The sequence below is a fragment of the Quercus suber genome, unplaced genomic scaffold (genome assembly GCF_002906115.3).
Source record: "Quercus suber isolate HL8 unplaced genomic scaffold, Cork oak 2.0 scaffold_530, whole genome shotgun sequence".
NCBI lineage: Eukaryota > Viridiplantae > Streptophyta > Magnoliopsida > Fagales > Fagaceae > Quercus > Quercus suber.
Genome location: NW_027069979.1, coordinates 223894 through 295982, shown reverse-complemented (window position 1 = coordinate 295982; position 72089 = coordinate 223894). Strand labels below are relative to the sequence as shown.

The 72089-nt window shown below is 34.0% G+C and overlaps 4 protein-coding genes across 8 annotated transcripts; 2 read left to right on the top strand and 2 right to left on the bottom strand.

Moving 5' to 3' along the window:
- Positions 1 to 27273: 27273 nt before the first annotated feature.
- LOC112005309 (probable serine/threonine-protein kinase PBL7) lies at positions 27274 to 30669 on the top strand. The gene is made up of 5 exons (XM_024037553.2): positions 27274 to 27636; positions 28405 to 28592; positions 28833 to 29022; positions 29132 to 29523; positions 29983 to 30669. Exons 1-5 carry the CDS (start codon positions 27516 to 27518, stop codon positions 30286 to 30288), a joined length of 1197 nt encoding a protein of 398 aa, XP_023893321.1. The 5' UTR covers positions 27274 to 27515; the 3' UTR covers positions 30289 to 30669.
- Positions 30670 to 32378: 1709 nt separating this feature from the next.
- LOC112005307 (SNW/SKI-interacting protein A) lies at positions 32379 to 35017 on the top strand. The gene is made up of 2 exons (XM_024037550.2): positions 32379 to 32520; positions 33010 to 35017. Exon 2 carries the CDS (start codon positions 33048 to 33050, stop codon positions 34872 to 34874), a length of 1827 nt encoding a protein of 608 aa, XP_023893318.1. The 5' UTR covers positions 32379 to 32520; positions 33010 to 33047; the 3' UTR covers positions 34875 to 35017.
- Positions 35018 to 36493: 1476 nt separating this feature from the next.
- Positions 36494 to 47435, bottom strand: LOC112005306 (uncharacterized). Of its 5 annotated transcripts, none has more exons than XM_024037547.2 (17): positions 47329 to 47435; positions 45853 to 46437; positions 45620 to 45766; positions 45392 to 45505; positions 44592 to 44650; positions 44029 to 44095; positions 43835 to 43886; positions 43634 to 43726; positions 43457 to 43540; positions 42930 to 43345; positions 41183 to 41244; positions 40614 to 40683; positions 39427 to 39507; positions 39232 to 39333; positions 38066 to 38190; positions 37281 to 37359; positions 36494 to 36905 (listed from the first exon to the last, which is right to left on the bottom strand). In XM_024037547.2, exons 1-17 carry the CDS (start codon positions 47416 to 47418, stop codon positions 36798 to 36800), a joined length of 2334 nt encoding a protein of 777 aa, XP_023893315.2. In that variant the 5' UTR covers positions 47419 to 47435; the 3' UTR covers positions 36494 to 36797. The 5 variants fall into 5 exon arrangements, 2 of the variants coding, with proteins under 2 accessions (XP_023893315.2, XP_023893316.2); XR_010625114.1 differs by lacking the exon at positions 36494 to 36905 and adding an exon at positions 37547 to 37722 and having other exon boundaries at positions 37275 to 37359; XR_010625115.1 differs by lacking the exon at positions 36494 to 36905 and adding an exon at positions 37604 to 37722 and having other exon boundaries at positions 37275 to 37359.
- Positions 47436 to 61205: 13770 nt separating this feature from the next.
- On the bottom strand, positions 61206 to 64187 carry LOC112005290 (glutathione S-transferase L3). Its single transcript, XM_024037534.2, has 10 exons — positions 64070 to 64187; positions 63845 to 63919; positions 63530 to 63590; positions 63226 to 63312; positions 63035 to 63133; positions 62839 to 62941; positions 62672 to 62751; positions 62294 to 62401; positions 61550 to 61630; positions 61206 to 61433 (listed from the first exon to the last, which is right to left on the bottom strand). Exons 1-10 carry the CDS (start codon positions 64078 to 64080, stop codon positions 61425 to 61427), a joined length of 714 nt encoding a protein of 237 aa, XP_023893302.1. The 5' UTR covers positions 64081 to 64187; the 3' UTR covers positions 61206 to 61424.
- Between the last annotated feature and the right edge of the window lie 7902 nt (positions 64188 to 72089).

Here is a 72089-nt window from a genome sequence, read left to right as displayed (position 1 = left end):
CGATCGAGTCTTTCTTTTGATCGATCAAGCCAGGCCAAAATGCATCAATGCATCTGCAGCCTCTCGATTCCAACTTTACATGAAAGACCTAACTTTGAGCAAGTCTAAACAAGACTAAACAACCTGTTTTGATCATGGTTTGCCAACAATACAAATTAGAGTTCTAAATACATAAAATCCTAAATCTTTAGAACCTAACAGATTTCAATTGAAAAGAAATTCAAATTTTTAAAGGTTTATCAAAATAATAGTTTCTTAAAATGATTACTAATTAGAGTATTGTATTGTTGTATGTGGATCAAAAAATTACTGTATATGGCAGGAATCAGTATATTTCACAATTTCGTTAAGTATTTCAAGTAGTAATAGAATTATTATTTTTTTCAAAAATAAGAAAAATTTAACTCATAAAAAATATATTGTATATGTAGGGATAAGGGCCCAAATTCAGATACTGGGCCTTGGGCTCTGTCTGAGGATGTTGAATGACCCGGGGAGAAGCAAATAGTTATGAGGGGTTCCAACTTTAAAGTCTCGTGAGTAAGGAACAAATGGAAGGCGGTCCGAGGAGGAACTCCTCCTCGGATATGATGAGTGCAGCTCAAATCTGTACTCTAATAGTAAAGGTGACCTTTTGGGAAGCTTCAGCAATAAGGACGTGCATCATACACATATAAGGATGATGGAAACTTAGAACTACCTAAGGAAAAGCTGCTACCATCGCATTAAATGCATTGCAGCTACTTTTCTGACCGCATTTATGTGGAGAAGACCCTTGAACAGTACTGCCTTGGCTACCACAACTAACAGAGAGCCAAATGGGGTGTCTGATGGGACAGACACTCAAGTGAGGGTTCAAATGATCAACAAGTGTAGGATCAAGATGGTTTAGAGGGAGCTATATAATGTAAGAAACCCTCCATGAGGAGGGGATTGGGAAAAACAGAGTAAGAATACTATAGCAATCAAAATTGTACTTGTACCCAACTGTTATTGATTTATATGAAAAAAATAACTTCTCAGACAGTGAATTCATTCGGCTCTATTTTCCTTGTTCTTGCTTGATCATCTTTTAAATCCATACTAGCCATTGTTAAATTCATTAGGGCCTAGTTCTTCAATCCACTCTCTACAAATTTATTGTGCTGGGTTTACTGGGCCAAGATCCCGTACATCTTGGCCTTGGGCTGCAAAACGTGTCCCTACAGTATATATAAATGCTCCATATTTATAGTTAACATCCTTTGAAAACATTATTTTCACATACCTTAACATATACTACAATATAAGATAAACAATAAATAGTGATAACTATAACTAAATGAGAAACTATTTTTTTAAACTAAAAAAAAAAAAAAAAACCATTTTTATGACTTTAATCATAAAATATTTATTTTACGTAAATTTTTTTTGCTATTATTCCTATATTCCTAATCCAGAAAATGCAAATAAAAAGTGGGTTTTTTTTTTTTTTTTTTTTTTTTTAAAAAAAAAAAAAAGTGAATATTAGAAGAAAAAAAAAAAACTTTAAATTGAGCATTTGTATTTATTAGAGGAATAGGTAGCATGTAAGAGTGGAAGGTTTAGAACAAGAAGTAGAACCTTCTACATACTTCTACTTTCTTTAATATAAATCTTCTACTCTACAGGCTTCCTATTCTCTAGACCCATCCGCTCTAATAGAAGCCTAACTCACCCAATTATTTCTTGGGTCAAAGCACTGATCCAATTTGACCCAGTAAACTTAGATAATAACTGGGCTTTTAACTAAAAACCTAATAAACCCAAAAATAATAAGTCCAATCTCTCTGAGCCTCTCGACTCTCTTTGCCTCTTCGTTTCTATCTTCATGAATTTGGGAATTAGGGTTTCCAAACTCAAATCGAGCATTTCTCACTAGATTATGAGAAGTGGTGATTTGGTTGGTGATTAGGTGAGTCGATGATTGGATTTATTTTAATCATTGGGTCAAAGCTCGATCACCAAACGAAGAGGTAAAGAGAAATGCTCGATCACCAATGAGCACTAGACTACCAAAATCACCAATTTCTCACAATCTTCCTGTATTTTGAATTGAGTCAAGTTTTATTTCATATGATATTTTGAATTAGAAACTTTCAGAAATAATTGTGATAGACTTTATTTCAGATTTTCCAATCTTATAATCTTCTTTGGGTATATACTAAATTGTGTCAGGTTTTATTTCAAATAGATGTAATTTGAAATAGAAATTTTCAAAAAGAATTATCACAATTTATATTTTGATGTATTTCCAATCCTATGTGATAGCATTTATTTCAGTTTAAAAAATTGAATTAAAACCTTTTATGCCATTGTAACTGTGATACTGTATCTCCAAAGAACATTATGGTTGGACATCAGTCCTAGGCCTTTTTAGTGGTTATGGGATCCTACATTATGTAGTTACTGCACAGTTGCACTATGATCTTCATATGTTAAGATATTAGTAAAGCATTTGAATTTTTACACTTTGAAGATATTGATAGATGTGTGACTATATAAAGAAACTCTTTTGGTTCTAGGAATCCAACTAATTAAAATTCCTAGAGAAACATTTACTTTCAATAACATTAACATTTTTTTGGGGGCTACTTTATTGTTTGTGAGAAAAGAATAGTAAAGGATGCTACACATGTAAAGCCAATTTCTATATGGAGCATATGAGATTCACCATAGAATCTGGGTCTCCAGGAGGAGATTCTAGGGAGAGATTTTGTTATAGATTATAAAAAGGATACATTTTCTAATTCCTAGAAATGTCTAAAATGGTTATTATTAGTGTTAGTCATCTTCTCAATGGTTTTATTTTGCACAATTGTAAGAATGTATAGCATAATTGTTTGCTTTCCAAACAAAATATGCAAGTTGATTATTTTGGATGTGAGTGTGATTGTGTTCTAGATTAATTCTCACAAACAAAATAATACATTGAAGTATACGTGGAAATTAGTATTGAGAGAGATATAAAAGGCCTATTTGGCAGGGGATTTCAAGTATTGTTATTCAAAATGATGTGAAAATTGTGGTTTAAAAAGTGTTGTGAAACACGTGTTTAAAGTACTGTTAATGAAAAAGAGACTGGAAACATTGCTTTTATCCTTGTAGAGACTTAAGTACTCAAATCCAAGAGATTTTTGTGCTCTACAAAACAACCAATCTCACATTTGATCAGTTACAATGGTTAATTGTACTTTCCCTCTTTAACTAGACTGAAGTTGTAAGGTCATTATATTTTAAAACCGAATAATGTCCTACTATAAGCACTTTGTCCCATACCATTAGGATTTTCATCAGATTTGATAGAAAATTTAAATTCTTATTACCCGTTTTTTCAAGAAATTCAAATTTCTATAAGCAGCTTAAGATTTGCAGTTTTCCTCCAAAAAATGATAGGAAATTTTGTAAATTAGTGAGAATCAAGAAAAAGAAACATAGCAGGGATTATGAACTACGTCAATCTTATTATAGCGAGAAGATTTTTATTAGAGAATAAAGATAAGATTGAATACTGGAAGGAAAATAGCAATTTAGCATGACTCGAGTATGCTATTGCAATAGATTACACGATGGATGTCATGCGTTGTACAAGACTAGACTTGTCTTCACAATATGATTATAACTCTTTGAATAGAATCAACAATATTGGGAACTTAATCTCGAATAAATTCAATCAAAAGTGGTTTAAAGGGAAACAACAAACTTTTAGTGTGTGATTAGTTCTGATTGTTATTAGTTCCGATTGTTACATTGTGGAGGATGCGTCTTATACTTGTAATGGAATTTAATAATATAGTGAAATGTTTATGCAACATGGACATAAGAAGTAGCTTCACCTATGTAAGCATAGAAGTCGTTCCACTTCTAGACAAAAGTTAAGGCTTTCTCTTGTAAATTCTTATTATCCAATGAGTTGCATAAGACCATAATATTTAAGCAAATTTCCTCATTTCGAATTGTATCTTTCCGCATACTCCTGCTTATTTATCTTAACATTCTCATTTTTGCTACACTCATTTTATGGATAACCAGCCAACTATTGGTAAGATAGAGCATAGCTGGTCATATAGTAGTCTTCTAATTTTTTGCCTTTAACTTAATTTATGGTCACATAGTACTCCTAATGCAATTCTCCAGGACAAAATGGGCTTCTTCCCTTTTCGGGCAAATTATATAGGGAAATGCCCTCATTCCCAAACTAAATAGGAAAATGCGCCTCTTTTAAAACTCGATTTTTGATAAATCAAGTTAGGGCCTATAGTGGCCTTTTTAAGGAGCCTATAGTGACGTTTTAAGGACCTATAGTAACGTTTTTTAACTCGACTTCAATGAAATCGAATTATAGGCAATGAAATCGACCTACAGTGGCCTTTTTTTTTTTTTTTTTTTTTTTTTTTTACCTATAACTTGATTTCTTTGAAGTCAAGTTAAAAAACATTACTATAGGTCCTTAAAACGTTACTATAGACTCCTTAAAATGCTACTATAGGGCTTTAAAATTTTTTTTTTCTAACTTGATTTATAAAAAATAGAGTTTTAAAAGAGAGACATTTTCCTATTTAGTTTGAGAAGGGGGGCATTTCCCTATATAATTTGCCCGAAAAGGGCAGAAGCCCATTTTGTCCTAATTCTCCACTCCATCCACCCTGCTTTTATGCTATGATTTGCATCCTCTTCAATCTTATGAAATATTGGTCCAAGGTATCGAAAGATCTCAATCTTCAGTATCTCTTGATGCACTTCCTCACTTCTAGTTTTATCCACTTAAAACTATATCATTAATTTGCAAAAGAGTATACACAATGGGACTGCCTCTTGAATTGATTTAGTGAGCTCATCCATCACTAGTGCAAAGAGATATGGGCATAATGTTAATCCTTGATGCAAATCTATAGTGATAGAAACTCACTTGTGATTCATAAACTTGTTCTCACACTAGTTACAACTTTATTATAAATATCCTTAATCAACTTAATATACTTTAGAGGAACTTTTTTCTTCTCCACAACCCACTAGATAACCTCTCTAGGGACCCCGTCATATGCTTTGTCAAGATCAATGAAAACCATATGAAGATCTTCACAAGTCTTTATATTTTTCCATTAGTCATATAAGTAAGAAGCTTCTATGGAGGATCGTCTTGGCATAATTAATTCTCCAATATAGTTGTTTCCTATCTTAACCTATGTTCAATCACTCTTTTCTAAAGTTTCATAATGTGACTTATAAGTTTAATTCCATGGTAATTTGTATAGTTTTGATTATCCCCTTGTTCTTGTAAATAGGTATTAAAGTACTTTTCTACTCACTAGAAATTTTGTTTCAGTTAAGACCTCATTGAAAAGTGTTAGGTTCTAAAGATTTAGGAATTTATGTATTTAGAACTCTAATTTGTATTGTTGGCAAACCATGATCAAAACAGGTTGTTTAGTCTTGTTTAGGCTTGCTCAAAGTATGTTTATTTGTAAAACTGGAATCGAGTGAGTGCAGATTTATTGGACTAAATCTGTAAGGCTCGATCGATCGAAAATTAGACTCGATCGATCGAACCACGTACAGATTTATTTTTCTGCAAAGTTCCAGTTCAGCCCAAACTCTATTTAAACGTCTTGGGGTTCAAGTAAAACACTGCTATATATAAGGAAAACCCTAGAACGTTTTTGGGACTTGGAAGAGAGAGAGATTAGAGTGCCTCTTGTGCCTCCTTTTATTTTTAGGGTTTTGTACCAAAACCTCTCTAAGTCTNAATGGAAGGCGGTCCGAGGAGGAACTCTTCCTCGGATATGATGAGTGCAGCTCAAATCTGTACTCTAATAGTAAAGGTGACCTTTTGGGAAGCTTCAGCAATAAGGACGTGCATCATACACATATAAGGATGATGGAAACTTAGAACTACCTAAGGAAAAGCTGCTACCATCGCATTAAATGCATTGCAGCTACTTTTCTGACCGCATTTATGTGGAGAAGACCCTTGAACAGTGCTGCCTTGGCTACCACAACTAACAGAGAGCCAAATGGGGTGTCTGATGGGACAGACACTCAAGTGAGGGTTCAAATGATCAACAAGTGTAGGATCAAGATGGTTTAGAGGGAGCTATATAATGTAAGAAACCCTCCATGAGGAGGGGATTGGGAAAAACAGAGTAAGAATACTATAGCAATCAAAATTGTACTTGTACCCAACTGTTATTGATTTATATGAAAAAAATAACTTCTCAGACAGTGAATTCATTCGGCTCTATTTTCCTTGTTCTTGCTTGATCATCTTTTAAATCCATACTAGCCATTGTTAAATTCATTAGGGCCTAGTTCTTCAATCCACTCTCTACAAATTTATTGTGCTGGGTTTACTGGGCCAAGATCCCGTACATCTTGGCCTTGGGCTGCAAAACGTGTCCCTACAGTATATATAAATGCTCCATATTTATAGTTAACATCCTTTGAAAACATTATTTTCACATACCTTAACATATACTACAATATAAGATAAACAATAAATAGTGATAACTATAACTAAATGAGAAACTATTTTTTTAAACTAAAAAAAAAAAAAAAACCATTTTTATGACTTTAATCATAAAATATTTATTTTACGTAAATTTTTTTTGCTATTATTCCTATATTCCTAATCCAGAAAATGCAAATAAAAAGTGGGTTTTTTTTTTTTTTTTTTTTTTCATAAAAAAATTAATTACAAGGAGATTTACTTATATTATATGAACTTATACTTTAAATATTCTTAAAATTGTTTTCAAAAAAAATATTCTTAAAATGAATAAGTTATAAATTACCAAAAAAAAAAAAAGTGAATATTAGAAGAAAAAAAAAAAACTTTAAATTGAGCATTTGTATTTATTAGAGGAATAGGTAGCATGTAAGAGTGGAAGGTTTAGAACAAGAAGTAGAACCTTCTACATACTTCTACTTTCTTTAATATAAATCTTCTACTCTACAGGCTTCCTATTCTCTAGACCCATCCGCTCTAATAGAAGCCTAACTCACCCAATTATTTCTTGGGTCAAAGCACTGATCCAATTTGACCCAGTAAACTTAGATAATAACTGGGCTTTTAACTAAAAACCTAATAAACCCAAAAATAATAAGTCCAATCTCTCTGAGCCTCTCGACTCTCTTTGCCTCTTCGTTTCTATCTTCATGAATTTGGGAATTAGGGTTTCCAAACTCAAATCGAGCATTTCTCACTAGATTATGAGAAGTGGTGATTTGGTTGGTGATTAGGTGAGTCGATGATTGGATTTATTTTAATCATTGGGTCAAAGCTCGATCACCAAACGAAGAGGTAAAGAGAAATGCTCGATCACCAATGAGCACTAGACTACCAAAATCACCAATTTCTCACAATCTTCCTGTATTTTGAATTGAGTCAAGTTTTATTTCATATGATATTTTGAATTAGAAACTTTCAGAAATAATTGTGATAGACTTTATTTCAGATTTTCCAATCTTATAATCTTCTTTGGGTATATACTAAATCGTGTCAGGTTTTATTTCAAATAGATGTAATTTGAAATAGAAATTTTCAAAAAGAATTATCACAATTTATATTTTGATGTATTTCCAATCCTATGTGATAGCATTTATTTCAGTTTAAAAAATTGAATTAAAACCTTTTATGCCATTGTAACTGTGATACTGTATCTCCAAAGAACATTATGGTTGGACATCAGTCCTAGGCCTTTTTAGTGGTTATGGGATCCTACATTATGTAGTTACTGCACAGTTGCACTATGATCTTCATATGTTAAGATATTAGTAAAGCATTTGAATTTTTACACTTTGAAGATATTGATAGATGTGTGACTATATAAAGAAACTCTTTTGGTTCTAGGAATCCAACTAATTAAAATTCCTAGAGAAACATTTACTTTCAATAACATTAACATTTTTTTGGGGGCTACTTTATTGTTTGTGAGAAAAGAATAGTAAAGGATGCTACACATGTAAAGCCAATTTCTATATGGAGCATATGAGATTCACCATAGAATCTGGGTCTCCAGGAGGAGATTCTAGGGAGAGATTTTGTTATAGATTATAAAAAGGATACATTTTCTAATTCCTAGAAATGTCTAAAATGGTTATTATTAGTGTTAGTCATCTTCTCAATGGTTTTATTTTGCACAATTGTAAGAATGTATAGCATAATTGTTTGCTTTCCAAACAAAATATGCAAGTTGATTATTTTGGATGTGAGTGTGATTGTGTTCTAGATTAATTCTCACAAACAAAATAATACATTGAAGTATACGTGGAAATTAGTATTGAGAGAGATATAAAAGGCCTATTTGGCAGGGGATTTCAAGTATTGTTATTCAAAATGATGTGAAAATTGTGGTTTAAAAAGTGTTGTGAAACACGTGTTTAAAGTACTGTTAATGAAAAAGAGACTGGAAACATTGCTTTTATCCTTGTAGAGACTTAAGTACTCAAATCCAAGAGATTTTTGTGCTCTACAAAACAACCAATCTCACATTTGATCAGTTACAATGGTTAATTGTACTTTCCCTCTTTAACTAGACTGAAGTTGTAAGGTCATTATATTTTAAAACCGAATAATGTCCTACTATAAGCACTTTGTCCCATACCATTAGGATTTTCATCAGATTTGATAGAAAATTTAAATTCTTATTACCCGTTTTTTCAAGAAATTCAAATTTCTATAAGCAGCTTAAGATTTGCAGTTTTCCTCCAAAAAATGATAGGAAATTTTGTAAATTAGTGAGAATCAAGAAAAAGAAACATAGCAGGGATTATGAACTACGTCAATCTTATTATAGCGAGAAGATTTTTATTAGAGAATAAAGATAAGATTGAATACTGGAAGGAAAATAGCAATTTAGCATGACTCGAGTATGCTATTGCAATAGATTACACGATGGATGTCATGCGTTGTACAAGACTAGACTTGTCTTCACAATATGATTATAACTCTTTGAATAGAATCAACAATATTGGGAACTTAATCTCGAATAAATTCAATCAAAAGTGGTTTAAAGGGAAACAACAAACTTTTAGTGTGTGATTAGTTCTGATTGTTATTAGTTCCGATTGTTACATTGTGGAGGATGCGTCTTATACTTGTAATGGAATTTAATAATATAGTGAAATGTTTATGCAACATGGACATAAGAAGTAGCTTCACCTATGTAAGCATAGAAGTCGTTCCACTTCTAGACAAAAGTTAAGGCTTTCTCTTGTAAATTCTTATTATCCAATGAGTTGCATAAGACCATAATATTTAAGCAAATTTCCTCATTTCGAATTGTATCTTTCCGCATACTCCTGCTTATTTATCTTAACATTCTCATTTTTGCTACACTCATTTTATGGATAACCAGCCAACTATTGGTAAGATAGAGCATAGCTGGTCATATAGTAGTCTTCTAATTTTTTGCCTTTAACTTAATTTATGGTCACATAGTACTCCTAATGCAATTCTCCAGGACAAAATGGGCTTCTTCCCTTTTCGGGCAAATTATATAGGGAAATGCCCTCATTCCCAAACTAAATAGGAAAATGCGCCTCTTTTAAAACTCGATTTTTGATAAATCAAGTTAGGGCCTATAGTGGCCTTTTTAAGGAGCCTATAGTGACGTTTTAAGGACCTATAGTAACGTTTTTTAACTCGACTTCAATGAAATCGAATTATAGGCAATGAAATCGACCTACAGTGGCCTTTTTTTTTTTTTTTTTTTTTTTTTTACCTATAACTTGATTTCTTTGAAGTCAAGTTAAAAAACATTACTATAGGTCCTTAAAACGTTACTATAGACTCCTTAAAATGCTACTATAGGGCTTTAAATTTTTTTTTTCTAACTTGATTTATAAAAAATAGAGTTTTAAAAGAGAGACATTTTCCTATTTAGTTTGAGAAGGGGGGCATTTCCCTATATAATTTGCCCGAAAAGGGCAGAAGCCCATTTTGTCCTAATTCTCCACTCCATCCACCCTGCTTTTATGCTATGATTTGCATCCTCTTCAATCTTATGAAATATTGGTCCAAGGTATCGAAAGATCTCAATCTTCAGTATCTCTTGATGCACTTCCTCACTTCTAGTTTTATCCACTTAAAACTATATCATTAATTTGCAAAAGAGTATACACAATGGGACTGCCTCTTGAATTGATTTAGTGAGCTCATCCATCACTAGTGCAAAGAGATATGGGCATAATGTTAATCCTTGATGCAAATCTATAGTGATAGAAACTCACTTGTGATTCATAAACTTGTTCTCACACTAGTTACAACTTTATTATAAATATCCTTAATCAACTTAATATACTTTAGAGGAACTTTTTTCTTCTCCACAACCCACTAGATAACCTCTCTAGGGACCCCGTCATATGCTTTGTCAAGATCAATGAAAACCATATGAAGATCTTCACAAGTCTTTATATTTTTCCATTAGTCATATAAGTAAGAAGCTTCTATGGAGGATCGTCTTGGCATAATTAATTCTCCAATATAGTTGTTTCCTATCTTAACCTATGTTCAATCACTCTTTTCTAAAGTTTCATAATGTGACTTATAAGTTTAATTCCATGGTAATTTGTATAGTTTTGATTATCCCCTTGTTCTTGTAAATAGGTATTAAAGTACTTTTCTACTCACTAGAAATTTTGTTTCAGTTAAGACCTCATTGAAAAGTGTTAGGTTCTAAAGATTTAGGAATTTATGTATTTAGAACTCTAATTTGTATTGTTGGCAAACCATGATCAAAACAGGTTGTTTAGTCTTGTTTAGGCTTGCTCAAAGTATGTTTATTTGTAAAACTGGAATCGAGTGAGTGCAGATTTATTGGACTAAATCTGTAAGGCTCGATCGATCGAAAATTAGACTCGATCGATCGAACCACGTACAGATTTATTTTTCTGCAAAGTTCCAGTTCAGCCCAAACTCTATTTAAACGTCTTGGGGTTCAAGTAAAACACTGCTATATATAAGGAAAACCCTAGAACGTTTTTGGGACTTGGAAGAGAGAGAGATTAGAGTGCCTCTTGTGCCTCCTTTTATTTTTAGGGTTTTGTACCAAAACCTCTCTAAGTCTGTGTTGCTCATATTTGCGGTTTATGTGAATCTCTTGTGAGATCCTTGAGGAGCTTTCCTGCACATAAACTTAGGGTTTTTAAGGTAGAGATTATTTCAACATCTTGATGATCAACAAGGTTGCTGCCATTGAAGATTTAAAAGAAAAGCAAGCGGGGAGCTTGTAGCTGATTGAAGAATTCAAGAAAGAAGTAGTCCGTGGATTCGGAGCCTGCGCGTGGTCGTGTCAGGAAGTTTTACTGGTGGGTAGCATTAGGAAGTCGAGCGGGGAGCTTGTAGTCCTTCTGTAAGAACTTCAATTCTTTCATAGTGAATTCTGTTATGCCTTGAGGATCGGTGGGTCAAATCCTCCCCAGGTTTTTACCGAGTGGTTTCCTGGGTGATCATATCTTGTGTTATTTATTTTCCGCTGCTTTATATTCTTGATATGATTGTTTGGATTGTTTTAACCTAGAATTGCTTAATTTGACTAAGTAACAACTTGGCTAATTAATCTAGGCTACGCAATCTGTGTGTTTTAAGGGGTCTAAATTCCTGTCAAAAAGGTTTGTCAACTAGTATACACCCACATCACCTAAACACTTCAAACTTCAAAGGGGATTCTATCCAGTCCCACGACTTTTCTTATTTTCGTCTTCTTTAGTGCATTCTTTATTTCAATCATCCTAATTCTTTGAACAACTATGCGGTTTCTATCCTCCATTGGACTACCCAAATCGTGCCATCTTTCATACAATTTCCATTAAAAAGGTTATCAAAATAACTTTTCCATCTCTTTTTTATTTGCCCTGCATTGACTAACATTCTTTGATCTTCATCTTTAATGCACCGAATAACATTCAAATCCCCTGTTTTTATTTATATAAAATTATCAAATTGTGCTGCATAATGTGGATGTTGCACATCAAGCTCATATTGTACAATTAGAATCTCAAATAAACTTTCTTTGCTGCTTAAAAAAAATTGACAATAAAAATTTTCAATCAAATTGCACATATTATCAAATTTCGAATGATTTGTAAGCATCAAATTTGGGACCCTAGCTTTGGAAACTTCTTCTACTCCCTTTTTTGTTTGTGATATTGCCATGGTTGGGTTAGATGTAGCGTCCTACAAATCTTCTGACTGTTCAGTATTTTTGACGTTGTAACCAGAAAATAATAATAAAATAAGTAAATAAAGAAAGAAAGAAAGAAATCTTGCTTTCCATAAAACGTTAAAACCTTAAAAATTAGCTAGTGATAATTTTTTCTTTATTTACAAAAATGCAAATTAACCTTTGGATATTTAGTACTATTACAATTCATATGCTGAATATAGCACAATGAACCTTTGGATAGAGTCATATGTGGCTTCTTCTTTTTTTCGTTAAACAACTTATGCCATCTGATTGTCTTCTTGTCCCTTTGAAGAAAATGCTTGAGAAGCTGCCAGAGAAATTGATTTGAATATCTGTAGGAGCCACGCATATATCTGATAAAAGAATTGATAAGTCTTTTGAAACAAGCTAGGTACTGCTTTTAGTACCATATTAGCTGCGTGGTAGATTTGTTGGTATGAATGACGCAGTACCCCCACAATTAGGATTGGCCATAAATTAACCATGAATAACCAATACGGGCAAATGAGTATTGCAAGAGCTAGCTGAAATGCAACGATTCCACAAAGCAAGCATATGAGCCTGCGTATTGAGCGGTGCTCGATGTCTTGAGGCTGTAGTTTGTTCTCCAGATATGCAATGCCATAGGCAATTATAGCCATGATGAGAAGCAAGATGATGGCGAAATGCGAGTCGAGGGGTGATTTGCCCAAAGCTTGAAAGTGTAAATCAATTAATGCAGCCAGAAATGGAAGGAGAAAGGTAAGAAACCCATGAAAGGCTTCAAAGAAACCGCGAGTTTCATCACTGGCATCACCAAAAAAAAAAAAAGTCTTTAATATTACTTTTTCCTCCAAACATAGTAAAATTAAAATCTCACAAAGTCCACTTTAGTTTCTTCACCAAAAAGAAAAAGAAATAAGAAAAAAAGAAAGAAAGAAAGGAAGACCAAGTCCACCAACACGAGTGCAGTGTAATGCCAAGAGATAAACAAGACACCAACAATAAGTAAGTGCGAGAGAATAAAAAGAACTTATTCTAGGAGAAAATATTTTCTTTAACACTTATTTTATATCCATGGTTTTACGTAACATCCATAATTCTTTTTTTTAGAATTTACACAATATCCATAATAAACAAAAAGTAGAAAAAGTATGGAGGTAGATTTGAACTCTGGTTTTTCTCATAAAGAAGACTAGTTAATGTCACTAAATTACAAGACTCTTGGCATTGAAAGTAAATGATCATGTTAACAAGTGCCCTTAGGGCGATTGTTAATAAATCATTTTAAACAAAAACAAAAAACTAGGAGTTCAACATCAGGGGCATAAACTCTAGTCAAAATATCAAGCGTTGACTATTCTAAATTATCAAGCATAACAAGAAACCCAACTGGCAAAGGAATGAAACCCATCTCTTCTTCCTCATTTTTCCATCTCATTCACACTATGTTTTCATTGGATGCACAAAGCTCATCTATCATTGGCCTTAAATATCAAGGAAGCTTGAAAAACTTAAAAGAAAACATACAACCATGCCAGTACAGAAAAATGCATTTTCCCCTTTCCTTCCGGCTAATTTTATACTAATTAGAATATGCCCTAACAATGGTAATAGACAACTTTTTTCTTAAATCTTCAAAGAGCTCAAAAACAACCAAGCAAAAAACGCATACCGTCATACCCCCTTACCCTTGAAAGAGGAAATTATGACTATTTGATAGAGAAATTATGTGAGGCTTTATGGTTTTCATAGGTAAGAGTAAGGGCTTAACTTGCGGTTGTGTAGAAGAAGAAAAAGATAGAAATTAACAGCACTTAGAATTGACACCAGAATTTAGCTCATAGGCTTGTTCTCGCACAAGTTTGGCAGTGGGCAAAAATACTTGGCTACAACTTATTTTTGGATTCCATATTTTTCTACAAACTACTCCTGATCCATATTAGGAGGGAGATCATCATTTAGATAAGTAAACTTCTTACTATCAAAAGAAAAACCTCAACAGCCTGGGCCCATTGCACATAATAACTCTCGTTAAGACGAATCAAAGTAATAGAGAACATATCAAAGGGGAATAAGAAATTGGGCTGTATACCTTCCTTGGATTCCAATAAGCACCCAATTAAGACAAAGAAAGTAAACAAGAGAATAAGACGTAGCACCAGTGAGCAATACTAAAAATAAATAGCAACCAAAACAATGGCTGACACTCAGTCCACAAATTCCCAAAAGGCAATCACCCACACTCCTCGCAACAACCCAGAAATAAGATAGGCAACATAGCAGTTCCAAACCAACATATCTGATGCAGCCATGGAACAATAAAATGTTACTACTTTACAAATTCACATATTCAAGATTTATTTTGAGGGGCCATGCTTGAAGTCTAGTTGAAGTAAAATTCATGTGATGTTAAATGTCTACTTGTGTCTTTGGGTTAAAACAGTTTTTAATATGGGATTTTATTTAGTAAGTTATGGTTAATTCTGTATTTAGGAGAAAAATAGTAATTTCATCAATCCCTATCAATTAAAGATATTTTGGTAGTTTTGTAACTTTAGTTGAGTCTAGGATTTTTTAGGAGATCTTAAATATCTCACATTTTATTTTATTAGACTCCAATGACCCATGGATCAAAACTGTGAGATAAAATACAATAGGATGCACTACCTTATTGGGCTAAAGTGGAAGCAAAGGAAGAAGCAACTCCCTTTTGCTGAGCTAGGAATTGAGCATACTCTTCCTTTGGTACGGAGATCAATTCTATCTCTAGAGTCATCTTGGGAGTTTAATGTAGCCAATGAAGGACTAAGTTCAAGCATAGTATGTATTACAGTTTTGCCTTTGAATACGAAATTAACCACAACTTATTAATTAAAACCCATATTGAAACCGTTTTAACTTAAGGACACGTATAACCAAGGTTGCCAAAATCAGAATTCTACGTAGGATCGTAGGAGGTAGGTAGAATCGTGAATTGTAGGATCAGATCGTGGATCGTAAGATCTTACCTATTTTCAGATTTGAAGCAAAAAACACATTGATAGTGACTTTGTATATTGAATAATCACGTAAATTATGAATCTTCAATAAAAAAAAGTAAAGATTTTGATCGTATGATGTAATTTGTATGTCCTACATCGCTACGGCTATACTAATGAAACAAATATATTTAAGTTTTAACGCAATGTATTTAAAAAGTTTAGTGAATGTTTAATTAGAAACCAACCAAGTACCAAAATACTAGCACACTTTTTCCTTCAACAGCAACTCTTGAACCCTTTTCATCACTTAACATTGATAACCAAATGATACAATTGTGATCATACATTCACACTATACACATGTAACAACTATTTATTTATTTATTTTTAAATCTATAAAGGTAGGCATTAGAATTGTTACTTCATTATCTTCATTAAAATCTGTACCACCGTCTTCTGGTTGACACCCTTTGCTAACCACTCATCATCCGAAGACAAGTTCTTCAAACCAATTTCTTCTTTTGCACTTGATGGTTTAGGTATTTTCTCTTTTATCTTCAAGTTTTACATAACGAATACCAATTCATTCAAATTTTTTTTTTTTTTAAAAACAATTTTCTACTTCTTGAGTCTACTTAAAGTTGTACCAATTTTAATAGAGAACTCTTAACTGAGGGATAATATACCAAAGTCATTTGGTCTTACTATTCCAAATGTACTCTACTTACTTTCACAACCTAAAGAGCTATATGTTAAGCTCAATATTCTTATAGCAAAAATTTTCAATTCAAGAAAGTTATCTCCATACGAGTCCCACCACTTAGTTGATACATTTATGAAATACAATATCTTAGTCTTGAAATTACAAATTACAACTTATAAAGATGAATTAAAAAAAAAAAAAAAAAGATTTTATGTTTTGGTAGGATCGGTAGGATCCCATACGATCCTACGATCCTGTACGATCCTACAATATTTACAATCCTTGTGCGATTCTAAACATTTTGGTGAGGTAGGATCGTAAAATCGTGTGATCCTACAATTAGAAAGGACCGAGGTGGGGGCCCGGGCCTCCCCTCTGGGCCCAAATTTTTTTTTTTTTTAGTATGTAAACTTTTCCAAAAAAGGGGGGGGGGGGGGGGGGGGGGTGGGTCTCACTGAAAGTTTTTAGGTTTTTTTTTTCCCCTGGTTTCGATGAGTTTTGGTTTCTGGGCTTTTTTTTTTTTTTTTTCACTAGGTTCGGTGAGTTTGGTTTCTGGGTTTTTTTTCTTTTTACTAGGTTTGGTGAGTTTGGGTATTCGGGGTTGAAAAAAAGAAAAAGTAAAAGCTGCATCAAGTTACAGGTATGAGGCCCACAAATAGTTGAAAATTTTGGGTAATGACAAGTTGAGTGATGGTGCCAAACAGGTGGGGTGTAGAGAGTTGGGGTGTTTTAAGTGATGAGTGACGAAAATTAAGTGAGGAGTGATGAGTGATAAAATTAAAAAAATAAAAAATAAATAAAAAATAAAAAACCAAAAAGACCCTTAGGTATTTTCTCTTTTATCTTCGAGTTTTACATAACAAATACCAACTCATTCTTTTTTCTTTTTCTTTTCCTTTTTTTTTTTTTTTTGGTTTAAACAATTTTCTCATTTTTTTAGTGTACTTAAAGTTGTACCAATTTTAATAGAGAAATCTCAACTAGGGGATAATTTACCAAAGTCAATTGGTTTTACCATTCCAAATGTACTTCAATTACTTTCTCAACCTAAAGAACTATATGTTAAGCTCAATATTCTTATAGCAAAAATTTTCAATTCAAGAAAGTCATCTCCATATGAGTCCCGCCACTTAGTTGATACATTTATTTAGTACAATGTCTTAGACTTGAGATTACAAATTACAACTTATAAATATGAACTTAAATAAAATTATAAAAATTATAAAAAATAAAAAATAAAAAACTGATTTTTACGTTTTGATAGGATCGGTAGGATCCCATACGATCCTACGATTCTATACAATCTTACACGATTCTACATGCGATCCTACAATTTTTACGATCCTTGTGTGATTCTAAACGTTTTGGTGAGATAGGATTGTAAAATCGTGTGATCCTATAATCCAAATCGCGATTTTGACAACCATGCATGTAACAAGCTTACAACAAATAATTGGTAGTTTCACTTTAATTTAATCATTCAAATAAATAACCACAAATATGTGCAAATAAAATTATAATAAATAAGAATAATAAAATAGACATCACCATGGTACATGGCTTGGCTGAGACAAAACCCTCACTCTCTTTAAGGCATTTCATGCTACAATGGTACATTAGCATGAAGCCCCCAAGATACAACAACCCAATCACATACGTTGTTAGCTTCATGAATTTAAACTATACTTATATGTTTAAATATTTATCTAAATTGTTTATCCATATAATACACCAAAAAAATTCAATTAATAAGTATTAGTAAAAAAAACAAAATTTATAGAAAAATATCAAATTTAACTTAATAAGAATATTCTAATAGAAGACCATAAATAATTCAATTAAAATTTATTTACTGTTCGTTTCCATTTAATCTAATAGAATCTCGATTTCTAATTAGTTTATCATACATCATGATAATTCTACTATTTAACATTTTTTTTATTACTCTTGAAAGTTAAATAAACCCTGTTCAAAAATAATTTTGTGTACACAACAATGAACGGGAAAGTGCAATCTATGGAAAAAAAAAAATTCTGAATCATGATGTTGCATTGTGTGTGTGTGTGTGTGTATAGATGTTTAGGGCAGGTTTTTAAAACAATGCTTATCACATTATGAGTGTCATCCAACCACATGAGAGATGTAGATTTCATTTGAGATGCTAACAATCTTTTCCTAGTCAATATAAAAGTGAAGTGTCAAGTGTGTAGTCCAAATTTGTAGAAGAAAGAGAAGAGGAAAAAAAATATTACACTTTATCACCCTAAACTATATCAAATTTTACACTTACCATCCTAAACTATAAGAATGCACACTAACCCCCTTAAACCATTGTCCATGTACACTTCGAACCCCACCCTATTAGTTGTTAAGTTGGACAGAAATTACAGTGGAACCCCAAAAATGACCTAAATATCCCTCTTTTAATCTTTCTCTGCTTTCAATGGTGCCGCCTAGTCCACGTCAACAACAACTAATCACGTAGCTACTTGCAGGTCTTAGGTGGCACTTTGGAAGAGATGAAAGTCATGAAATGAGTGAGACCAAATCAAGCTCTTTGAAATCGAGCTTGTTGGCATCGCAAGTCACAACTTAGTGAGTCACAAAAGCCATTATTGTTGGCCTTTCAACTCAGTGACTCGGTGGTGAGAGAAAGAGAATTAACACTACTTGAGGAGTCTAAAAGATCGGGTGGGATTGAACTCGGTGTGATGTTTCAAATCTTGCCACTGAATAAGCTAATTTATCTATATATATGAAACCTGAAAATTTTCTGTGATAATTGTGGGTAGGAAATTACATAATTATGACTATACTGAATGATAAAAACCAACTACCATCTTATTGATGGGTAAATTAGCTAATGATTACTGAATTTTGTTTTGGAAGAGTGAGTTTGGCCTTAAAGGAAAGGGCAGGGGAATGATTAATTATTGAAACTTTATTAAGAGTAAACAAATATCTGCATCTAATTGACCAGTAAAGATGGCCCACATCTTTCTTAGATTGTTGCCTAGGATAGCCATTTTTTATTATTAGTTTCTAGCCATATTATGACACAACAATGCATTCAAAGGAGTGGATGAAGGCATTTGAGGTGCAATGTTGCATTCAATTTGTATATTTTGTACTTGACAAACCACAAGTTGCACCGTGACTGACCATATTTGCATAATTGCATTTTGAAAGATGCAATCTCGTGTCAACAATTCATCCCATGGTTTAGAACATTATACTTCCACTATGTCATCAAATATAATAATCATCTCATGTATTTAATATCTGCATTGTTTCTTTGATACTGTGTTGATCTTATACTTGAGTTAAAAAGGTTTAAAGTCTGTGTTGTATATTTAAGAGTTAGGTTTTTTTTTTATATACACCACTGTAAGTTTCTTTATGACCTTCTCTCATCTCTCCACGTGTGTGTGTTAAAAATATTTAGTATTCTAAAAATAAAAAATAAAAAATCTCATACTCAGGGGCAACAACACAGTGTTCAAAACTCCCCTAACTTTATAGTAAAAAAAATTATATTATACTAGACTCATTACATGCGCTTTGCGCATACAATAATACTATTTTTTATTTATTTGTTTTTTTGGTTTAGTGTTATAATGGTTAAAAGTGATATATAAAAAATATATAAATAATTGTGCTTTTAAAAAAAAAAAAAAAAAAAAAAGAGGTAAGGTAACTTAAACTCAAAAGATCAAGACTAGAAAATGTCTCAATCAAATAAAATTAACTTGAGAGTGTTTTATAAAAATCCCTTTTTAATTCACTATTTCTGGTAAATCTTAGGTTTTTCCTTAGAATTTTCTATGTCTTTTAAAAATATACCATGTAAAGCTTTAAAAATGATAACATAAATGCGGGAAGGGAAAAAATTACTTGTTGCAAGAAAAATTAGTGCCACCTACACGAGTACGGGTAATTATTGAATACTCCCGAGTACCATAAATACGTACTCTCCCCATTTCACATAAGTGTAGGTCCCACTAATTATATTTATGAGAGACCCACAATTCATGTGAGAGAGGAAATATACATTTATGATATTCCTAGAATATTCAATGGTTTTTCCATAAGTACCCTTCCATTTCTTAGGTGGTGGACCAAAAACTTCATATCTAACGCTCTCTGAATTTGGCCATATTCCACTGTTAATAACGCCAATTGTTACATTACTCTCGTTAGGATTTCATTTTGTAGTTTCAGTTAAACCCATGAAGTCCCATGGTCTTGTTGTTTGAAGCTCAAAGATTTCTACTTGGAAATACAGATAGCACTTCGATCCTTTTTTTCTGCACAATTTTTTTTTTTTTTTTTGAGAAGGTCTACAAAATATTTTCATTATACTTAGAAATAATTTATTTCAATCATACAACATAAGAAACTATATTGTTTAGTTCTGTAATTAATCAAAGAAATTCAAATATTCACAGAAAGAAATCAAATAAACAGGAAAAGAGAAAAAGAGCAAAATAAGTCATAAAGCACTTACTAACATTTTTTTTTTTTTTTTTTTTGCTCACTAAGCCCGGCTGCAAATGCATTGAAACTCCTAGTATAGCTTCTAACAAACAAGGTAGTGATGTCACTGCAAGGACAATTTAGAGGGGGAAAAAAAAAAAAAGAGGTAGATACGACCGGAATATGTGTATTAATTACTTATTAAATATATTTTATTTATAATTTTATAGATTTTTATGCATTTACCTTTTATATATTCTTAAGCATGTATATATATATATATATATTTTAGAAGAAAGCATATATAAATTTAGGGATAATTACAGTAAACCCACTTAAGGTTGGGTCCGTTTGTACGTTGCCTACCCGTGGTTCAAAACTTATCACTTTACCCACCTGAGGTTCCTTCCGTTAGAGATCTGTTACCCACCTCTCTCTTTGCCGTTAGAAGAACACATTTTTAGAGAAAAACAAACATAACACGAATCAAAAATTTAGGGTTTGAATTTTTTTGAAAGAGCTTGGAGGGTTTTGTGTAACAAGGACAAAGACTGCAACACGTTTTTAGAGTTGAGTTCAAGGGTATGGTTCTGTGTAATGATCTCTGTTGTGAAATAAATGGCCAAACCAAAATTAAAAAAAAAAAAAAAAAAAAGAGGTATGAACACTCTTCACTCTTCAAACAACGACCCAACCCAAAAGACATGGGTGGTTCATAATCGTTTTTCCCTTCAACGACCCAACCCAGAACACTCTTCACTCATCAACATGATCGTCCCCTTCAACATGATCTTCAAACAACGACCCAACCTAGAACACCAACGGCCAAACCGCCAAACAACCAAACAGTAGCAGTGACCCAACCCAGAACACATGATCAAAAAATTTTCAAACCCAAAATAGGGGTTTCTTGTCGATATGATCGGGGCTTCTCGCACCCATCTCGTCGAGAATTCTTGGACATCCAGTGGCCGGAAAAGCCTTGGCGGCTTGTATTAACTCCAACGCGGTGGTTCTCGGGTCTATTAAGGTGGGTTTCTCATTGGGCTCAGTCTCCGATGCCAAGGTTACTCATGGACGAGGTTATCGTGACTCTGGGTCCACTGGTGTTATGGTGGGTAGCTCAACGACGGCGGAGATTGAGGCTCCAAGTCTAATAGTGGTGTCGCCGATCCTTGATCGGTATCCATGGGTGGTTCATAATCGTTTTTCTCCTCTCTCAGACCTGGGTGATTGGGTTGTTGATGAATTTGTGGAAGGGGAAGATCATGTTAAAGTACAAAAGAGCCACCACCGGTGAAGTACTTGTTTTAATTTCAAACAATTTGATTTGTAGTTGTTTGGAATTTTATTTGTTACATTCATATACATTTGTTTTTAATATCAAACCCTAACTTTTTGATTTGTGTTATGTTTGTTTTTCTCTAAAAATGTGTTCTTCTAACGGCAAAGGGAGAGGTGGGTAACAAATCTCTAACGGAAGAGGCCTCAGGTGCGTAAAGTGATAAGTTTTGAACCACAGGTAGGCAACGTGTAAACGGGCCCAACCTCAGGTGGATTTATTGTAATTATCCCATAAATTTAAAAGTAATAATAGATAATAAAGTAGATCTTGGGCCATTAAATGATATTTAGAATACAAACTAAGATCCAAAAAAGTAAATAAAAGATTACTAAATAAGTCTTTAACTGTGAAACCAAAATATAAATATATATATATATATAAATCCGTACATGCTTTCACTATCTCTCACTATCAGGGGGTTAGGTTATGCTTCTCAAAAAAAAAAAAAAAAGGTTATGCTTCTCACCAAAAAAAAAATCTTAAATGTATTGGCACTTTTTTTAAAACGACTAGGTGCAAATCTTAGAGGTATCTAGTAGTACAAGAAGTACGATACTATTAAATATGGGTACTTAAGCAAAAATAGAGTATCCGCGTATCCTAGATATGTGTTCCTATTTCCTTCACTCTCTAGAACTATATCTAATAGTAAAAGTTGAGGGCATCTAAGGTTGCCCTGTTCCTTAGCACCAAATTATTGTATAAGGAGAAAGTTGAGTATTCACCTTTTTGCAGTAAACACATGTATACAATTTAAACATCCATGGCCTTATCTGTTGTACCACAGTAAATGCTTTGGACAGCAACAAGGAGAACCACTAATTAAGTTCCGGTAAAGGGACATTTCGTTAGACATAGATTCTGTTGTTTGTTGTCGCGAAACTATAGATGTCTAAACTTCTATTTGTAATATCAATCTTGGTGAAATTCCATCTAATATTGTGACTGTACCTGTTGAATTGCATACAATATCTTGGTGAAATTTCATCTAATATTATTGTGATGGCACATTCCTTTGTTTGGACTTTGGAGCCTAGGTTAACTCTAACCATTAATAGGAAAATGACATTAGTCATTGTCATGTGCAATGCACATGACTTACTTAGTCCAACAAATGAGTCATATGCATTGCACATAACATGGCATATGTCATATTCCTGTATATTGTTAGATGGAGCAAAACCTTTTCCAATTGCTTTGCAAACAATATTTGGAAATTAGCACCCGCGTAACAAGCAAAACTATTTATGTTAGTAAAACTGTACAATGCAACATTAAAATTTAATAAATATTCTTTTTTTAATTTGTTTAATATTAAAATTTGATAATTATGATAATTATTTATATGCATTTATTTATTATAATTGTTGTAGGGTTGGTTTTTGTGGCCCACGGACCCCACACAATTAATTTGTAGAGTATGGGTGAAAGAGCTAGATTAAGTATGAGGTTGATAATAACAGATCACAGCTTTCAAACACAAGCTAACATTAACTCACACGTAAATTTTGATAATCCGAAGAGCTACACTATTTGTTTTTCTGATGAATAACAATCTTAGGTTACAATCCAGTTTTCTCCTCCTCTCTGTTAGGAGTTTCCTTTCTTTATATAGTCACTCTTGTCCTCATCTCCATCGTCCACGTGCTCCTCATCCATGAGTTTGCTGTAGTACATGTCACGTCAGGCATCTTCTTTTAGCTCTATGTGAGTGGCGATAGGTTAGGATGCACTGTTCAGGGGTCTTCTCCATATAAATGCGGCCAGAAAAGCTGTTGCAGTGTATTAAATACGGTGACAGCAGCTTTCCCTTAGATATTTCTCCATTCTTATCGTTCCATGGCATGCTCCGAGCTTATCTCGATCAGGTGGAGTCCTCGGAAGGTCATCCTGGTTTTTCTCACATTCAATTGATTTATGATATCGCGTCAGAGGATTACAACATCTTCGGATAGGAGATGCCCTCTTCGGACTGTGATAATTCTTCATCTTGAGGGTCCCACTTTCAGCCGAGCCCTACCTTCTTCATCTTCCTCTTCTCGGACGCAAAATAGCCCTCCTATGGGCCTTCGGCCCATTACGTTGGGCCGGACCCTCTTTCCCCCACAATAGCCCCTCAAAATTTTAGTTTTTCCCTCACATCCGAGAAGAAAAGGTAAGATTTTGATTTGCCACGCGGGAAAAAAAGGATAAAAATAAGAAAAATTAGTAAATTTAGAAACGGAAAGTCATAAATACCCCCGTTTACACGCGCGAGGGTATAGAGACGCATGCCTCATTATTGCCGCTGTAAATCTCATATTCCCAAAGCGCTGGATCAATCACTCCAGGCGGCTCTCTGTCTTTTGCATCCAACGATGGGTTGCTGATCAAACGGCCAGGGTTCGCCTTCGGAATTTAAGCAGAATGAATGACACCGCTCCATCTGTCTCGTATATAAACCTCTGAAGGAGNAGCTTACTTTGGGGTTAGCCACTCCCTGAAATCACTCTTGTCAGGCCGAGGACAAGGTATCCTCGGCGTGGATTCAAGAGAATAGGCTTCCCCCCTTCTCCTCAGAAATAGCTTGCGCTCCTCGGCATGGGCCTTGGGCCTGCTATATGATGGACCGAGGCTATCAGGCCCACGGACCCCACACAATTAATTTGTAGAGTATGGGTGAAAGAGCTAGATTAAGTATGAGGTTGATAATAACAGATCACAGCTTTCAAACACAAGCTAACATTAACTCACACGTAAATTTTGATAATCCGAAGAGCTACACTATTTGTTTTTCTGATGAATAACAATCTTAAGGTTACAATCCAGTTCCCTCCTCCTCTCTGTTAGGAGTTTCCTTTCTTTATATAGTCACTCTTGTCCTCATCTCCATCGTCCACGTGCTCCTCATCCATGAGTTTGCTGTAGTACATGTCACGTCAGGCATCTTCTTTTAGCTCTATGTGAGTGGCGATAGGTTAGGATGCACTGTTCAGGGGTCTTCTCCATATAAATGCGGCCAGAAAAGCTGTTGCAGTGTATTAAATACGGTGACAGCAGCTTTCCCCTTAGATATTTCTCCATTCTTATCGTTCCATGGCATGCTCCGAGCTTATCTCGATCAGGTGGAGTCCTCGGAAGGTCATCCTGGTTTTTCTCACATTCAATTGATTTATGATATCGCGTCAGAGGATTACAACATCTTCGGATAGGAGATGCCCTCTTCGGACTGTGATAATTCTTCATCTTGAGGGTCCCACTTTCAGCCGAGCCCTACCTTCTTCATCTTCCTCTTCTCGGACGCAAAATAGCCCTCCTATGGGCCTTCGGCCCATTACGTTGGGCCGGACCCTCTTTCCCCCACAGCTACAAAATTGGTTGTAACTTAAGTCTAAAAACTCACTTAATAAAATAAATATCACAATATATTTTGAAAATCTAACCGTTGAATTGCATGTTCTTTACGCCCTTAATACACATGTTAAATTTTGTATCAATCGAATATCATTTACTATATAATCTATAAGTTTATATTTTGTGCATAATTTTAAATTACGAAAACTTGTAATTTAAAAAATTTATTGATGACATAGCTATTGATTTTTAATTTTTTTGAAAATTTTCAAGTATGGAGGATATAAGAAGAAGATGTAATCCAATGATGGATTTGTCAAAATTCACATGGACAAAGTTTAGCTACAAAATTGGTTGTAGCCTTAGGCTACAAACTTACTTAATAAAATAAATATTACTGCATATTTTGAAAATCTAACCGTTGAATTATATGTTCTTTACGCTCTTAATGTACATGTCAATTTTTATGTCAATCGGATATCATTTACTATATAATCTATAATCTTATATTTTATGCATAATTTTAAATTACAAAAACTTGCAATTTAAAAATTTATTGATGACGTAACTATTGATCTTTAATTTTCTTGAAATTTTACAAACATGGAGGATATAAGAAGAAGATGCAATCCAATGGTGGATTTATCAAAATTTACTTCCAATAAAAAGATATTAAGTGAGTTTGTAGCCTAAGACTACAATCGATTTTGTAGCTAAACTTTGTTCAATTCACATCCAATAAAAAGATATTAAGTAAGTTTGTGGCCTAAAGCTACAACTAATTTTGTAACTAAATTTTGTCCTTAAAAAAAATATTGAGTGGATTTGCAACCTTAGTCTACAACCAAGTTAATTTGTTGCTAAACTTTGTCCAAAGTTTAATTATACTGAGCTTAAAAAAATTTAGGGTGGTCACACATTTTTTTAAGGGTAAAAAAATCATAAAATTTTTAAATTTTATATATAGTAATGATTTTTTTTTTTTTTTTTTTAAGGTTAGGGTGGTCCTGTGACCACCTTGTCTCTATCGTGGAGCCGCTAGTGCATTCTATGTGCTCTAAATTTGAGACCAAATAAGTAAAATAAGGTACATTATATTTTTTAAAGGAGATTTTAAATTAAACTCTATATTTTTATAAAATGTTTTAATTCAAACCAAAAATTTAGTATGTTTGAAATAACCATTAATGCAAAATATTTAAATAAAATGCCATTTTATGACACAAATTGAAGTAATGCTCTATATAATAGAGGTGTAAATACTATAAAGAAAAAAAAAAAAAAACACGCGTGTACCATAGTGTGAATGGAGCATAAAATAGACTACTCAAATGAGAAATTTTATTTTTAGTGATTCCAATGTTTTTTTTATTACAATCAATTGATTAGTGGTTGTGGTTTTCAGTTAGTTCAATTGATAAAATCTTTGATTGTTGAATAAAAGATTTGAAGTTCAATTTTCGCTTAAATCAAGAACTGAATGGTGTCTTGGACTGATGACAAAGAACTATCTTCAATAGTGAACACTATAAGTTAAAATTTTCTTTAAAAAAATGATTTGTGATTTGAAATTTTGAATTATGATATTTTTTTAAAAACAGAATTATGACATTCTTAAAAGTTCAAATTAAATTAAATATACTAATTTTGAGTTAATTTCATTTTTCTCGATTCTACTCTCCTTCCTTCACCTTCAATACGGACCATAAGTTTGAGATTATTCCTAAGCTATGCAATTTAAAAGCAAGTTATGTTATCATATCACTGTCCCAAGATCCTCTCATTTGGCCAAATCAACGCGGTAACGACGATTTCAATTCCATGGATAGACTCTTGAGTAGAGGACGAAAAAAGAATAATCTCCATCACCGCTGGTGGAACCCACCCGTTTCCAGTGATATGCCATCACATATGGTCTTCATTATTTCTACTTCTTGTTAATAAAAAGTTTAATTTAAAAAAAAAAAAATTAATAATCATATTGGTCAAACAATCAAGCATTGAAAAATCAAAAAGATATTTTTTTTCATTTGTGTGACACTCATTTTTAGCCTCAAAAACGACAACGTCGCACGTCTTATGCAGTATATCCTCGACAAAGCTCAGAGCTTCAAAAATTCAAAAGTGGTCCAGTCACTCTTTCCACCAATCCAAGCCAATCTATCTTGTTTTCTAGTGTGGAATCAAAATTAAAAAAACAAAATAACAAAGCAAAGAAAAAGTAAACGTTACAATTTGCAAAACATTTTTCTTTTTAATTTAAAGAAACTAATATTTAAAAATATGCAGACAGACCCAGAAGAGAGAGAGAGAGAGAGAGAGAGAGAGGTGGCTGCTTATATTCAAAGTTCTAACCTTGTTCTCTGTATCTGAACCCTGGTCTTTCTCTGTTGATTGATTCTTGTTAATCTCTTTCTCTCTTTGATAACACTCTATATAGGCTAATAAATATATATATATATATATACATATTTTCTTGAAAAGTAAAAAACATGGGTTGGATTCCATGCTCTGGAGGATTACAGAGTAGTAGTAAAGAGAAGACAAAGACTAAGAAGAAAATAGAGCTGAAGGAGAAGAAGTCATTAGATGGATCCATCAAACCCACTTCTGGTATTTTAAGATATATGTGTCATGTGTGTTTGTATGTATATATTTTAAGCAGAAAATCAATGATGCGTTTGTTAATAGTGCTTTCAATCAGTATAGTCTTATATTGGTTTGCTTTTTTTTTTTTTTTTTTAGTTTGATAAAGTTTCTTGCTTTCTTTTCTGGATTTGCGGAGATTTGATCATGGATTAAATAATTCGATTGTATTTTGACATTGTCCATTTGGAGTTTTGAAGTTTTACCAGGATTTGAAAAGGGCCAAGAGAAAAATAATAAATAAAAAAGATTGGGGATTGGATTGCTTGGTTTACTATTCATTTTTTTTTTTTTTATTATCAGCAAAGAAAGTTTGTGTGTAAATTTTGAGTTGATTTCGATTATAAGATTTTTTTTTTGTTTTTGTTTTTATAATTGCTTTGGTCATTGCCTGGTAAGAATACAAAAGTGATACAAACGGATGTGTGGTAAATCACAAAAAATTTAATTTATTTGTTTATTATGTTGTTGAAATAGTATCAATCACATTAATGGCCACAATCGGTTTGTGTCTTTTGTAATATTATTGACAGTAGCCTTTTCCTATGATAATTACATAAGCATTTAGGAGGCATTTTAAAGTAAAAGGTTCCATAGTTGATAAACTTCATGCAATCATTCCGATCATTGTCTTCTGATTTCCTGAGAATCAAATCCAAAATTTTCTTTTGGCTATTTTCATTTTTTTTTTCCTCTCATTGTTTTCTGTTTTTCTTTCTATGTTTTTGTTTTCAGAGAAATTAAAGACAGCTTCCTCGAGTGACAAGGAGGGCTCTAAGAGTGGCGGGTCGGATAATATATCGGCACAAACATTTACATTCCGTGAGTTGGCAGCTGCAACTAAAAATTTTAGAGCAGAATGTTTTTTGGGTGAGGGTGGTTTTGGTAAAGTATATAAAGGGTGTTTGGAAAGTACCGATCAGGTTAGTTGAGTTCATTAGACATTAAATGTTCATAACAGAAGAAGATAAAGTAATTAGTCCATCATACTCTTTAACTGTTTATAGGTGGCTTATTGATTGCTTAACCCAAAAGAGGAAAAGAAATCACGTTTATGCTCTTTGATTTTTAAGATTTTCAGAGTCGAATTCTTTATATAGCCTACAAGATATGGGATGATGATGAATTATGAAACTTGCTTCTTATTATTGTGTTTGGTATAGGCTGTAGCTATCAAGCAGCTTGATCGTAATGGGTTACAAGGGAACAGGGAATTCCTTGTTGAAGTCTTGATGTTAAGTCTGCTCCACCACCCTAATCTTGTTAATTTAATCGGCTATTGTGCTGATGGAGATCAAAGGCTTCTGGTTTATGAATATATGCCTCTAGGATCTTTGGAAGACCACTTACTTGGTATATATCTTGTGTTGCAGCTGTGCTTTTATTTCTCATCTTTTCCCCTTCTTTATCTATTTCCTTTTTAAATCTCTCACTTGGTCTCGGTGTCATGCTTATTTTGCAGAGCTTTCAGCTGGTAAGAAACAACTTGACTGGAATACAAGAATGAAAATTGCTGCTGGGGCTGCAAAGGGATTGGAGTATTTACATAACAAAGCTAGTCCTCCAGTTATATATAGAGATCTGAAATGTGCTAACATTTTGCTTGGTGAAGGTTATCATCCCAAGCTATCTGATTTTGGCTTGGCCAAACTCGGGCCTGTTGGGGATAACACACATGTATCCACAAGGGTCATGGGCACCTATGGATATTGTGCTCCAGAGTATGCAATGACAGGTCAACTGACTCTGAAATCAGATATTTATAGCTTTGGGGTTGTTCTTTTGGAGATCATTACAGGCAGGAAAGCAATTGACAATTCAAAAGCTGCAGGAGAGCAGAATCTGGTTCAATGGGTAAGAGACTGCCACCTTAATTTCATATTTCATGTACTGATGTTGATAGGGGTTTCAGGCCTTTCTTGTCCTTGTTAAAGTATTTGTGAGCTAACAACTGGATCTGTTTCATAATGAGATCTCACTATGTTAAGTTAGTGCCTCAATGGCGTAGATTTTATCACATTACAATCAGTACAAGAGGATTGCCTGTTTTTAAGTGTTCCAAATATAGTCACATAAATGTTACATGCTACAAGCCGAAAAATGTATGAGCCTGGCTATATCAACAGATGAGTTACTGGCATATGCATAATTATTCGCCTCCTTGCAATGCCAAAATATATAAAGTTGAAATTATGCAACCTGAGGTTCTTCTCAACAAGTTAATAGCAACACTGACATGGTAAACAGTTTTTATATGATTGTGAAAATTCTGATGTCAATAATTAATGAAATTTTATCTTGGTTTAATGACAGGCAAGACCCTTGTTTAAAGATCGTGAGAAATTCTCAAAAATGGCTGATCCCTTGCTCCAAGGTCAGTATCCTTCGAGGGGCTTGTACCAAGCTCTTGCCATTGCTGCAATGTGTGTTCAGGACCAGCCTAGTATGCGGCCAGTCATAGCTGATGTTGTTACAGCTTTGACATACCTTGCTTCACAAAAATATGACTCTGATACAGTCCAAGGCTCTCGCCATTCCCTCTTTTCTCCTCCTAGAACAAAGAAGGACAGTGATAAGAAGCAGAATGGTGGTGGTGGATCTCATAGAGATCGAAAATAAATGTTCACTTAAAGAGTGATCTGTGGTAGAAGTGAATCTGAAATAGTTCTTTGATACTTATTGGGCTGCTGTCATTCAAGCCAACCATGGCTACTGCTTCAGAATTATAGTGGTTTTATACAGATGAAATTTTACATTGTGGCCAGTGATAAAAATCTCAGACCTTAGTGTTGGTTGTTCATACATTTCACTCGAGCCTCGTTATCAAATTTTGCAGTGTATAGATAACAGGTGCATTTCAATACTCGATTATACATTTGTTAAAATATTTTTGTACGTTTCTTTACTTGATGCGTATGTGAACCTAGGTTGCTTTACGCATAAAGGCTTGGCAGTGGGCTACTCCCTTGTTTTTATATATATCCACATTCTTTTATTTAATCCTGCTACTGTTGTGCATTCTACAAATACAAATGAAAGCTCTGTGAATTGTGAAATAAAATGGTTCAACCATCACGCATAACACATCAATTGTGCCATATCTGTTCTCATATCCAACTTAATCTGATTCACAAGTTGTAATTGAAGAGAAACTGCAAGTTTCATCCCTAATAAAGAATGAAGGGAAGTTAATGAACGCATATCAAGACTCGGATTCTTGAATGAAAATAATTTCCTTGAATTTATTATTATTATTATTTTAAAAAAGTGTAGCTCAATAGTTGTTAGAGCGACCTATGTACTTATGTCTGGAAATTCTTGGGTTGGTGGCAGAGTGATGGTCTTGGACTCATATAAATGAATAAACAGCTGTAAATTTATACTACTGTTTTCTAAGTTCTTTCTCCATTGTTCCTAGACTTATGAGAATCTGTTCTTTTTGTTCTGGGAGAAATCAGACGAAGCTGTGGCCCCTTCCTTCAGCAATAGCTGTTATTGTCATCGTTTGCATGCATGTTTGAAAAACAATAGCAATTTACATTTGTAATACCTAGGCTTTTTGTAAAGGGGTAAAATGGACAAAATCTTCTAAAGTTGCTTCCATTGTGAGAGTCCAAATAAACATCCATGTTTGCTTTCATTAACATTACCCAGTTTATGGTTATGTAACTTGTTTAAATAATTTAATAAACCATATGATTAAAATATATGTGAATGATAATTTGATTTGCCATACAATTTTTTTATAAGCTTCAAATAGTTAAGGAAAAGACTTGTGATACAATGGGATGAAGTAGATTCTAATTCAGTTAAGCAGAAAGTTTTGTCTTTTAAGCATTTCCCAAATGCTAAAAGTGGAAGGACTTTATTGTTCACGGGCAACATACAACTAATCTTTATAATAAGTACATTGCCTATTCTTTGTTACGAGAAGAATTAGGATTCAAATTTTTCTTTCCATTGTTTTAACTCTAGAATTATATATAATAATAATAATAAAAAAAAAAACTTAGATAGATTCTAATCCAAAGCTCAAATTCTAGATCGGTACTTACTATTATCAAGGGAATAAAAGTCTTTGGTGTCCTTTTTCTGTACTTCTAAAAATAACCCTATTGTTTAATAAAAATATTATTAATCTTAAAAAAAAAAATTAACAATATCCACAACCCATTAAATTTTACTCTCACTATCTCCTTTTATTAAAAAAGAAAAAGAAAAAAAAGGTTAATTGCACAAGTCTGGCCCTAAATTATGAAAACATTTTTGATCAATATTGTCAATTCCATTCCAATGGCCATTTCAATTTGCCTAATAAAACAGAAGGGTTAAACTTAGCTAATTGAATTCAAACACTTAAAAAGACTAATAAAATATAAGGACAAAGTTTTTTTTTTTTTTTTTAAACAATTAAATATTTTAATTTAATAAAAAAAATCTAATGTATTACACCTAATTACTGTACAAGGTTATGGAATTTGACAACAAATGCTTGCACTTCACAATTTTAATCCTAAAACTATAATAAAAACTTGCAATTACCATTTACCACCACCCACCCACCCACAGTCGGTTAATTGTTAACACTCATGTGCAACGCACGTGACATTTAGAAAGCTTGAACTTAAACCGCCGCCTACATACATTGATGAAAAAGACTAATATGACCTCGGAAAACATAAAACCAGTTGCCCCGAAATTGAAATCCTTAAAAATCGTCACACCAATTATCCTAACAAAAAAAAAAAAAAAACTCGGTTTCGGTTTCAGCCACTCGATACTTTGATTGTCTCTTGATATAGTCTGATCGCTACCTCTGCTCCGAACATCCTCGGTCGTTTACATCAATAGGTAACTCTTCTTTCGCTTATCTCATCTCATATCAGCTTATTTTGTTTGATTCGAATTGGGTCGATTAATTTAACCTTTTTTTTTTTTTTTTTTAAATTGTAGTTGGGGTTTGGATTTTGGTGATTTTTGAGGGTTTTGGTGAGGGTATTCTTTAGGATTTTGCAGATATAAATATGGGTATTAGGGTTAGGGTTAGGGTTAGGGTTAAGGTTCGGTTTTTAGGATCTATAATCGATGTTTTCATCAATTAAAGCTTTTTTTTTTTTTTCCCCGATAAATTTAAATTTGTGTTTCCTGGATTGGTTTTGGATTTAGATTCTGTGTGATTGTGTTCTTGAGCTTATGCTGTTTGATTTTATGTGTGAATGTTGGTTTGATCTATTAATTTAACCTGGTTGTCCCTAAGTAGTTAGATAAGAAAGAAATTATTGGTATTTGTTGTAGCTATGCACTAATTGTGATTTGTTTTTTGGGTTTTATTTTTTGCAGGTCTGTAGTGGGGTTTTTGGTGATTTTCATTTTTAATCATGGCTTCTTTGAAGGATGTTCTTCCGCCAGCCAAAGCGACCACGACTTTGTATTATGATCATTCGAATGATCCGTGGTTCAAGCAGAGGTTTAACTTCTCTGAGACGGAGAAGTCTAGTGTTATTAAGCAGAATCCTGTTCCTCCTTATTTGAAGCGAGCGGGTTTTGTTCCCCGAAAGGTAGAGGATTTTGGGGATGGGGGTGCATTTCCGGAGATCCATATTGCACAATACCCACTTGACATGGGTAGGGACAGATCATCAAAGCCTGGATCGAAGATTCTTCCTGTTACTGTTGATGCCCATGGCAATGTTGCCTATGATGCGATTGTGAGGCAGAATGAGAATGCCCGCAAGATTGTTTACTCAGATCATAAAGATCTTATTCCAAAGGTTTTGAAAAATGATAGTGAAGAGAACGATGATGATGATGATGATGATGATGAGCTGCAGAAAGAGATTGAGGAGACAACCCAAGAGACAAAAGCTGCACTTGAAAAGATTGTGAATGTGAGATTGAGTGCGGCACAACCAAAAAATGTGCCAAAACAGAATTCTGACTCAAAGTTTATAAAGTATAAGCCGTCACAGCAATCGGTTGCATTCAACTCAGGTGCTAAAGAGAGAATAATCAGGATGATGGAGATGCCCGTGGATCCACTTGAGCCACCTAAGTTCAAGCATAAGCGTGTTCCAAAGGCGTCTGGGTCCCCTCCTGTGCCAGTGATGCATTCTCCTCCTAGGCCTGTGACCGTGAAGGACCAACAGGATTGGAAAATCCCACCTTGCATTTCCAATTGGAAGAACCCAAAAGGTTATACAATTCCTCTTGATAAACGTCTTGCAGCTGATGGCAGGGGCCTTCAAGATGTCCAGATCAATGATAATTTTGCAAAGCTTTCAGAAGCATTGTATGTTGCAGAGCAGAAGGCTCGAGAAGCTGTAGCAATGAGATCAAAGGTTCAAAAGGAGATGATGATGAAGGAGAAGGAACGGAAAGAACAGGAGCTGAGGGCACTAGCTCAAAGGGCACGTTCGGAGAGAACTGGTGTGGCACCCCCTGCTGCTGTTTCAATCCCCACTGAGAAGAATGCCATGGATAACTCTGATATGAGAGTCGATTATGAGCATGCAAGGGAAAGAGAGAAGGATATGCCTAAGGAATCAAGGGAGGAAAGGGAAGAACGCATGCGGCGTGAAAAAATTCGAGAGGAGCGACGTCGAGAAAGGGAGAGGGAGAGAAGGTTGGAAGCCAAGGATGCTGCTATGGGGAAGAAGAGCAAGATCACAAGAGATAGAGACCGTGATATTAGTGAGAAGGTTGCTCTTGGCATGGCTTCTGCTGGAGCAGGAAGAGGAGGAGAGGTTATGTATGACCAAAGACTTTTTAACCAGGAGAAAGGAATGGACTCAGGATTTGCAACTGATGACCAGTACAATGTGTATGACAAGGGCTTGTTTACTGCTCAGCCAACACTTTCAACTTTATACAGGCCAAAGAAAGATGTCGATGCGGAGATTTATGGTGGCGCTGATGAGCAATTGGACAAGATCATGAAGACTGACCGCTTCAAGCCTGATAAGGGCTTTGCAGGGGCATCTGAAACGGCTGCTCCAAGAGATGGACCACTTGAGTTTGAGCAGGTGGCTGAAGAGGCAGATCCATTTGGACTGGATCAGTTCTTGACAGAGGTGAAGAAGGGTAAGAAAGCCCTCGATAAAGTTGGTAGTGGTGGGACTATGAAAGCAAGTGCTGGATCTTCAATGAGAGATGGCTATGATGGAGGTTCCAGTAGAACTCGCATTGGATTTGAAAGAGGGCGTTAAGGATTTTTTTTTTTGTTGTTGTTGGGATAATATGTATTTCTGTTTATTAAGCTGGAAAGCTACCATATTTTTTTTGTTGCTGATCTGCTTGATGTGCACGGTATAATTGCTTTTCCTTTGAGATTTCCTTTCCTTTTCTTAAATATCAGTTTTTTTGTTATATTATATATACGCATCTAGGAAGCCTTTTTAAGTTGAAAGGTTTCAGTAGCTGATAAACTTCATGCATTCATTGCTTGTTTCCTGAGAATCAAATCCTCATTTCCTTTCGGCTCTTTCTATTTTTTTTTTTCTCTAATGCGTTCTGCTTTTCTTTCTGTCTGTGTTTTAGAGAAATTGAAGGCAGCTTTCCTCTGAGTGTCAAGGAGACATAAATGTGGAAAGTCTGATCGTATCTTAGTACACTTACATTTATGATAAGATCTTGCTAAATATAAACGACCAGCAATCTGGAAATGATCATGCATCAATCACATTAGATTCTGTCACACTTTTACAAGTCCAAGATGTTTGCTAGGTGGCAGAAATATGTTGAGACATGAACCTTACATGTCACATTATCTCAACGAATAGGTTGCTAGCATATGATTGTGTACTCCCTCCTTGCAATGTTAGTTTGTAATTATATCCAGCTTGAGATTCTCAACAAGTACATAGCAAACAGTAACCTGGAAAATGATTTTTATATCTAATAAAAATTGCAATTTCGATATTTAATGAATATTCATCTTGAATTAGCGACAGTTGCCTGATCCTTGTTTTAAAACGGAGAGAAATTGTCACAAATGGCTGATGCAGTGCTCTATTGTCACTTTCCTACGAGGGACTTGTACCAAGCTCTTGTCACTGCTGCAATATGTGTTCAGAAGCAGCCTAAATATGTGGCCAGTCATTGCTGATGTTGTCACAGCTTTGACACAGCAAGTCCAACGAGCCCACCAGGCCCCCCCTGTTCTCCTAGAACAAAGAGGATAGTGATAAGAATTGGTAGTAGTGGATCCCCCAGAGAGAGATAAATTTATTTTTATTTTTAACTTAAAATGAGTGTTCTATGGTATCCGTGAATCTGGGACTACCACGGGTGTAATATTTTTAATTGTAACCATTGATTTAATCCAATGATAAGGAAAATTAACAGCTTGTCAATTTGTGTCCTCTCTTCATCTTCTTCCCCTTTTTTAATTTCTATTATTTGGTTCTTTCTATTTTTCTCTACCGTCACAAACACTCTTGCTTCTCTCACCTTCGACAACCATTTCTCCCTAACCCCATAAACAACCATCTCTTACCGGTGGAGGCTTGGCGCTTTGGTGGTGGCAGCGAGTTGGTGACAGTAGTTATTAATGCAAAAGTGATGTTGCTCCATTTATGACTTACACACCAAGGCTCTTGAAAAGGGTTTCCCAAATGCGTGCTAGAAGTGGATCAGTAGATGGGTTACCCCCCCGGTGGCACCTTGCAAATAATCTTTTTAAACAATTTCTAGTTCATCAAACTAATTGAAGGATCCTTTCTTTAGACATGAAAAATAATACTTTGATTGAGGTTGGTGCATTTATTTCTATTTTTCAGGTAAAGACATAGCAAGCAAAAGGAAGCCATCGATGCAAATATTTGACTTAAACAAAGTCTCTTTCTAGGACGGTGATGATGTTTTATTAAAAATAACTGTTCTAATAAAAATGAATCTAATTATTTTCTGTACACTTAAAGAGACTAGGTGAGGGAGGAAAAAAAAAAAATGGAATTGATGTATCAATTCAAATTGACAATGGTACAGATAGATAGCCCTTCACACTCCAATTCCCATGGATGATTACAAAAGGAACGATAGTGACTAAACAGGACAACAATTAAGAACATGGGCATTAGGAGCTCATTATAAGAAAGTCCTTGCATTGAGTCTACCACTTCAATTCCCCACTAAGTTTCCTTCTGCTCGTTTTTCGTTTCTTTCTCTGAAGAGCTTGGGTCCATTCCCTCATTGGGGGAATGACTTAAATTGGACTCCTTAACATCGGTTGGTTTGCCCTGTTAAAGGAATGCATATAAGTTGACATGATTTATAAACAATACCAAGCACATATAGGTGTATCAGAATAGCTTAAAGTGAACTTAAGAAGAGAGCAATGCCAACTTGGAAGTATCAAAACAATTAAGGACCGTAAAACTTCACTTTTCGTAATCTACTTAATGCATAGATGGTCAAAAATAGAAAACTGAAAACTGGCTCTTGAAACTGAATGACAGAAAAAGAAATACTTTTCGAACTGTCTTATGACCCATTGATGACTGTTTTGGAGTATATCTAGCAACAATGTTTCAGTCACCATTGTTCCATTGGAGACTGAATGACAGAAAAATGAAATACCAGCTCTTGAAACAGGCAAAGTGCAAATGTTTTACCTTGTTTCTATCACGCCAACCAAGTCCAAATGACAATAGACCTGTCTTTCTTGTGGGAGTGTCTTGATTACGAGTGGACCTACAAAAGCAGCTACCTTTATAATCATCTAGAAGTATTTGCCTCAACAGAAACAATGGATTGATAAACACTTATAACTGCATTTGATACTTACTGACTATTGATCATATATTTTGAAAATTTTCTTAAGGCACATACAACACATTTATCACAGAGCAGATATGAAAGAATATATCAAGTTGACAACCTTGTGACCTGATAATTCCCATGCTTCAAAAATCAGATTTGAAAGAAGAACTCCCACCTTCATTCATCTCTCTTTGCTTATACTCTCTCTTTTTCCGCCCCTTCTTTACTTACAACAAGTGGGGGAGGGGCATTTGAACCCCAATTCTCCCTGTAATGCCATTGAGCCACAAAACTCTTGGCAAAGGTGCTATCTGTGTCAGTTAATCTAAGACAATGGCATTTACCTTTGTCCATCCACCAAAAGTTAGAAGATTGAAGGCCATAATAGGAAAGGATCATTATGTTAATGGAACAAAGAGCTGAACACCTGCTGATTCACTTTGTCAGACTAAAGAATTGTTATTTACATCCAGGAGGACCGCATACCCAAAATTTTCAAAGGACCAACCAAGGATTTTCAGGATGTTAGTTGAGGAGTTTTGTTAATCATCAACATCAACAATCAAAAGATCTTGACTACACATGGATTAAACTGAATATGAAACAGAAATTTGATGTCAAGAGAATTCTCATGTACCGTGGAGAAGCATGTGCTTTCGATTGGCCAGATTCGTATTGCAGGGTAGCCTCCAACATTGATTCTGCAACAACCACCCTCTTTTCCATCTCAGCAACTGAAGCCAAAGCCTTCTCATATCTTTCCTGCATATATATCATCGTGTTGAGATTTAAGTGTAATCATCATGTAATACAAAACTAGAAAGTTAAATATAGTTGTTTTGTGAGATCTTTAATTTGATGTTGGTTCAGGATAAGAAGATGAATAACCAGAATGATTAAAACTACTTTTTTCTAGAACCATTCATTTGCCATAAGTTTATTATATTTAGAACAGACTACATGACAGAAGTAGAAGTGCTAGAATTCATAAAACAACAAACTTCATTCTAGTTGTGAGTAAAAAGTAGAGACACATGGTGACAAATATAGTATGCCTCAAGATTATTATACCCACAAATAAAAGGTAACAATAAGAGGTTACAAAGCCCCTCAAATGATAAGAGTTAATACCTTAGTTGTATTTTTATCACTTTATTTGATAGCAGAGGGGCTATTTATAAGATGGTAGGTAAGATAACACAATGATTTGGAGCAAAATATTGAGAGCCAAAGAAACAACCATGTGAAATGAGCCCGATCAAGATCAAGCATCATCATTGAACAAGTTGATTAAAATTTATAGTACTCAAAAGGATTATAGGAGAAGCTCCATCAACTGGCTGAATTGAGGAAAACATTGAGAAGGATTTTGTATCTAGCAACAATCACCATCATGTTAAGTCAGACAAAGACCAAATCTCATTAGAGTTCATATATTGATATGGGTTTACATGAGAGATTGAAAAAGAACAATATGGCTTTATATTACTATGAGAGAGATTGAAAAAAAAAACCATTATTGAGATCATAGCCTTAGTGAAGAGAATGCCTCTCAATGTAATTGAGAAAAGAAGTTAAAAGAATGCTTCAAAGGAATGATGGATAGGTTGTTTACATGGTTTTTCAAATGTAAAAATTAAAACTGGCATGTTAATCTGCCACCTAAGTTCATTTGATTCATGAGCAGATGAGCCTACCTCAGACGTGTGACTTAAAACTCTTAGACTACTTTTGTCTTTCCACAACTCCATAGACTCTACTATGATCTATAATAACCAGGACACATCAAAGATCAGAAAGAACCTGAAGCACATGAACCGCATATCTCTGGGCAGCTGCATCTCGCTCCGCACTTATTCGAGCATCTTCAGTAACCCTTTGCTCTTGCTCTACCCGCATGAGAACCTATAGCATCTAAAAGTAATTAAAAATTTCTATGGGACTCACACACAAAGTATACATCATTCTTTGGAGAATAAACATCTGGAATAACTAGACCTGCAGCATTGCAGTTTCTTGTTCTCTCTTGTCTGCAAGGGCTTGCTTTAGCTCTGCTAACTCTTGCTCCAACAGCTCAACCTGCAGGATAATATAAAAATACTTAAACCTTGTAAGCAAGATGGTTGACAACCAGCACAAAATTTAGTCACTCTATTACAAGCAAAATGGCTGACAAAGAGTTTATGGAAGAGGGAACTTATTGTACTTGGAGACTGATCCGGTTCCCATGTAATGATCTTATACTAATATAAAGCCACTAGAATACATGTGGCCAACACAAACTAATTTGTCCAGGATGTGTAGCCAACCACAAATAATTGGGACTAAGGCTTTGTTGTTGTTGTTTTACTTATATAAAGCAACTGTTCTTTCATCTCCATCAGTACAGTAGTACACATTAAGCATTTTCTGCTTCATGGATCTAAGACACTAATTCGTAGCAAGTTGCGAGTATGGATGGCCTGCCCCAAACAGGTGAAGGGGTGGGGACAGGGCAACATCTTTGCCCTGACCACCAGGTGTGGTGGGGATGAATTTTTGACTTTGGTGTGAATGAGTGGTTGCTTTGTATTATTGAGTATTATTGCTTGGAAAAGATTTGGTTTTAGTTATTCAATATCAATCTTCATATTATTGTATATATTAAATTATGTGTGGGATGAGGCGCCAAGGGGCAGGGAAACTCCCTTGCAGGCAACCATGATCCAGCCTTGCCCTGCATCATTGCCATCACTAAATTTCTCAAAAAGAAAATAATGAGTAGATCTTAAACTCATAAACCTACCCTCAACACTCCATATTTATGAGAGGAAGTGTCATTTGAGCTAAAGATCACATATAATACTTGCAGGATTTTAGAGAAACAGAAAGTATCCACTCTCTTGGAAAGTATTGACAATAAATAAATAAAGCATTGACACATAAAATGCTTTAGAGAGGCTATTTATCACATTAACTGCAGAAAATTTATAAAATTTATATAAAGGATCCAACAGAGTTTAAGGGAAAAAACCAAATCTGTGTGTGTGTGTGTGTGTGTGTGTGTGAGAGAGAGAGAGAGAGAGAGAGAGAGAGGAAACCCCAATTCATGTATTTTAAAGCTATAACAGCACATATATATTTTTCAATCTGGTATAATAAGCAGACAAAACTACTTATAATCTTCTAAATAAACTTTAACATACCCTTGCACTCAATTCCCTTCGATTATCTTGTTTGACCATCTCCATAAGTGCTGTTTCCAGCTCTTCAGCCCTGGAAAAGAATCCACAAAAGTAAATTACATGATTGTTTTTGTAAGCCATATTCAACATATTTATATATCATTATAAGAATCATCAATGTTTTGAAAACTGATTGCCATCTATAGAGTTTTATAGATACCGATTAATCTTAGTATCAGAAGTTGTCACTGAGCAACTCTTTAGATAAAAATAGTTAGAGAATTGGACATAGAGTTGACTTTGTGAAGTTTCACAATTATAAGGGCAGAAAAAGGAAAAATAATATGCAAAGAAAGCAAAAGCATTGAGAAGGTTAAATACACAAAGTTCTCTGAGTAAGGAAATTTCAATCAATGCATTCTGGGTAGATGGATGCAGAGTGGATAAGATAAGTAGACCAAATAAGGGCAGAAGTAACACTGGACTTGGCTGGCCTCCTACCCCATGTACTAAATTAGTAATTTATTTATTTATCTTTTAACACATCTTTCATTTTTACTAGAAAGATGCAGAAACTACATGGTTCTAACCTGAGGACAGCTGCTCTTTTCTCCTCCAGCAACTTGCACAATTCGACCTTCAACCAAACCACCTGCACATAAGCTGTTAATGATTGAACTTTAAAAGGAGTTGTGAAGGGATTGGTCGTATTTGTCAAATAGTAACAAGTGAAATGCATTTACAATAAAATCAGATAGTATGACTGGAAATTGCAAAGCTTGCAAGATAACATGCACTGAAATGTTCTGGCTAAAAACTGCAGAGTAATCATAAGAATAAAAATTCATTTAAGCCTATTAAGTTGTGGAATTAAGCCACAAAAAGATTGGGAACTGATATCAAAGATATCAAAGCAGACCAAGGAGTCATATATTAAATGCTTGAATTGACAATGGATAATCTACAAATCTTCAATAATTTGGTACAATTTTCTAGGAAGATAAACTTCATAACTAACATTACAAATCCTTCAATAAACAATAACATAAAATATACCACATTTATTGAATATCTAAAAAAGGTATTATGCCAACTGTTTTGGTCCACAAAGGAAGCACATTTGTAAATACTGTAATTGCGGAGTAAAGTTTCAATCCAATGAAATTTATGAATGAAACAAGGAAGTAATAGAGTTAAAAATGTACTTATGCTCTGATATTGTTGTAGTTTATTAGTTATTTTGCCTAAAGCATTGTAGTTCAACTGGCATCTCCTGGTATTTCCAACATAGGCATCTACGGTTCAAATTCCCCATAATTGTAACTATTGAATTATTTAAAAAAAAAAAAAAAACTACTTATCCAAAAGAATTTATAGAATGAGAAAAGGATGTAATAAAGTTAAATGATTAGAAGATGACTGATTATAATAAAATTATTTAAAATAATTTTTCCATTGGTAAGTTACTCATGTAGTTAGCAGTCTCCAACACACAATCTCAAACTTAACCCCATAATTGTGGGAGGAGGAAGTGCCCATTTGAGCTAGAGCTCATTGGAAATTATGTAAAAGAACTTTGAAAGTCAAAGAATTACATTTAAATTTTTATGCGTGTTGCAAGTGTAGTTTTACATTGTTGAGATGACTTGACTCACATATATCCACAAAGATTCTAAAGATTATATATAACTACTAAAGACGAGCATAAAACGTACAACCATCATCAAAATTTGGAGGTGAAAGATGGGGAATAAAAATTATAACAAGGATGGTGGCAGAGTGAATTATCATTTAAAAAAAAAATTCACATCAAGAGTCAATTCTGAGTTCTTTTTCCCCTTTTCTCTTCATTCTGGGGTTTAACAATGATATTTCCCCCTGGCAGATAAACAATGAACTTACTCAAGGCAAGGCCAAAGCAAACCCAGTTATTTTAGGTTTGCATTTGAAAATCTTCAGCAGTGGTCTTAAACACTCTAATAAGATATATTTTAAATGAGGAAAATTTAGGACCAAACAGAATTGGATTGCCTCAAGTGAAAAATTTTGCTAAGTGCCTAACCAAAAAAAAAAGCTTCTACCAACAACTTAAATGATCTTCTGTATAATTTGATTGAGAGAGAAAGAGAGAAGGCTAAACATAATCGATCCAACAAGGCCAGTCACCAATATCCAGAATGATGTCAAAATGGACAAGGTGGAAGAAGACTAAAATAACATCTGTTTTCTGATGGACCTCACAAGATTAATAAATCAACAACATAGTGTCTAGTACATGCATGGAATTCAAAAATCAAACAAGCACTATGTATAGAAAAGAAAATGAGAGAAAGCTACCTGTTCTTGAAGATCAGGTAGAGAATCTAATTCTGACTCAACACTTAGGCTATTAAACAATTCATCCAAATTAGTGGTCCCGTTTAAAGGAGATTTATCTTCATCTGCAAGATTATCACCTCCAGTGGATTTCTTTTCTTCTATTAGTGATACAGGATCATGCTTAAAACTATACAGTTTAGATGCAAGCCCTTTAGAATCCTTCCAAACTCGACCCCTTTTTGATCTTTCTTCCACTACTACTAGTACAGCTGGCCGATGTTTTGTTCTCAGTTCTTGCAATCTAGCCTCATTTACAGCCAAAAAACCCATACAAGCAGTCAAAACGAGCTGACTACTATCAAATGTAGAGCCAGCAAGGGATTGCAACAAAGTAATTGCATCCCCAGCATCTTTAGTTGTAACTAAAGCAGGACCTACAGGAAATTACATACAAAAAAATTACATTACTTTAAACACCAAAAAACAGTGATAAAGTTGAAATCCTCACATGCAACTTTACACAAATCACACACACATCCTAGTACCATATAACTCCATTAAAGCAAGTGCTGTTCGAAACAGCATAACCCGATTTCCTTCGAATAGAAGAACATCCCAAACTCGAAAAACTGTAGGGAAAGTAATAACCCATAAAAAGATAAGCATGTATGATTGCCAAAAAGTTAAATAAATCTTGTTTACACACACCACATAAACCTCACCACTTTCCCAGGGAAGCATATTCACAAAAATGGATAAGAACCAGGGTCCAGATATCCATGCTACCTGCACTCCCAAGTAATCCAGATGATTAACTGCACCAGAAGCATAAGTGGAATAAAAAACTGCTCACACTGCTTCATTTAATGAAAAGAATCACAAAAGAGAATGACAAAAATAGCATATGTTTAAAATTGACAAACCCAATTTAGGAAATCTTTCACGCATCAGTTCCTCAAACACAAGTTGGTCCACCTGATAAAGCAGAAGAGATCATTTAAACATAATTGAAAACTACTTTTTGAATACTAGATCTATCATTGTCCAAATGAACATAGAAAATTATAAATCAGGATGCAATTAAAAAAAATGCAAAAAACTAGGGTGAAATTTTCACCTGGGATTCAATCATTTCCTCTGTATAGTAGCCACCAAAATAATCATCAATAATGCCTACCAAAGTCCTGAAAGGTTCCATGAAAACTAATAAAGATTTTGGGTTTATGTTAACATAATGGCCCAAGAGGCCCAATATATTGTAAGCCCATGTAGGCCTAACCCTAGCTCTTATATATACCCTACTAGGGTTCATTGTAATCAACAATTGAGAATACATTCAATGTGTAGCTCCTAGGGATTTATCTTGTGGACATAGGCCGTTAGGTTGAACCACTTAACCCTTGTGTTTTCTCTTTCCTACTTCCACTTCTCTAAATTATTTTATTCTCGTCTTTCAACAAAAACAAAATCAGTTCTATAGTTAACCCAAGTATTCTCATGTCTGCTGTTTGTGAAAAGAATGATTTTACAGTGCAGTCATGTTTAACGAGGATGCAACTTTATTAAGTCAATTACAAAAACAAAAAATTATATGAGCCCAATAACAGAAAGGTTGTGCCTCAATCACAAATAATGCCCCATTCAGAAATCCTATTACAGCATAATCTCAATCAAACTTACCAAAAGGCATTCTCCTCAGGCATCAAAAGAAGCAGTAAACCAGCAAAGAAATTCATTGCCTGCATGTAATTTGATGCTAATGTGAAAGAACAACAATAACAATAACCATGATTAACCACAAGGATAAGATCATTAACACTTATCAACAGACAAAAGAGCATTATAGTAAAATTTATTTAAATGAACTTAAAATAAGAGTTCTTACAAGAATGTCTCAAGAGAATTTCAAAATGTCATGTCAGGAAACAAACGCCTCAGCAGTTTTTCCTTTACTATTTTTTTTTTTGGATGTTTGAGGGAAGGGGCAGGGAACCTTTTGAAAATACACAGTAATTTTTTTTGAAAATTCTTAACATACAAATTTGTGGCGTGTGGGTGTGAACAGATATAGGTACACACACACACACACACACAAGAATATATGTTTAGGTTAGGTTAGATTTATAGCTGGTGTAACTCTTTGTTAATACTTAATATTACACCACTTTATAGCTTTTTATTAATCTAATATTTTGAAATCCTATTGTTGAATTACACGTTTTATTTGTTCTTAATTCACATGTCAAATTTCATATCAATCAGATGTTCTTTACTATTTGATCATAAGCTCATGTTCTTTACTATGAGCCAAGAAGGGGCTTTTGCAACATTATCAAAAAATCTTACTCATGACAGAGCATGGGATTTGGGCTTCATTCTGCCTCATGGAAAAGACGTTTATGTAAACTGGTGCATGTTTGAAAGCAAGAATTTTCATAGAAGCAAACTCACAAAGTAGGAACTATTTATGATTCTTTTACCTGACAGTACCCAACAGAGGGGTTATGTCGAGCATATGCGAAAAGCAGACGCCTCAAGGAATTCCTACCATTGTCATCTAAAGCAGGATGACCTGGGAACGTTCGTGGTATGTCCTGCAAAGAGAAAATAAAAAAGTTAGCCTAGGGAGAAACCCAAAGTGCAACACACAGCAAAAGAAGTAGCACCTACAAATTGAAATAAAGTCCAAGGCGCATGCATCTAATGACCTTCTCAATCTGCCTTTTCCATTTCTTGGGTACACCAGATGAGTCCTCATGATCCTTGTGTTCCCCATCATTAGCTTCTTGTGCCAGCAAATTCTGGTAATATCTCTCCACCCTCCGTGTCTTTACACCTACAAAGGCTTGCCAAACCTGTAATGGCAATATTGTAGGAAACACTGCACTTCTTCATGAACATTGTTATGGAGAATGAATGAACTCATCAATGTTAACTATACCTCTCCCCTGAGATCTTTGGGAACTCCCCCACGGACTAGGAACTCCACTTCTTCTTTCAAAGGAAATAAATTTTTGGGAGAGACCTCATCAACTTCTGCAGTTACTGTCCCGGCAGCATTCGCATTGTCATCCGATGTGGCATTAACATAAACGTCTTCATCAAATTCTTCTTCAGAAGCCCCTCCTGGGGATTTTGCCTCTTCTATAGATGGAAGATGATCCCCGCTTATAGTTTTCTGCCCATCTATCATATCCTTGCTCGTCAGAATTCGAGAACTCATCATAATCTCAATGGCACCAAGTGATGGTCTTATCTGAGCCCATGTTTGGACCTCATGGGTTTTTTTTTCTTTTGAATGATGCACCTCCTTTTCAAGATCTCTTTCCTTCGAACCATCAGAGATTGACTTCCTACCACTTGAATCATCACTTTCCTCACTCTCTAAAACACTCTCTACTTTGCACTCAGTAGCTTCAACCTGTAATGTCTCTTTATATTCCTCGTCAGAAGAGCACGGTTGATCAGATATTGCAAGTCGTTCAAGGAATTCCTTCCACTTATCTGATCTTTCCCCTTCCTCCTCCTGATACCATAAATATATCTCTAAGCTGGACTTACTAACCTGTTACTATCACTTTCTTTCTATTTTTTGACGATAAATTTTTAACTATCAAAATAAAAACTTAAAAAAAAAAAAAAAATATCTGCTTTAATGGAGCATATATGGTAAAGGATAAATTTCACATTGAAAATGGAAATGATTTATCAGATCTCATATTCCCACAATATACATACATACATACATACATACATATATATATATATATATGAGTGTACTTTATATACGCGTGTGTGGTTAAAACACCCCGTGTGCTCTATTTATTTCAAAAATCTTAGAAAATAGATTTTAAGTTCATAACCCTAATAGGCTAGTATGCGAGTTGCTCAAACAATCACAAACAGCTCCTCCCCATGGAAGAACAGATAATGTCTATTTATTACTAGAACAAAAGTCATCACATTTGTAGATGTTCCTACGAAGAAAAATGAATCCTCTATGGGTCAGCATCAAGTTACACTTAGTGTTAATGTTACACCAATTAATAACTTTTTATTTGATTAATATTTTGAAACTCCCTCCGTCAAATTACACGTTCTCTCTTCTCTTAAGTCTTAACACACAGACCAAATGGTTTTTTAATTAGAAATCATTTGCTATCCTATCCATAAACTCATGTTTTGTGTAGAATTATCTAGTACAAAAAATTATGAAATTTAAATATTATGGAATTGGAATCTCTACTGTCAAAACCTTCGATGTCAAAACATGTAATATTGTTTCAGATAGTTACAATGAATTACTTCTTCGCAAATTGCACTTTGCATGTGCATCTACGAATACCAGTTTCATAGAAGTGTGAAGCTTAGCTTCGGCTAATTAGTATTAACAAAAATAAACCTCTATAACAGATACCTTGTAGATCTTGGCATACTCTTTATATCTTTGTGCGTGTTGCGGTCTCAAAGCAAATCCATAAGCATCCCTGTTGACAACAAATTTCATAATTTTATATATCCAAACGCCAAAAACCTACAATCCCAAATTCCCAACCTTAAGCTATAAACATTAAAAAAATTAACAAAAACCAAGAATTCAACACACAAAAAAAAAAAAAAAAAAAAAAAATCATGAAAATCATAAAAATATAATAATATGAATATATATACTATAATAATTATACATGTTTTTTTTTTTTTTTGGGTGTTTGGAAGCGACCATGAACAACAGGAGGAACGATTGGGTAATCATTTTATTTTTATATATCTAAATAATACTATTTAAAAAAATAAAAATAAAATAAAATATTAGGAGAGCATTGCCCCTCGTCTATGATTAGTTCCGTCACTCTACCTTTATCACCTTCTCATATAATCCTTTCAAACAACAGATTATGAAAACTAGCTTCTAAGAGCATTAGCATCAAGAAATGCTACTCTATTTTATTTTACCATTCTAAAAAGCTATTTTATCAATTATATCATCCTATTATACAATACTTCCAGCATCCCAAACTTTTATTTTCCTATTTTACTCATTAAAATAATATATCTACACAATAAAATAATATTTTCCCCAATGCTACAATAAAATAATAAAATAAAATATCCCTTACATTTGGCATTAGCATTCCCCAATGCTAATGACAAACACACCATCCTAAATTATTTAAAAAACGTAAGTAAATAGAAGTTTCATTTTCGTGACATGTATGCACTGCAACTACTAAGGACAAATGGTATAAAAATAATATAGTGTTCGTATAACCTTTTTATAAAGATCATAAAATCATAAAAGTCAGTTCTTTTTTGAGATAAAAGTTAGCTCAACTTATCAAAAAATATATACAAATACTCATATATCAATAGTTACAATTGAAGATTGAAGATGAGAGATTTGACTTTGAATATTTTCCATAGAAATATCAGATGTGTCAATTGAATGACGAGAATTTTAGTATAAATTAGCAATTTTTAATACCACACAAATATGAACAATGACAGATATGACTTTGAATCTTTCCAATAAAAATATCAGATGTGTCAATTGAGTGACGAGACTTTTAGTATAAATCAACAATCTTTAATACCACGTAAATATGGACAATGATTGTCTAAAATTCCTCAGGTCATGAACTATCACAACACTAATATAATAATCACATAATTAACATGCATCGTCAATCATGATGCTTGGATCACATAATAATTGTTTGGATTCACTCCCATAAGAGAAGTGAGCTTCCTAAATGGCACCAATAACACCCATGATGCCTAAAATGACAAGAATTATGGAGAAATAAAGAACCATACTAAAAACCGTATAAACTGCATTATTTCCCTAGTTACAAGTATAGAAAACATCAAGTAAAATCCATTAAACCCAAAGATAAGAGATTATTAAGTTAAACATCAAAGAAACTTAGGACAACATCAAATCTGTGACCCAAGTCATCTAATCCATGTTGACCCTCGATCGATCGTGTTATAACCAATACTATGATAAAACTAATGTCACAATTACAATAAGTAATGTTAGTAGTCTCCAAAAAAAATTTGTGAAAAAGATTGCACCCTTAAAAGTATCCATTTTTTTTATTAAAAAAATCGCAATTAATGTATAGGTTGTGAATTGTGGTTGTGGGAGATGCGGTGGAAATTTTTCATGAACTAATCATTTACACAATTTTTCATGAACTAATCATTTACACAATTTTTCTTGTGCATTCATTATAACAAACGTACCACATGAACATTTATTAAAAGACAAAACTTGTGACCACTTTTTGCGACCAAAAACTTATTGCCATTTCTAACATCGCTACAAAAAATTCGGCTGTCCCAATCCCTTTGTAAAAGTCACCCCAAAACCCTCCAAATTTCCGCCACGCGTCCCCTAATTTCCAAACACACTCAAGCGCTGTCTCTCTCGCAAGGCCCAGCCCGCTAAACAAGCACGTGATCATCAAACTCCACCTGTAACGACTAAAAAAACAAACAAAACAAACAGAAACGTTTGAAAAATCCACAACTGTAAAAATAAAACCGAAACGGCTCACCCAAAGCTTTTTAGTCAGTTTGACACGAAAACGAAACAGAGAAACAAAAAAAAAACAAAAAACAAAAAACGAAGAAACATTCAAATGTGCAGAAATTCAAGGACTTGCCATTAGATCATTCCAAAACCCTAATCTCTCTCTCTCTCTCCCAAATATGGCGGAGCTGAGCTTCAATCTCCTCCACACTCTTGATCCCAGGAGGTACAAATTTTCTCACTCTTATCTACACAATAATAATAATAATATATGCGCATAGTTCTCTTTTTTTTTTTTCTTTTTTTTTTCTTTTCTGGTTTCTCAAACGTGTCCTCGAACCCTAAATTTCCTCCCATTATTTGAAAACTAAATTTGACGGTTCTTGGAAATTTTAGAGAAAATTAGGAAGGAATTTTTTTTTGATGAATGAATGAATGAATGAAGTATGTGAAATGTGAGTGAGATGAGGTTTGGAGTTTTCTGAGTTTGGTGTAAAATCAAATCAGAGCTATGGGCTGTAGAATTGCAGTTCTTTTTGAATTATGTTGTTGTCCTTGGTGAGCAAGCGTAATTTGGAGGTTGGTTCTAGGTAAGTTTGGAAAAAACAAAACACAAATTGGTAGACCTTATGATTTTCATGATTTTTTTTTTNGGAGGAAAGTGGTAGGAAAAGGTGATAGGAAAGGCTCCTATGGAGAGGAGAAGAAAAAAGCCATGAAAGAAAAGAGTTAACGGTAGTTGTTGTGTGTAAAAAAAAAAAAAAAAAAAAAGTTAGTAAATCAAGAAAATTTGACATTTTAATAAAATTTAATGTAAAATAAATAATCTGGTGTGAAGTATTTTAAAAAGCGAGTACGTAAAATATAAAATATACATTTTTATACTAAAATAGAAAGAAAATATTATTCCCTATAAACTATGAGTCTATATAATAAATAAATAAATAAATAATTAATTATACATGTTTTTTTTTTTTTTTGGGTGTTTGGAAGCGACCATGAACAACAGGAGGAACGATTGGGTAATCATTTTATTTTTATATATCTAAATAATACTATTTAAAAAATAAAAATAAAATAAAATATTAGGAGAGCATTGCCCCTCGTCTATGATTAGTTCCGTCACTCTACCTTTATCACCTTCTCATATAATCCTTTCAAACAACAGATTATGAAAACTAGCTTCTAAGAGCATTAGCATCAAGAAATGCTACTCTATTTTATTTTACCATTCTAAAAAGCTATTTTATCAATTATATCATCCTATTATACAATACTTCCAGCATCCCAAACTTTTATTTTCCTATTTTACTCATTAAAATAATATATCTACACAATAAAATAATATTTTCCCCAATGCTACAATAAAATAATAAAATAAAATATCCCTTACATTTGGCATTAGCATTCCCCAATGCTAATGACAAACACACCATCCTAAATTATTTAAAAAACGTAAGTAAATAGAAGTTTCATTTTCGTGACATGTATGCACTGCAACTACTAAGGACAAATGGTATAAAAATAATATAGTGTTCGTATAACCTTTTTATAAAGATCATAAAATCATAAAAGTCAGTTCTTTTTTGAGATAAAAGTTAGCTCAACTTATCAAAAAATATATACAAATACTCATATATCAATAGTTACAATTGAAGATTGAAGATGAGAGATTTGACTTTGAATATTTTCCATAGAAATATCAGATGTGTCAATTGAATGACGAGAATTTTAGTATAAATTAGCAATTTTTAATACCACACAAATATGAACAATGACAGATATGACTTTGAATCTTTCCAATAAAAATATCAGATGTGTCAATTGAGTGACGAGACTTTTAGTATAAATCAACAATCTTTAATACCACGTAAATATGGACAATGATTGTCTAAAATTCCTCAGGTCATGAACTATCACAACACTAATATAATAATCACATAATTAACATGCATCGTCAATCATGATGCTTGGATCACATAATAATTGTTTGGATTCACTCCCATAAGAGAAGTGAGCTTCCTAAATGGCACCAATAACACCCATGATGCCTAAAATGACAAGAATTATGGAGAAATAAAGAACCATACTAAAAACCGTATAAACTGCATTATTTCCCTAGTTACAAGTATAGAAAACATCAAGTAAAATCCATTAAACCCAAAGATAAGAGATTATTAAGTTAAACATCAAAGAAACTTAGGACAACATCAAATCTGTGACCCAAGTCATCTAATCCATGTTGACCCTCGATCGATCTCCCCCCCCCCCCCCCCCCCTTCTTTTTTATCAACACTGCTTTCTCACCTGCCACCTGATCTTTTCAACCTTTTTCTATATACCATCCTACTACACACTACCCCAAACACCTGCCCCAACATTGTCTATACCTAACCCTAGCCTAAACACCTGCCTTATGGATGCAAACTTCATTGACTGCTTACAAAATATAACCCTCACTGTAGATGAAGAGATTGATATTACTGTTAACCAGGATCACCGTACTCAAATGTTGGAGGAATGTGCCCTTAGCCTTTTTGGTAGATTCCTTATGGATATATCGATAAACATCAAAGTTGCGAAATATCTCCTACGTTCAATATGGAAGTTCGAAAACGATCTGAAAATAGTTGATGTAGGTGACGAATTACTTCAATTTTGATTTAAATGGGAGAACCAACTAAACTAGGTACTAGACAACAACCCTTGGAGCTTTGATAACCACATGCTGGTACTCAAAAAGTGGACTAAGGGCTTATTTGGTAGACTGTAATAGGCGCTGTAATGTAATAGTTATTCCTATGGTTTAGTTATTCTTTAGTTTGGTTATGTTTTTATTACAAGGAATAATCATTCCTTATGAATAGCTATTCTTCAAAATGAGAAATAACTATTCCTCTTTAAAAGGTTGTATTAGCTATACCTTAGTAAGTGCAATAATTTCAAAACTTAATATATTTTCAAGTAAAAAAACCTTTCCATATACATCTAACAATTATAAAAAAAAATCATAAAAAATCATAAAAAATAACACATATTTCTCTTAAATTTAAAAATAACAATTTTTAAGGAAATATAATTGTATGAGTAAGAAATTTCCTAAAATAAATGTTAAGTTTCATTCTAATGTTATAACTCACAACCAAACTAATGAATATGTTTAGTTATTACATTACAATACATTTTATTCCTAGTAATAAAGATTACAATTCCTGTCGTAATCTCCATTCAGTATACTAAACGTACCCTAAGAGTATGACCCCACACAATGTTTGCTTCACCCATATACCTTTGTGGGTCCAAGGTCCCCCCTTTTCAATTACTCAATGAAGAGGTGGCTCGAGACATTGGGAAAGGCCTAGGAACAATAGTGGATATTGACAATATAGCCTTTAACTCAGACCAGACTCATTTCCTTTGCAACCGTGTTAATATTCCACTATCCAAACCACTCCGACAAGGAGGACCTATGCTTACTCCTGAGGGGAACAAAGTGTGGATTGCCTTCAAATATGAACGCATCAATGGCCTTTGCTTTACCTATGGCAAACTTGGGCATGAGATGAAAGCTTGTCACCAGAAGAGTCAAACACTGGGGGCATCGAGCATCCTTATGGTGACTGGATGAGGATTGGAGGCAAGCGTAGGAATGATGAAGGAAACCACAAGGAAATCAGCCCACCGGGAAGATCACGGTCCACATGGATGAACCAAGCGGCGATGCAAACTAGGTTTGGGAATGCATAGTTGACCAGGAGTGGCGATATTCATGGAAAGGAGCCAAATTTGGATTTTCTTGACGAAGAGATTCAAAAATCATAATTGAAAATTGCGGGCCCTCCTGATTTGAATCAAGTGGGGACACTAGTGAAGGCACGCTTCCTATGAAGACTGGCACTAGGAGAAAAACCACACGGCCCACCAAAACTAAGCCTTCGGCACATGCAAAAACTCCTTTATTTAAAGTGGGTCACAAAAGGAAGAACGTAAACCCGTGGGAAGACAACACAGAATTAGATGTTGACACTAAGAAACGAGCCAAGACAGAAAAGGTAGTTGATGCTCTCTCAACTACAACGGCGGAGCCTGGAGACTAGCCTTGTCGAGCCCAATGATTGCGATAAGCTGGAACTCTCGGGGGCTTGGGAACCGATCGACAATTCAAGTGCTCGCTGACTTGGTGAGAAGGAAAGCATCCACAATTTTGTTTCTCATGGAGACAAAATTGATTGTGAGAGAAATGATGCCGATTCGAGATGAACTAAACTTCCAATCCAAGCTGGCTATCTCATGTGATGGAAGGAAGGGTGGTCTGGCTCTTTTGTGGAAAAATGAAATTGAGGTCTATCATCAAACTTCCTTGCCTAACCATATTGATGTGCATATTGTTTCCCATGAGCAAGACCGATGGATATTGACTGGTGTGTAAGACCACCCAGAAGATCAGCGAAAAATGGAAACTTGGAGATTACTCTGTCACCTCTATGCACAAGCTTCTCTACCTTGGCTGTGCATTGAAGATTTCAATGAAATCTGTATCTCTGGGGGAAAAAATGGTGGCACCTCCAAACCATTAAGCCCTATGCAGATGTTCCATGATGCATTGCACAACTATGGATTGACTGACCTTGGGTATCAAGGGTACCCTTTCATATGGCGCAATAGTAGGCAAGGGCATGCCTTTGTTGAAGTGCGACTAGACAAAGCATGTGCGAGTATAGAGTGGAGAGAACGATTCCCTATGGCCAAAATCACCCACCTCCAAGTCTCTTACTCAGACCATGACCCCGTTATGCTGTCCACCATGGCTGCCACAAATCAACAATGACAACGGAAAAAACTACAGCATTTTGAGGAATGTTGGGTCTCTAACAACGAATGTGAAGAAAGAGTTCGGTCTTCATGGACCCGAACCCAAGTAAATGGGAGCCTAATATTTTGCCTGTTTGAAAAAATAAAGGCCTGTCATATGGAGTTCATTAATTGGAGCAAAGTGGCATTTGGTAACACTTGCTGTAACGACCCTACCCCAACTGTGTAGATATTGTCTGCTTTGGGACCTATACCCCTCACGGTTTTGTTCTCTCCCAAAGCACACAGCAGTGGGGGAAAAGGTTTTTATACATTGAAGGAAGGTCATTCCTTATAAACACATTCCCATGTGCTTCCCTAGGCGATGTGAGATTTCATGGAATGCAAGACCCCCCTTTTTGGGTCACTGCACTTGCACTCACCTAAATGAAAAACAACAGGAGTTATAGGAACTCATGGGGATTGACTATGGTAATAACTTGCAACAGATTAATGCAGTGAAAAAAGAAGTAAATGAGCTCCTGCACCATGAGGAAGTGTTCTGGAAACAACAATCCGGGGCGTTATGGCTACCTACAAGCGATAAGAACACGAGATTTTTCCACCAAAGAGCCAGTCAGTGTAGACGGAAGAACCATATAGAGGCCTACAAGATGAGGCAGGGGTCTGGCACACAAATGAAGGTGAACTTTTGAACATGGTTGAGGAATACTATAAGAACCTATTTACCTCTGGACACCCCATACAACTAGAGAACGTCCTGAACTCAGCTGACAAGGTGGTCACTGATGACATGAGAGATTCATTGCTCCAAACTTACACGGCTGAGGAAGTGAGAACAACGCTTTTCCAGATCCACCCATCAAAGGCTCCAGGTCCAAACGAGATGTCCCATTCTTCTTCCAAAAATTCTGAAGAATTGTTAGACTAGATGTCGCCTTAGCCAAGCTATCAGTTCTGCATTCAGGCAGGAACCTTAGGAAAATGAACTTCACTCATATACTGCTTATCCCTAAGAAGAATGAGCCACAACACATCATGGAGTATCAAGCTTGGCAAACGTTATCTCTCGGTTGGTCTCGAAAGTCTTGGCTAATCGGTTAAAGAACATTCTGCCAAACATTATCTCTGATGCACAAAGTGCATTTGTCCCGGATAGATTGATTACAGACAAAACCACAGTGGCCTTTGAGATGTTGCATCGAATGAGGAATAAACGACGAGGGAAGATTGGACATATGGCTGTGAAGTTAGACATTAGTAATGGGTGGATCTTGCCATGAACACAGTGCGCACAACAACCTATTTTGTATTCTTAAATGGAGAACCAGAGGCTACATCACCCCCACACGTGGGATTCGACAAGGTGACCCATTCTCTCCATATCTTTTTTTGTTTTATGCTGAAGGGTTATCTTCTTTGTTGAGACAGGTCATTGCATTGAATAAACTACATGTTATCACATCGTGACGAGGAGGAGTCCTAATCTCCAACCTCTTGTTTGCCAATGACAGCTTATTGTTTTGTGAAGCAACCCCATCGGACTGCCGAGAGCTAATGGCAGTGCTAGCTTGATATGAGGCTGCCTTTGGACAAGCAATCAATAGCCAGAAAACAATCTTATTCTTCAGTTGGAACACTAACCCAGAGACTAAGGAAGTTATCCGGGGGTTATTGGGAGCACAAGTGATGACTGACAGTGAGAAGTACTTAGGTCTACCCATAATTGGAGGCAAGTCGAAAATTTCAACCTTCAAGGAGCTTCAAGAGCGCATCACTAAAAGGGTCAACGGGTGGAAAGAAAAGTATATTTCTAAAGCAGGCCAAAAGATCTTGATTAAGACTGTCGCACTGGCTATCCCAACATACTCGATGGGCTTGTTTCAGATACCTAAGACTGTATGTGATAACATTAACTCGGCGCTATCGAAATATTGGTGGGGGGCAGACTCGATCAGAGAAGAAGGTGCACTGGATCAAATGATGAAGACTATGTAAACCGAAGACAAATGGAGGCATTGGATTCAGGGATATCAATGCCTTCAATTTGGCTATGCTTGCTAAACAGGCTTGGAGACTCATCATGGAGCCGCAGTTATTGTTTTGTCGAGTGTATAAGGCCAGATACTTCCCCACATGCTCATTTATGGAGGCTGAACTTAGGTCGAGCCCCTCCTTTGTATGGCGTAGCTTACTTTAAGCTCAAGACATAATCAAGGAGGGCAACACTTGGAAGATTGGTGATGGCTATACAATCGGAGTAGAGAGCCACAAATGGCTACCCTACCCTCTAGCTTTTGTCCTGGTGCAAACCGGAGCTTATGGGTTAGTGACTTGTCCACCCCTGACATTCATCAATGGAACAGAGCAGTAATCCAAGAGACGTTTCATGATAGTACACGTACTGAAATCCTCAAGATTAAGCTAGGAAATATGCAAACAAGAGATAGGCTCTGTTGGACGGAAAATAGAGCCCATAAGTTCATCGTGAAGTCAGCATAACACGTCGCTCTTCGACTTCAATAGCCAGATGTAGCAGAACATTCACGAGTTGGAAGGGACAAAATGGTCTGGAAGAAGTTGTGGAAGCTAAATATACCTTCCAAGGTTCGCATGTTTGCATGGAGGGCTTGCTTTGACATTCTACCCTCGAAAGTAAACTTGGCTCGTAAAAAGATTCAAGTAGACCCCAAGTGCACTACTTGTACCCAACAGGATGAAAATATTTGTCATGTCCTATGGCAATGCCCTTTAGCTTGGAATACGTGGGTGCTAGTACATGGAAAGATCCAAAAAAGCAGCTTTAGTGCAGAGAACTTTTTCGACCTTATAGCACAGATGGTGGATAGACATTCTAAACGGGAGTTGGAACAATGGTTGATGATATGCTGGTCGTTGCGGAATGCACAAAATTGGGCTCAATTTGACAAATTGCACTCCTACCCAATTACAATTGTCCAATCAGCCACCTTGCTTCTCGAAGAGTACCAGAGATTAGCTAGTTCTCTTCCCCCCAGTTAAGCCTATGGGTCAAACCACTAGGCTAACTAATTCTTTGTATTCTTTTATTTTAGGCAAAAATGCAAAACTGGCCCTCTAACTTTCAATCTTTTTCATTTCAGTCTTCTAACTTTCATTTTTGTTATTTTAGTACTTTTAACTTCCAATTTTTGTCAATGCAGGACTCTGTTAGAACTTAGTTAGGAGCTGTCGTTAATTGAGCTAAAACAACTTTGTTTTGGCCTTTTCTTTTTTAAATAAATTTCGGAATTTAAAGAAAAAAAATCTGTAAAAAAAAAAAAAACCCAAACCAACAGCAACGAGAGTCAAAAACCAAAAGAAGAAGAAGCAGCACACACAAATGTCTTCCTCAACCGTTATTCGAGAGCTACAGTACGATTTCGAAGCCAAATCTAACGATCTCAGCAAACTCCAAATTTGGGTTAGCAATGGCTAGATTGATTTTGGTGTTTGTGAGATATTAATGGGGTTTGTGTGATTAGGAAGATGGGTTCTCATATGCTGGATCTTCTATAACTTTAGTTTATGCTTATTCTTTGTTGTGCAAGGCTATTTCATTACAATAACACACTATGTGCTAATAAATTGATTTTTGTTTGAATTTTTTTTTTTTTTATATAAAAATTTCAGAGTTTTTACTTTTTATGCACATGTCTGAAATTGAAGCGCTCTAAGATGGCATATAATTTGTCAGATATTGCAAAAAATACCAAGTGAGAAAGAAGTACACTATCCAGCATGGCGAGAATGAGCTTAGCTTGGTGATGGGGCTCTGAATTGGATTTTTTTTTTTTTTTTCAAATTTTTTCAAAATTTTTTTCTTTAAATTCTGAAATTTATTTATAAAAAAAAAAAAAAACCAAAACGATGTCGTTTTGATTCAATAAAAAAAAAAAAAACCCAAACCAACAGCAACGAGAGTCAAAAACCAAAAGAAGAAGAAGCAGCACACACAAATGTCTTCCTCAACCGTTATTCGAGAGCTACAGTACGATTTCGAAGCCAAATCTAACGATCTCAGCAAACTCCAAATTTGGGTTAGCAATGGCTAGATTGATTTTGGTGTTTGTGAGATATTAATGGGGTTTGTGTGATTAGGAAGATGGGTTCTCATATGCTGGATCTTCTATAACTTTAGTTTATGCTTATTCTTTGTTGTGCAAGGCTATTTCATTACAATAACACACTATGTGCTAATAAATTGATTTTTGTTTGAATTTTTTTTTTTTTTATATAAAAATTTCAGAGTTTTTACTTTTTATGCACATGTCTGAAATTGAAGCGCTCTAAGATGGCATATAATTTGTCAGATATTGCAAAAAATACCAAGTGAGAAAGAAGTACACTATCCAGCATGGCGAGAATGAGCTTAGCTTGGTGATGGGGCTCTGAATTGGATTTTTTTTTTTTTTTTCAAATTTTTTCAAAATTTTTTTCTTTAAATTCTGAAATTTATTTATAAAAAAAAAAAAAAACCAAAACGATGTCGTTTTGATTCAATTAATGGCAGCCCCTAACTGAATTCTAACAGAATCTTGCATTGACAAAAGTTGAAAATTAGAAAACTGAAATGACAAAACTGAAAGTTAGAGAACTGAAATGAAAAAAAACTGAAAGTTAGAGGGTCAATTTTGCATTTTTGCTTTTATTTTATTATTTTACCTTTCCATTTGTTGAAGTTAGGTATCAGCCTATGCTGATCCATTTCCTGTCCTAGCTCTTCAGACACACCCATTTTTGTATTTCTCTTTTCATCAAACATACTTCTATCATTTTAGTCCAAAAAAAAAAAAAAAAAACACTCTTCTTTTGCATAAAAAAAAAAAATTAAATATAAATTGAATAGTGCTAGTGTAAATTTAATAATTATTGTATCAATCATATATTTTTGTACTACTTTACATAAATTTAATATAAATGAATTTTAGATTTAGTATATGTTTGGATACAGATGAAAAGCAGCGTGTTTTGCGTCTGCGTTTTTTTTTTTTTTTTTTGAGCAGTGATTTTTGACATTTTTGTTAGTGTATTGTTCACACCAGCAAAATAAGCGGTGGACAGTGCACACCAGTGGGTCGTATGCACTGTTCACAGGAGCCACAAATCTTACTTTTTGACAAACTTTTTCATTAAAAATGGGCCCCACAATACTATTCATACATTTAAAATTTATTTTGCTACAGTGTTTTTAGTTTTTAGCAAAATAAGTGGTATTCAAACGAATCCTTAATTAGCTAAATTAGGATACTTTTTTAATACCCTTAAAAGTTTAAACTTTGAAATTTGGATGATGTCATGTTGTTGACGTATTAGTAAAACATTGGTCATATTATAGAACATAATGTTGGGCGAGTGAGGAGCTTAGTAATTTCAATTTTTTTTTTATTTTTAACTTACGACACGATTTTTTTTTAAAATTATAAATTAAAAGAATACTGAACATATAGGAGAATAAATATGATTTTTATTTGATTTATATTATAAGAAATTAATTACAATATTCGATTTTTATAGTCATGAATATCATCGAAATTAGAATTGCAACAAAATTGAAGATGGTTTTTTGATGAAATCTTTCATTTTGTACAGTAAAAAAAGAAATTGTTGTGAAATTTAGTACAAAAAATCACATATAATGATATTTGGAATTTAAAATTATGTCTTTTATTTTTTGTTGAAGCAATTATTTCCTTATTTTAATTATACTTTGTTAATAATAAATAAATGATAGTTTGGATTTTTTTATAGGGTTAGGTTCAAGTTACACATGGTGTAACTCTAAGCAATGTTACACCACTCAATAACTTGTTATTGAATTAATATTTTAAAAATTCAACCGTTGAATTACATGTTCTTAACATACATGCCAATTTTTATATCAATCGGATGCTATTTACCATTTGATCTATAAGCTCATTTTTTATACATTATCTTAAACTACAAAAATTTGAAATTTAACAATTGATTGATGACATGACTATTAATCTTTGATCACCTCAAAATTTTGCAAGCATAAAGAATATATGAAGATAATGTAATCTAACGGTGGATTTGTCAATATTCGCATCCAATTAAAAAATATTAAGTAGTATAACATTGCTTAGAGTTACACCAAGTGTAACTTGAACCCAACCTTTTTTTATATATTAATTTAATTTTAAAATTTAGTATATTTCTTCTCGAGTAATGATTCTTTCTTATTTTTTGGTCATGCTTTACCCTCAATTCCCAAAGATGAAATCTTGACTCCTGCTCCCCACTGATCCCACTTTCTCTCCCCCACCTTTTTTTTTTCTTGCATTTTTTTTTTTTTCATGTTTAGAAAGAATGGTAGGCAGAGAAATAGCAGGTAGACCAGTAAAGTGTAGGCCACATCTATGATCTACCTCGACCTCAAAAATCCTTAGCTGTACAAGTAGAGTAAAACTGTAAATGGCTTTTGAGCTGTGCTTTATAGTTGGAGCTGGCTTTAGCTGTGGTTTATAGTTGAGCTTCTTAGTCCTATGAGTGCAGGTGGTGGCTCTTACAATGTGGTCTGAGCAACAGTGTGTGCAACATATCTACAAAGAGATCAATTACTGTGCAAACATGCTTTGCTAAGATGGGCCACACACGAGGATTTTATAATTTATGAAATTTTCCCACTGATTTGTCATTCCTCATTTGTATTCAGAGCTCCGGACTACGCATTCTGATAGTGTTTATACTTGGAACTATTTGGTTCTAGCATCAAGTTGAGGCAAATTGCCAAAATTGTCATTGGAAAATCCAGTTGTTAGAGAATCAACAATCAACAATCAACAATCAACAATCTGCTTCACAAGTCTTCAAAGAAACATTATTCCAAGGCCCAATTTTGTTGGAAAATATGATCAGAGATGAAAGAAAAGCACAATTTTTTTTTTTGCTGAGACACATATATAATATATTTAAACCAAGTTAAAAACATAATTATCATTTATCAACATACAATAACTGTTTTAGTACATTATGCCAAGTACCAACTTCTATTTATTTAAGTAATCCATGCATACTGATCACAAGCTCACACTGAGACAGTTCATATCTTCACCTAGTACAGAACACAAAGGCGCACAGCCACTTATTTAGCTAATTAATGTCCAAAAGCCCTGCTGGATTGTTCACTACTGAGCCTGTGAAAGAAAATTAGATTGAAGGATGGGTTAGCAAAAGGCATACTGTGGGAAATAAGAGAAGAAAAACTTCTACGAAGTCAAATTCATAATTCCATGTACTAAATGGACAGTACCAAGAAGCGGGCCTTGTAGAATTCAACGAGCTCTTTGGGATCCGTCTTTGTTGGCTTATAAGCATCAATCTTGTTTACCTCCTGCACAAGGTTTACCAAGAATAATTATAATTCAAAAAACCATAACACTGATACAATAGGAACTCGTGCCTCCTTTAAAGCCATGTTTTTCCCCCTTAACAACAAGTGGGGGAGCGGAGGGGGATTTGGACACAAGTTTTCCACCTAAGAATTGGATAATGTCACTAAGTTATAAGACTCTTAACCTTCAAAACCATGCTTTAAGTGAAGAGAATATAAATATTTTGTATATATAGCATTTGAATGCATGCCCCACCATGCAACAGGTAGATTGATGATTGTTTCTAAACGCAAACAGAAGAGTATGATCAGGCTCAATCAACTCAAGCAAAGGAAATCACAAATCAACAAAAGAGATCTTCCTCCAACTATCAATCAATCTACATTCATTATCCTTTAGGTTTCAGAAACAATACCGAAGACGTGTACTGCCTTTTGGGGGGACAAGGCAAATATTTTCTGTCACAACCTATTACAATTATCTATAGTAACTGCAGCCCCAATGTTGCAACTCAATGCCACAACTTCCAAGCCAAAGCTATCGGTTGATTCAGTTCCTATCAATGAGGCATAGCTTCTAGAACTAATTAATCTTACAAGCAGTAAATCTTAGACCACTAGAACTCACAATTGCCACTAAACATCATATGGGTTCTAACTTACCTCAATCCACTTTGCAAGTTTAGGCCTTCCTGCAGTTATGTCATAATTCCACAATGCTGAAAAGACGATTTGGAATCTTTCAACAAACGGGATGTAAGCTACGTCCGCCTGAAGATCACATAGCTCACAAATCAAAGGAGGAACACTCATATTATAGAAAATATCATTTAATTATCGTATTATTGGTTTCCACTTCCCATATATATATATATATATATAGCTAAACAGTCATTGTCTGTAGCATGCGTAAAATAAAATATTAAAATCTGAATCTTTAATATGTTTATAAAGATATACCAAGGTCAATGAATGAGCAAAAGGAAAGCAATACAGCACCAAAGAATGATAAAAAATAACATAATGGAGAAGTCAACTTACCAAACTGAACTCATGGCCAAGGAAGAAAGGCCCATCTTCAAATTTACTAAGAGCATTCTCTAGGTGGTCAAAAGCAGGACCTGATGAAAGTTGGAAGTTTTAGTGATTCCAGAGCTTCTATATAAAATGCTGACAAGACCCAAGAGGCAGCTAGTTTTAAATCTTACCAGCTTCTTTAATTGTGTCTCCTTTGAATGATGTGTACACTGTCTTGTTGACGGTATCGGTGTAGGCTATCAAATCTTCAGCGAACTGTTTTTTAGCATGATCCTACAATATTTTCACATCATAGATTTTGTCAAATTCCAAGAGAGGGAGAGTGTATTTTTTGTGAAGGGCCCAAATAAATTATGCAAATCTTACTTTGGGGAGAAGAGAAGGCCCTTCAAAGTTGCTGTCTATATATTTAATCAAATCAAGGCTCTCCCCAATAACTTTTCCATTGTGTTCCAATGAGGGTACCTGTTAATATGGAAAATTTGATGATCAATCAAGAAATTCAAACAGCTCAATCAAGTATGCATTAGATAGGCATATTTACAATAAAATATCACCTTGTTTTCAGGGTAGACTTTCTCTTTGTACCAAGCAGGCCTATTTTGAAGGTTAATTGGAACTACTTTAATCTTGTCATATAATCCCTGCACCTCGAGATACTCATCAACATAAATATTGAATTAACCAAAAAAAAAAAAAAAAACTAGAGAAGGAAAAGGACAAATGATCCCAGAAGAGCTAAAGGATCTGTCTTTTAATTGAAACTAGAAGCTAGAAAAAGCAGTATCAGACAACTTAAGATGAATTCTAACAACAAATTAAGGAATGGGAACAAAGAGGACAACGAGTGGTGAAAATAACCTTATAGTTCCTGGTGATCCACGTGCGCTGTGCATATGGGCATGAAAGAGAGATGTACAACCTTAAAAAAAAGAGAGTCTAATTCATTTTAGCACAAGGTATAAAAATAAAATCCAAAAATTACCAGATAGACAACAAATTTCACAACTTGTTGAGGTAGTGGAATGTAATTCTGAAACCATCACTGGTATCATCATTTTATTAATTTTTTGTTTTATCTTCAGGCTGTGAAATTTGTTGGGTCACTTATTGAAATCCTAATCAAAGACAGAGAGTAAAGACAGTGAATAGGACAAAATTGAAAACAGAAAGAACCTTGTAGTTCCATCAAACAGTGGAGGTGGTTCAGAAGTGGCATCCAAGGGTGGGGGAAGTTGCTCATTCACGGTTCTGTACAACCCATAACAACATAAGTAAAAACAATCTTATTTTTACCACAAAATTCAGAGAAACCCAAATGGAAAAACGAAAAAAAGAAAAGAAAAACCCAATTGAAAAATGAAGAGTTCTTGGTGATTTTTTGAATTTTGAGACACTTACGCTGCAGCCATGGATGATTTTTTTTTGTTGTTGTTGCGGTTGTTCACAGAGTGTTCCAACGTTTCTGCTTTATTTTCGAATTTGATACCAAATGGTGTCCAAGTTCACTGAGCAACCGTATATATAGGGGTTCCCAGACTCTGAAGTCGCGAGCAATGACGACATGTGTCCGTGACGAGGAAGAGAGAAGAATATTCTAGATGACGGATTGAAGAAGCGCAATGCTTGGATTAGAATCAATCACACAATTTTTTTTTTTTGGCCACAACCGCAGGGAGGCATTTTCTCTTCTTTTTTTTTTCTTTGATAGGAGGCATTTTTTTTTTCACTACTTATAACTTTGCTACGTGGTAATTTATGGTAAAAATTGTGTGATTCTTTGAATTTGATGTACTAGCATTTTTCATTCATGATAGTGTGTGGACGAGTTTTAAGACCATGCACTATTTCACAATTTTAACGTGATAGACTTCGAATGGTTGTTTATTACTTACATATAAATCTATTATTTTTTTTTCTTTTACCACTTATACTCTGCCAAGTAATATTTGCGACAAAAATGTTGGTATGAGATTCATTGTGGTAATAGTTTTTTGTTTGTTTGTTTATTTGTGGACCTTTTCTCTGTACCCACCAGATTGGATTATCCTATGCTGTGTTTGGTTGCGCAGGGAGAGGGATAAGAAAAGTTAGGAAAATGAAATGATTGAGAAATTTCTCATATATGTTTGGAAACAGCAAACGAAAGCGAATAGAAAATTATATCATAAACTATATAATAAAAATTGGGTTTAGAAATCGTGATTGTGCCAAATGGCTTCACCAAATTATAACAATATTTTGGATAAAAAAAATTTAGATGGAGAAAACAACTTGTTTATTTTTATTAATTTATTTAGTTAAAATAATAATAAATTTTTTAACAGAATATGCAACATGTATCTAAGTTTCAGTTAATAGAGACAACAAATTATTTATTCTTATCAATTTCTTTAAATAAAATAATAATAAGTGTTTTAACAAAACATGCAACTCAGTTGATGGAGATAACAACTTATTTGTTCTTATCAATTTTTTAAATAAAGTAATAATAAGTGTTTTAACAATACATGGAACATGTATCTAAGTTTCAGTTGATAGAGACAACAACTTATTTATTCCTATCAATTTCTATAGATAAAGTAACAATAAGTGTTTTAACAAAATTAACATGCAACATGCATCCAAGTTTCAAAAATTAAAATTTTACCCCAACCAAAAATCTATTATCAAAATTTGAAAACTTATATATATATATATATTCACTAATGGTCTTTCCATAGAATCTCTCTTGCACTCCACATTTTTTTTTTTTGAGTTGCAACTTACGCATATGTATTTGTATTAGAATTTTACTCCAACTAAAAATCTGTTATCGTTTTTAGAACTTATATGTATATTCAGTCATGATTTTTCGATATAATCTCTCTTAACTAATAAATCATTCCTATAATTAAATCCCACACAATACACCCCACGTTGTTGTATTGTTTTTTTCTCCAAAATGCAACTTACACTTACATTTTAATCTAATAAATTCATCTTACTTTTTGTTCTCTACTTCTAAATTTGAGTGCAGATATTATGCTAAAGGAAGTTTACTATAAAAAAGCAAAATAATGGACACCCATTTAAGTTCTTGGTTCTCTTATGTAAGTTTTTTTATTTTTATTTTTATTTTTTATATTCTCAATTTTTGAACCTTTTTGTGTATGTTTTGATTTTTGATTTTGGTTTTTGTATTTAATTTGTGAGTGTGTTGATTTTTTTTTTTTTTTTTTCAATTAGACTATTACTAGGAGAAAATTAGTATTAAGGAAGTATTTTGTTTATTATTGTTTTGTGTTGGTTAGGGCATAGATTAAACATAACCCAAATAGGAATGATCAAACTCATTCCATAACTCATATTAAGAAATTAACACAAAGCATAAAGAGAATTTTAAAATATGGAAATAAATAAACATCGATAGAGTCTAAAGTCTAAAAAATTAGAACTTAAAGTAAATTTTTTATTAAAACTATTTACTTATTTTATAATTTCTTATTACTATTTATTTAATAATTTAGTTTTAATTACGCTCTGTTTGTTTCGACATTAACGTTTTCTGAAAAATGATTAATTTTTCAGAGAGCATTTTTTGAAAAACTATCTTATTTTCTGGTGTTTAGAGCATTCTCATTAGCTCTCTCATAAAAAAAATGTCATTTTGACACACCAAAATCCTACTTTATTATTTTAACACATCATTTTACAACATACCATTTATCAGATGTTCTATTCTTCAATTCTATACATTAAAATAATATTTATTACATATTAAAATAATATATTTACTTAAAACCTAGCAATATACAATCACAGAGCCCAGTGGCAATCGCCACCAACCAAGACCCAACAACCGCCGCTACAACCACCGCCACAACAACAACCACTGTTACAACCACCGCCACAAACTACAACCACAATCATCGGATCCTCCAACAAATTCCAAATCTAAAAACCACAACAAATGAGGAAAAAAAAAACTCAAAATCTTCAACAAAACCCCACCATACCCAAGCATAGCCCATAATCACAATCACATGGAATCCACAACCGAAGGAAAAAAGAAAAAAAAGAGGGAGATCAGAATAGATCGCTCCACGGCGACGGCCTCAGCGGTGAGGCTAAACTCCAGGGCGAGGCCGAACTCCACGGTGGTGGGCTGTCAGAGTGACAAGGAGGCCAAAAAAAAAAAAAGACAGAGAGGGAGAGTGACAGGGGAAAAAAAAAGAGAGAGAGAAGGCGCAAAGAGAAAGTGACAGAAAAGAAAAAAGGGGGAAAAAAGAAAGAAAAAGGGAGGGGTGGGGGTTCTGGAGAAAGAAAGAAGAAGAAAAAAAAAGGAAGAGAGGTGAAACTAAGAAGATGAAGTGAGGCGGAGAAAGAAAGAAGAAAAAAATAAAGAGAGAGAAGAAAGAGTGATAAATGAAGAGAGAGAGAGAGAGAGAGAGAAAAAAAAACAAATTAAATAAGCCAAACAGTGTTTGGCATTCCAATCCGTACCGTGCCAAAAATGAAAGCGTAATATAGCATGTCTCAAATTTTTAGCACATATAGCACACCTCATGATGCTCTGTTTTTGTGTTTGGTGTGTCAAATGCCAAATATTTGGCATTTGACACACTTGATGAGAATGCTCTTAGTAACAACCTTGAAAATGGGCTTGAGAATGTTTTCTAGTATTTGTTATCCACAGTTTTTACAACATTTTTTGTATAATTTTAAAACATGTATAATATGTGTATTGTGTAAACCCACCTAATGTAATCAATTAAAAAAAAAAAAAAAAACCAAGAATGAATTTGGTTTTCAAACTAAAAATTTGACAACGGATAAAATCAAAATTACCTATCCAATTTTCATGATCTTAAATACTCATCTTGCTCATGTATAAGAACAGTAACGTACATCATATATATATAGATATATATGTATGTATGTATGTATATATAAACCATACTTCTCATAATTCAAAATAACCATTATAACCTTAAGTTCCATTTTAAATAGTTCAAAATGTCATATAGGCCAAATAATTTTATTGGCAAACTAATCCAGTACAAATAGTATGATAAATATGCCAAAAATTGTTATAAAACCGCTGTTCGATCTGTGGGGAGAAGAAAAAAAAAACCTAATTAAAGAACGGTGTTATAGAGAGGAGAAGAAATAGGAAGAAAAAAGAGAAGAGAGGCAGATAGAGAGAGAATTTGTGGGAAGAGAAGAGGCCAGAGGGGATGATAGTGAGGGTGTGAGAAGAGAGAAAAAACAAAGGGAGGAGAAGAAGTGAGAGAGTTTATTGTGAGAATGGCTAAATGAGCGAAAAAAAATATTTTTCCCTAGGTCAGAAGAAGATAATATTTATAGGAGCTATGCACTGTGTGAGAGAGAGATTGTTTTCCAATTTTTTTTTTTTTGGAAAAACAACCTATAGAAAATAAGCCTAATTTTTATAAGAGTTTTTTGTTGACTAAAGATAGTTTTCCGTTGACCAATCTTTTTTTATGCTATCAAGCATTGGAAAATATGGAAAACTATCTTTATAGAAAGTTTTCCAGCGAAACAAATAGAGCGTTATTTTAAACTTTTTGAAATTACATATGAATCTTTATCACGTTGTGCATCGCAAATAATGCTAGTAGAAGAATATACTTATCTTTCTCTTGTTTGATTTTCAAAGACAAGAGAAATGAGTGGGTTCCAGTTAGCTCAACTGGTAAAGTCTTTGATGGTTGTATAAGAGATCTGGGGTTCAATCTCAGCTTACACCAAAAAACTGATTGGTTTCTTAGTCTGATTATAAAGAGTTATCATCAGGAGCGGATGCCACAGGTTGAAAGCTGAAACTTTCTCAAAAAAAAAAAAAGGACGAGAGAAATGAAAAAACAAGTGTAGTTTTTTTTTTTTCCTTACTTCTATGCCCTTACGAAGTAGGAAGGAAGGAATGAAAGTCAATACCAAAATTGGCATTTCAGGAGCTATTAAAAATTAAAATTAGTTGGTATTTTTAAATGGAGTTTTCTCCCCATAATTTTGCCCAATTTGGGTGGATAAAAAATGTGGGTCGGGTGATTTAATTTCCTCTAGTTTTATACTATTTTCTTTCTCTCAAAGCAACCAAATAGAGGAAATGCTAGGGACAATTTTTAGAAACATGCCAAAGAAAGAAAGTCTTTAACAGTAGTGTCTTATTTTTAGATTTTTTAAAAAAAAATTTCTTATGACTAATGTTAGGGACATAACAAAATATCATGACATTCTTAAATTAACATGTCAACTTTAGCTTGACATGAGCCCACCATAATCTCCAATTTGATTTTTTTTGTTATGCTAATTTGGGAATGCATGTTGTGAATTTTTGTTTTAACAATAACATTACTTATTTTTATATGTTTGCTTTTAGACCCCTTAAAACATAAATGGATTAACCTAGTTAACAAGCCAAGTGATTACTTAGTCCAGATTAAACAAATCTGGTTAACACAATCATATAATCATATCAACGTAAAGTGCAGAATATAAAGAACACAAATATATGATCACCCAGGAAAACCAAACTGGTAAAAAACTTGGGGAGGATTTAACCTAGCTATCCTTAAGATAAAACTGAATCCACTATGAAAGAATCGAAATTTTACAATAGGAACTTAGACCACTAACATCCTATTACTACCTCATGTAGAAAACTTACTGACACGACCACGTGTAAGCTCCGAGACCACGGACTCCTTCTTTCTTGGATTCTCTAGCAAGTACAAGCACTCCCGCTTGTGTATCTTTAAGCTCTTTAGTACAGCAACTGAATAATCATCAAGCTCTCAATGAATTCTCCTTCTTGATAATCCTAAGCATGTGTGAAGGCAACCACCTCTCAGATCTCACAAGAGATTCACACACACAGCAAGCAGAGCAACCTCTAAAATGTGGCTAGGGTTTCCCTTTTATACCTAGGGCAAAACATAAAACCCTACACGTCATATGGGCTTAGGGCTGAGTTGGAAATTCTGCAGAAAAAATATTCTGCCTGACTTTCGATCAGTCGAGTCTAATTCTCGATCGATCGAGCCAGGCATAATTGCACACTCAATTCTGCAGTTAACTCAATTCCAGCTTTATGTAAAAGACCTATACTTTGAGTAAGTCTAATTAAGACTAACAACATGTTTTGATCATGGTTTGCTAATAATACATATTAGAGTTCTAATACATTAGTTTCTAAGTACTTAGAACCTAACTTTATATATAAAAGTTAAAGCACATTAAATTTTATATTTGAACAAATTTTTTAAACAAACAGGATAAAATTTAGCTACAAAATTTGTTGTAGCCTTAGACTACAAACTTACTTAATATCTTTTTATTGGGGGTGAATTTTGACAAATCTACCTTTGGATTACATTTTCTTCTTATATCCTCCAAACTTACAAAATTTCAAGAAAATTAAAGATCAATAGCTATGTCATCAATAAAATTTTTAAATTGCAAGTTTTTGTGATTTAAAATTATGCCAAAAATATAAGCTTATAAATTATATAGTAAATGATATCCGATTGGCACAAAATTTAACATGTGTATTAAGGGAGTAAAGAACATGCAATTCAACGGTTAGATTTTCAAAATATGTTGTAGTATTTATTTTATTGAGCGAGTTTGTAGCCTTAAGTTACAACAAATTTTGTAGCTAAATTTTGTCCAATTTTTGTTTTTTTTGTTTTTGTTGAGAAACAACTATAATATTCTATCTAATTTCAATATTTGGTATACTTGCACATTTATGTTTAAATTAAATATCATTTCATTTTTTGTAGTTTATCTCTATTTTTAATGTTTAATCCAAAGTTGAACCAATGATCCGTTGGTTGAGTTGGTGAACTATCATGTCTCTCTCTTAGGGGTTGTTTGGTTTTTTTTTTTTTTTTTGGTTTTTTTTTTTGTTTTTTGTTTTTGTTTTTTTTTAATTGAAGAGAGATATGTCCTCACGTCTGCCCTGTCCCACTGATTAGGATAATATTTGGTACGGCAATAGTATGAGTTTGCATTCAAATAATATGGTTATCATGTTTTACGTTATTTGATGTTTAGGTTTTATTTTATTTTTATTTTTTATAATAACTGTTATAATTTTTTTTATGTTTCTTTTGGATATCAGTAAATGAATTTTACAAGTGAAATAGATTCCTCAATTGTTTTTTTGTTTTTTTTTTTGTTTTTTTTGTTTTTGTTTTTTTTTTAATGTGTGTGTGTGTGTTTGTGTGTGTTTTTGCTTGTTTCTGCAGTTATGGATCCTTTTTTGGTCCATCTCAACCAATTATTGCTCAAAGAGTAATACAAGAAAGCAAGCCGTTGTTAGAAAACCCGCATTTAGCATCCAAAGTTTCAAAATCCCACCATGGTGTATCTACTGTAAGCCTCCCTTTTCTGATATTTTATAGCCTGTATGCTTCAAATCTGATTTTTGTTATGCATGTTTACTGAGGTGTTTGATTCACATTTGATGGGACCACCTCTGGGGCACTCATCCAAGTGATTTGCTGTGTTCATTTAACCAGTTATGTTATATTGACTTGTTTGAGATAATTAATAAAATATTTGGTTTCTTCAAGAGCATGAATGAACATGCTTTTACATAATTGATACCTATTATAAACTGAAGCATCCAAAGTGTAATTGTATGTCCATTTTTATCTTTCTAGTAATCTGTATCCTACTTGGCTGCATAATACGCCTTTTGGTTTCTTGACAGACTGTATGTTTCGGATGATGGAATTATATGGTTCTTTCTCTTTTCTTTTAATTTTTAATTATTTTTTCTACCCACTTCCCTATGCAACATTTTTTATGTGAAATTTCTATTTTTGTATCTTCTTTCTTCAGGTACATTTTAGAGGATACCCATCAAATATATCAGTCTCGTGTGAAGGTGAAGATAGTGTAAAATGGGGCTTTATTGATTCTTTGAAAGATGTCAGTCTATAATTGCTGGAAAAGTTTGTTGGATTGTACTAATTTTGATGTAATTCACCGTGGTCTCTGAATGTTCAAATAGCGTGTAAAACACTATGAATGTTTAGACCCCCATTTTACAAATTATTAATTTAAGCTTAATATCAAACAATGTACGTGCAGAAAAAGAACATAAGCTTATAACATAATTGATAAACAATCTAAACTAAATAAAATCATATCCACAGCAGAAATTAAATTGCAAAGATTAAGGGAAGAGAGATGCAAACGCAAGGACAACACAATGATGTATTATCGAAAAGGAAATCAAAACCCTCGGTGTAAAACACATTAGTAAAAATCAAGTTTTAACGCAACTTTTATAGGAAATACAAAAAGCTGTCAAAACATTAATTTTTTTTTTCTTTTTCCATAAAACTTTTCCTAACATAGTTCATTAACAAATACTCTTAGGGCATTCATTAGCATTTTTCTT

What these genes read in the sequence shown, in the direction of transcription:
- LOC112005306 (XM_024037547.2), bottom strand. Translation starts at nt 47,418, where the DNA reads ATGAAATTTGTTGTCAACAGGGATGCTTATGGATTTGCTTTGAGACCG. An exon ending in CCAAAGATCTCAGGGGAGAG is followed by an intron (nt 45,767 to 45,852) that starts GTATAGTTAACA and finishes TTGCCATTACAG; the next exon opens with GTTTGGCAAGCCTTTGTAGG. An exon ending in CCTGAGGAGAATGCCTTTTG is followed by an intron (nt 44,096 to 44,591) that starts GTAAGTTTGATT and finishes GGAACCTTTCAG; the next exon opens with GACTTTGGTAGGCATTATTG.
- LOC112005309 (XM_024037553.2), top strand. Translation starts at nt 27,516, where the DNA reads ATGGGTTGGATTCCATGCTCTGGAGGATTACAGAGTAGTAGTAAAGAG. An exon ending in TTTGGAAGACCACTTACTTG is followed by an intron (nt 29,023 to 29,131) that starts GTATATATCTTG and finishes CTTATTTTGCAG; the next exon opens with AGCTTTCAGCTGGTAAGAAA. An exon ending in AGCAGAATCTGGTTCAATGG is followed by an intron (nt 29,524 to 29,982) that starts GTAAGAGACTGC and finishes GTTTAATGACAG; the next exon opens with GCAAGACCCTTGTTTAAAGA.
- LOC112005307 (XM_024037550.2), top strand. Translation starts at nt 33,048, where the DNA reads ATGGCTTCTTTGAAGGATGTTCTTCCGCCAGCCAAAGCGACCACGACT.
- LOC112005290 (XM_024037534.2), bottom strand. An exon ending in TTGGCCATGAGTTCAGTTTG is followed by an intron (nt 62,402 to 62,671) that starts GTAAGTTGACTT and finishes TGTGATCTTCAG; the next exon opens with GCGGACGTAGCTTACATCCC. An exon ending in AACTTGCAAAGTGGATTGAG is followed by an intron (nt 61,631 to 62,293) that starts GTAAGTTAGAAC and finishes AACCTTGTGCAG; the next exon opens with GAGGTAAACAAGATTGATGC.